This window comes from Hippoglossus stenolepis, chromosome 12 (assembly GCF_022539355.2).
Source record: "Hippoglossus stenolepis isolate QCI-W04-F060 chromosome 12, HSTE1.2, whole genome shotgun sequence".
NCBI classification, from domain to species: Eukaryota; Metazoa; Chordata; class Actinopteri; order Pleuronectiformes; family Pleuronectidae; genus Hippoglossus; species Hippoglossus stenolepis.
In genome coordinates, this window is record NC_061494.1 from 11,387,033 (window position 1) to 11,446,762 (window position 59,730).

The following is a 59,730-nucleotide window of genomic DNA, read 5'->3' on the forward strand; positions in this document are numbered from 1 at the left end:
CTGGTCAGCCCCATAGACTGTATATATAAGGTCAGCCCGCGATTCTGCTTTCTCCGCTTGTTGTTGTACCCGTTGAATGTCGGGGTTCGGGGTAAATGATGGTCTTCATACGCCCCCACCCCTCTCTTTCTCTCTCTGTCTGTCTGCTTGTGTGCTTGTAGTGGATGGGCAGAGGGGGACATTTAATTATGTGATTGGGAAAATTAAAACTCCAGGACAACAGAAGGGAATACAAAGTATGGGATGCATATTTGATAATTTATATCATATAAAATATCTAATTTATATTGTTTAAAATCATGGGGAGAGGGGAGGGGGAGCTGGCTCATTAGCATTTAAAGGAACAGGCACTCAAAACAGGTCACTCTGTGGAGGGCTGTTTTATACAGGGTAAAAAGGGTGCTGTTTTAAATGATCCTTGTGGTATTTTGACCAAAGTATGTTACAGACATTTCATTAAGACCCCAAGGAACCATATCAACTTGTGGTAAAATGGGCATGCTATGTCCCCTTTAATGGGGAAGTGGCCTCAGACTTTTGGACACTGTATCCTCCTACATTCTCTTCATTTGGAACTGACAGTGTTGTGTGCTCTCTGGGTGAGAACAAACTGTGGGTTTCAGAAACCAGACGTGTATGAAAAAGAGTGAAATATGTTATCTTGAACTTCGGGGTGGTGTTCGGCTTGTACTTTCCTGTCAATCTTCGATTAATGATGCTTTCAAAAGCCTCAAGGAGCATAGGAGGTTCAAATCAAATCTATTCACAGTGTGGTCTGTGGATTATCCAACCATGACAATGTTTACACATTTCATTACAAATTAAAATACTTTGGTGTTTGAGTGGTTTTTGGACTAAGTGAGCCTGGCCATCACTTTGACCTGCAATATTTTTTCAGGATTCTGTCATAACTCTCTTAACTGTGCAATATTCACTGTGCTATATTTTGATATTCCTTATACTTAAGTATTGCATGTTACTCATTACTTACTGATGCCTATTTTGACTCTTGCTGCTGTAATACTGCAAATGTCCCCACTGTTGTACTAATAAAGGATTACCTTATCTTATCTTATATGGTGTAACACAGTTTGATATTTGATTGATTTGATTGAAAAAATAATTACTTAATTAAACAACTAAACAAGGCAATGTGTCCAGTATTTACATGTAAGGATGTGAGCTTTATGTTTCTCTGAATAAACTCAAGCAGCGATCAGGAATTAATTCATTTAAAACTTGTAGAGCAGATTTTCCAAACTTTTCTCGCATGGGAGATTTACACCTCGAGATATTTGTTGCTTTTTCTGGGGAATTGGCGTATGAAATATCCCTTTCATGGCTTTTCAGCTTTAATAGACAGTTCAGTGAAAAGTCAGATAACAAGGGAGACAGGGGGGGTGTGGCAGGCAACAGATGGTCATGCTGATTCTGACCCAAAGACATCACATTTACATGTTTGGCACCCTCCAGACACAACAAGAATAGAATTCCAAGACATAGTGGCAGAAATTGCTCTTTTAGAGATGTTTTAACGCTGGTGATTTTTGGCCAGCGCGTTTAAGCATCTATGGTTTGTTTTGCTTTTCATGATGTAATTTGATCTAACAGAAGTGACAGAGACAAATGTGCGGATTTACATCAGTTCTGGATTGTATCAGCAGAATTAAACAGCTGTTCTGTCTCTTTTATGTCTATGTGGGGTCGGTCCAGATGAATCTACAATGTTGTGACCCTTAAATATAGCTGCCACAATGAATTGTGGGACTGCATTTTCTCTTGTCCGTTGTGTTTCCTATGCTAAAGGAGATAAGTTAGGAAGCATTAATTGAAGCTCCTTTCCTTTTCATTTAGGGAACGTGAACAGTTCTATTATGACGGCTGCTGAAATACTTCCGGGTCATTTAATTCAGTAAGGAAGGCTCCGCAGTAAAATGGAATATTCGTACACACCTGGTTTTAGGGAAAAGTGTCGGTTGAATCCACAACTTCACCACAAACATCTTTGATTTCAAGGCAGGGAATAACTCAGGGTTAGATATAGGACTCTGGAATCGTACTACCATCGGATAGATAGATTTGTGGGCATTCAGTCCTCTTGGATAGGGTACCAAGTGATCTATAGTGCACCATTTCTCATTTAACATGGTATTTGTTTTGCAGGCATTGATGGCTAATGTGGGCCACCTCTGTAACTTAAACTGTAGATAGGTAAGATGAGTTGCTCTGGAAACAAATCTGTCAATTTCCCAGGGAACTTTCAGTTCCTGGGAGTAAGGAGAGAGAAACAGATAAAGCAGGAGAGATAGAACAATTATTACAGAGCCTGCTAATTTTTTATTCTAAACAATAAAAATAGGCAACCAAGTAAAAAACAATCTGTTAACAAACGTGCTATATCTATTAGTGTACAATTTATTATAGATTGGACCGGAAGCAGAAGAGAGTGAGGAGGAGAAATTAAGAGTGAAGTGAGGAGAGTGAAGAATTAAGTGGCACGATAAAGAGAAGGACAAACTGATTTGAGGAGAAAAAAAGTTAGGTCACATTAGTTAAGTCAATCTTTTAACTATAAAGCATATGAAGAATGACACAGGGAGAGTGAAGACGAGCAGGCGGAGGAGGAGGCTATAATGGGTCCATCCCAGAAAAGGAAATGCCATTTTAATAACAAAACATTAAGAGAATTTCCAATTATACTCCCAGGTCAGGACGGTGCAATGGTTCACTGCACGCTTTGAAATTCCTCTTTTTTCAATTGGCAACTGGGGAAGAACGGCGGTGGTAGAAAACCAGCACACGAAGAAGCTTAAAGCCTCTCTGATTACCTGCATGTGTCAGCAAATTCTGCAAAAGGTAGATTCTTCTCAAGTAGAATATGGTTTAACTGTGCAAGAAGGTGTCTTTGCACACGTTGTCTGTGTTTGCATGGTGTTTGCATGACACCAATATTCAGACTAGTGACCTTATTCAGAAATACTTTATTTTTATTATATTATTAGAGTTGCTAATAGAATATTCCATTTATATTTATAACATCTACTACTCCATGATGGCTGAGGTTATTCTGTGCGTTTAAAAACAATAAACCTGAAATGGTTTAGTGATGATGCTACCGTGTACCATTTCGTTTTTTTTATTTCTATTTTTGCAAAAGCTACTACTCATTATTATTTTTTACTTCTTCTTCTTTCTTGTTTACACCCAGGGCATGTGTCGTCAAGCAACAGGTAACTGATGTATGTCGATGTCGCAAGATGCTGTGAAAACTCCAATGGGAGGATATATACATGTTTAAGACATATACATTTGGGATAACCATTATTTGGGTTAAGGTAATCAGAACATGCTGTTGAAATGGCAGTGTCTTATTCAGGCTTAATCAGGGTAAAGAATAGTCGTGCACAATGATACTGAATTTGAATTTGTGATGAGTCTAATCATTGACACGTTAAGCTGCTGCCAGTAATTGTCAGGTATTGTGAGATACATGATAGCATCACATCTGTGGAAACAAAACTGCTCTATTTTGATGAACTGAAAGCAGAATCAGCAGAAGAAACTGCTGTTGAAGTCTTGGTGGTTTTCCAAAAAAATGTAACCTGGTAAAGATATTTGTGGCGTTTCCTGCAAATACGCAACATTGGAGAGCAGAATATGCTGCGAAGGTTCAACGTCTCTACCAGCGCCAAACATGCTCTGCAGCAGGAGGTGATTGGTTCTCTTGCCCCACTTCATTCAGAACACGGACAGAACGGCTTTGGAAATGGTTGCCCTTGATGTTGTGTATCTGATATTTAGATATTTTTATATTTACAGATTTGACAGAGTGAAGAGCTTCTGTGAGTTGGTTGGCCAGGAGGAGTACCGTAACATTTTAGCGCTCAGCATTGTTTGCCACGATGCTGCCTGCTCCCTGCTCCTGTGAAAATGTATGGGACTAAAATCCCTTTCTCTTTCACAAGAAAACAATAACTTTGAAGGGACAGTATATTGATCTGATTGGAACTGTTCTTTATGACAGTATTAATGATGTGGACAAAACATCAAAAATAAAACGACTTCTCATTGATACCGTAGCTGCAGAGCTTCAACTCCCTGGGTTTCAGTGTGCCCTGTATAATCTGCTTATGATTCATGGTTTTCCCATTTTTGTATTCAAAAGGAGAACAATGCAATCAGGTCACTATGTCACAACACTGATACGTCCTGAAGACAACATGCTGAGCAGAAGCTGAATGCAAACCATCAAGTTTCCATGTGATACTAGAGCGAGCAACATCATATGGTTCAGCATCTCTGATAATCATCATTTGGTGCGTACGCTACAAACATGCAATGATGAACATGGATGATTGTATTAGGTCCCCTCTCTCTCACACACAATGAGAGAACTGTATGTTCTTCAAAGTAAACAACGCAGAAACAATTTACAGTTGAGTCACTTTGTTCTAGTCCCCCTAATCCAGTACACGTGCAATCTCATAATGAACATAATGAACACCACATCTTTGTGGTGTTTGTCCACATGCTTCTGTGTATGTGTTTCTACACGCATGCAGCATGGTGTTTGCACTGGATAAGTACAAACACAACCTCAATTGTTTTCCTTTGAATACAAACAGAGTGATCTCATTACAGTCGTCAAATCACTATTGTTGAAGGGGTTAAGAGGCCAAAACACCTGTTCCTTTTTAAAGGTTTGTTTGCTCAGTCGACATATGGCAAAGAACTATCGACTAAGACCGCATACTGTGTGTTACTAATCTGTATGCAGACATTACCACTGGTGTGTACTTTTCATATGCCCGTACAAAACACAAAAGGCATTAAGAAGTCTCATTCATCATCTCTGAGGGCTCACCTGGGCAATAGAGTATCCAGTATCCAGACCGAAACAAAGGGAATTCAACAGATGTGTACAACACCATGTCAGTTTGGCCTCCAGTTATAGTTCTGGAAGGTATTCTTGAAATACTGGCATGCCTATTGAAATTGAATGAAAGGAAATCAGTTGGTTGCAACTCCACTGGGATAGCTGTAAGGTTCTCTTTGATATCAACTCAAACATTCAGTGTTGAACGTACAAGTGCAGGGGGGGTCTGGAGTATTTTGAAATAAAAAGTTCAATTAAAAATCATTGAAAGTCAGTTTGAGGTAATTTAAGTACGAAGTCAAAGTTTTTTTTAATAATAAAATGATTCATTAGCAAATGTATCAACACATTGCTGAGCTGCCTCCTACAGATATTTGCAGTTTTGAAAGATTGTATGTATTGAATAGACCCGCCTCTGCTCTGCAAGTGAATAATAGATTGTGAACGAATTACTGCAGTAAACTTAAAGTGTTTGAGACACTACAGGCAAAACTAATTTAATCATCAATCAATTTTTAAAAAGTACATGTAACACCAGAATACTTTTCAGACCTGCGGAATGAAAACATCCACAATATACATTTTGAAGTTACTGGATTCCAACACAAATCTTGCCTATTGAGTTGTACTATACATTTATTTGAAAGCTCTGTCCTTTAAGGAGTTTTTTTGTAATCCTCTGAGCCTGAAATCTCTACTTCAGTCTCCACTTAATTAAACCAAACTTTTCTGGTTTCATATGCTGAAGGTTTTCCCTGAGTACTTTGTTCATATATGATTCACAGACTGATTTATAGAACATTGTATGCCTAAAATCATGGCAAAACATTTTCTGATTACATATTGAAATAATATTGAATAATAATTTCAGATAATTTGCTGTACAGAAAATAATTGCCTTAATGTTAGCAGCCTATTCAATGGAGAAGCTTTTTAAAAAAAAATCGATTCGATTTATATTTGTTCACGCTGTTCACCTGTAGTGATTTTCCTTTAAATCATGGTTATAAATGAAGGTTACTATTTGGTTCCAGCGAGTTGAATTCAAAAAGTGTCCAAATCAATAATGAGCGAGCAATTAATTGGCTTATTCCAGTTAGTAATGGATTTACCCCAAGACGTATTATGTTCATTTTCGAAACTAAAAAGAACTTTTGATTCACAATGTTACCATGTCCAGGCCTAGCAATGGTAACTACTCAAGTAATAGTTTAAAGTGGAGATCTAATTTTGTCTCAATAACTCCAGACATGGAAAAGCATGACTGCACACGCTGAGACCAGTGTACAGACAATAGACTCTCCAAATGGGGCAGACTTCTGTGACACAGTGCACTTAAGACTGTGAAAATGGAGGTAGAATGAAAGGTCAGCAGATTTTTTATGTCGCGATACCATGGGGTCCGTATGCTAAATAAATTTGATAAGAACTGAAGGAAAAGGTGAGTGTGCCTGGCATATGGCTGGAATCTCACCATGCACATAGAGATTGGAAAAGTTTATAAAGTCCTGTGGCTGCATGAGTTTAGATCCCCTGCTGAATGAAACAGAAGCTCACGTCTCTTGAGGACCAATTTTTAGAGGGATCTAAGCTGATGCATTTATTGATGGCCCCTCTCGTCACTGAGTAGAAGAGAAAGAAGAAGAAACATCCCAGCGGTTGTCTCAAGTCGCTGCAGACTGACTACTGATTTCTGTTATATTGTGAAACTCTCAATGGAAGTTACTCTATGTTAGTGATGATATGATATATAAGAGAAAGCATAGAAATAAATATTGCTTTAACATATTCCTGAGGCCCTTTGAAAAAGAGCAAACACTGGCTACATGAACAGAACTTTTGAACAGAACTTATGAACTGAACATATGAGCAGAACACATGAACAGAACATGTAAACAGAACTTATGAACAGAACTTATGAACTGAACTTATGAACTGAACATATGAACAGAACACATGAACAGAACACGTGAACAGAACTTATGAACTGAACATATGAACAGAACACTAGACAGAACACGTGAACAGAACATATGAACAGAACTTATGAACTGAACATATGAACAGAACACGTGAACAGAACATGTGAACTGAACATGTGAACTGAACATGTGAACAGAACATATGAACAGAACATATGACCAGAACATATAAACTAAACACATTAACTGAACACATGAACAGAATATATATAAACAGAACATATACACTGAACATATGAACAGAACATTAACCTGAACATGTGAACTGAACATATTAACCTGAACATATGAACAGAACATTAACCTGAACATGTGAACAGAACATTAACCTGAACATATGAACAGAACATATGAACAGAACATATGAACAGAACATATGAACAGAACATTAACCTGAACATATAAACAGAACATATGAACAGAACATATGAACAGAACATTAACCTGAACATATGAACTGAACACATGAACTGAACATGTGGGGCTCCTCTGTGGTGACGACACGGCTGCTGCTCGCCATCCACCGCGATGACGTCGGCAGGAACACGTGGGTTTGTTATTGCAGGAAGTGAAGATGGCGGCCCAGTCGCTGCTCTCCGAGTCTGCGCTCGGATGGTCTATTTTCACCTTTATACTCCTGGTAAGCGAGTGTAAACCCGTGTAACCCAGCGTAGTAGCTTCGGGGTTTGGTTTGAGTCGTGTTTAGCGGGAGAAGAGGAGGATTTAGTCGATGTGGGACCCGGCTGCGGTGTATTAACGTCCATACTGGCTGTGGTGCTAGCTAACATTAGCCGTGACACATCTAACAGCCTGTAGTTGTGAAGGAAAGGCTGAGTGGCGCATTTAATACCTCGACGAAGGAAATGGGGGGCGTGCATTCTTTGTATCTATTGTACATGAAATGAGCATATCTGCTGTGGAGTCACGTAGCTAGCTGCGTGTACGATGTTTTTAAATGCGATTTTCTCTATTTATAGTCTTCCAAATGAGCAATGAAGTGCGTTTGAGTGAAAATACTGTAAATACACCTTGTCAGTCTTCGTGTCATGTCCAGACTGTAACTTCAGCGGTGTTTAAATGGACGCCTTGAGGTCGCTCAGTTAAACAACCTGCTGCCCAATTTACCTGCACATGATCTGAACTGGCAACTGCTTAGTGACATCTGAAGCCGCCCAGAGGAGACTCGTGCCAATAAGCTGCTCTGCCCCCCCCCCCCACCAGCAGCAGCAGCAGCTCCTCCTTTCTATCTGAACAAACCTCTCAGCTGATCTTATTTGGATGCACAGCTTGTGTCCTTACCTGGCAAAACAAGCAGCCAGAGGCTTAAGGCCTTGGGGCTTTTAATTGATCCTGTCTGTGAATGGCAGCCCTTGATCTGAAGGGACTGGTTTTAGCAGTGTCCTCTCTCCTCGCAGCTTGTGTGCCTGGAATATGACCTTGTCATTGTGCGGCCCCTCATTTGCCTCTCCGTCTTTAATGAGTTTCCTGTCCATTACAATGACAATGCCTCTCACCCTTTCCTTTTTTTTAAATCTCGTTATTTTTGAAATGTTAAACAGCAACAGAATACACGAGTAGATTCATGAATTTATTCAAATGTTTTTTCTTCTCGTATAGTTGTCTGTCTAACAGGCACATTAGTTCTGCTTCGTATCAGAAGTCAACTTTGTATTATTTCCTGTCTTTGTTCACGCTGTGCTGACCGAGGATAAACAGAGGAAGTGTGATATAATCAGATCAGCTGTTACATAGCACATGCAGGCTATGATCTGTGTATAAATAAGCCCTTGTTGTGTTAACTCTTTAGTTTGAGTCCTGCCTTTTGGCAATAAGTAATACACACTAGGGCTGGGCAATAAAACAACATCAATAATTATCACAATATGAATTTATTAAATGGTAATACAACAGAAGTCAAATTTATATTGGTTTATTGCTTATGTCACGTGTAAGCACAGTGAAGAGGTATAAATCATTGATTTACCTCGGATTTGTAAAATCTTTTGCTGTTTATGAAGTTTTTATCCTTTTCTGCTCATTCAGAAGAGTTTTCAATCACAACCGTCACTCAGGAGCAGTTTTTAAACTTAAACAATAATGTGAAATTTACTGTGATAATTATCAATATTGACTGATTTGAACAGTTTTGGCCATATTGCCTAGCCCTATAACACATACACCTGCTTAGTGTTTATGTGAGCACATAATATTATTATGCATACATGATAATATTGCATACATGATAATATTGAAGTTCAATCAAATTTTGCCCTGCAAAACTGATCAATGCTCCACAAATGTGGAATTTGTTGCTGGGTTTTGTATCAGTTATCACTTATATATCCACTGAATATACTACTCTATATCTTTGTAAGATTACATGTATGCAAAGTACCCAAACTATTGTCTTTGCTTCTATCACAGTTCTTTCTTTCTATTCTTCACTTTTGTTGTTTTGTCATTATGTATCATCCTCCATTTTTTTTACTTGATTACTCTTCTTCCTGTTTAGATGATCCTGGCTTTCTGTTGGGTCTACATCCGCAAATTCCAAAGTCGTCAGGAAAGTGAAGTTGTTTCAACCATCACAGCAATATGTGCACTGGCCATTGCCTTGATAACGTCTGCACTTCTACCCGTGGATATATTCCTTGTTTCGTTCATGAAGTATCCCAATGGTACCTACAAGGTTAGTATGGGTTGTGTTAACAGTCAGTTTGAGAAATAGTAATGACTTTTCCCCAGGGAGCCTTTAACTTTACTTGGTAATTTTCTCAGCCACTGTGGACAATGTCTTTGTCTAAACTAAAAGCACAATGCATTTGTTGGCTCGGTCTTATTTGCCAAGTCATTGCATTTGTATCTATCTATTTGAAGATTTAGCAAGGTGTGTAATGATGTCTTCATTGGAACAGCAGGTAATTTGTGGATTTCTCTGGGTTGTGAAATGCCTCGATAGCTTAAGGGAATTTGTTTTTTTTTATCAGTTAATAATGGCCACCTGACATAGTTTGCACAAGTAAAGTCATCAAGAACACAATCCCTCACTTAATCAGTAATCTTAAACAGAAAGTTGAAAGAAGAATGTTATCTTCTCTTGGGAAAAGGTCATTTGAGCTTTTCTCAGCGCCCTTAGAATCATAACACTGCAGCAACTGAAAGAAATAATGCAACACCTTTCTTAAGATTTTTATTTTTTATTTTTTTATTTTCATTCTTGCATTCACAGTTTTTTGTCTAATTAGAGAAGTCAAACTATAATGTAGAAAATGCTTATGACACACACCTCTGCTACACAAAACAAAAATAGATTTAGACAAAGGTCTGACAGCTTTGAGTTACTCCCCCCATAGCCGGAAGGTTTGTGTCATCGTCTGTTTATGCCTGAATTCAGTTTGTGAACCTAGATAAACAAAATTGTCAGAGACGTCACGCTTGCGAGTTTGGCACGACCTACTCCTCCAGGCTACTGGGTTCATTCATTCCTCCTTGTATTGTTTTTGTTTCATGCCTGTCGTGACTGGTTATAATTTTATGGTAAACTGATAAATGGTGGAATTAATACAGTATTCAGAAATACTGATTTGTTTTTTTTAATAAGCTTTAATGTAATTTATGTCTGTTCTCACTGATTATCATATTTGCTTCATTCCCTTAACTGTTTAACTTAATATACATTTTCACCATGGACTTGTCCTTTTCTAACATCTAGGATTGGGCAGCAAACAATGAGACAAGAGGGCAAATTGAAGACACTGTGCTATATGGATACTACAGTAAGTGCATTCTCTTAATACTTGTCTATGTTGGTGCACATGAAAAAAAAAAAATCTTGGTGACAAAACCCCCAAATTAGTATATAAATTTGGATGAATTAATAGGTTTATCTATCGACCCTTTTATTTGAAAATTTTTATGGTTTTTACCTGTTTTGTGAGCAATCATTGTAAGTGTTGCTGCGTCATTCACCTAGTATATAAACTCAATCTCCTCTTTCAATTTATTGTGGTGCCAGTGCAACACCTGTGGTCTGACTCACCAACTCTGAAATCCTTGTGGGTTTGCAGTCAGACTTTTGGATTCTCACGGTCTCACAGTTTCGTTATCGCACACCTAAACCGTTCTGGAGCAGTTTCATTTAGGTTTTCCTTTAAGATTCGAGACAGTTCACTGATTTTAGACCATGTCTTTTTCTCAACCATATAAATTAAAGAAAAACATGGCTCTAAGATGAATGAGACTGTTTGTACAAGGAACTTTTCATTAAATGGTTATTACTTTTGAAATAAAAGACAGGGTTATGTTAATATATAAAAGAACAGCGTATTTCCATGATAACACAGTACTGTATTTGTATCGTTTCAATGCACATTTATATTCATTGGTTGCATTTGTATTCATTGTTATATTAAACTTGCTGTATTGATATATTAATTTAGCATGTGATTGGCTGTTTGTACAAACTCTTCCTCCTTCATAACAGTTAGGACAGGACAGTCAAATCCAGTCCTTACAGAGCAAGTAATAATCATATTTACAAGACTGGTTAGTCAGGATACTGCTGTGCCTGAACCTTCACCAGAGTAGCATTCACTAATTTCACTAGCTGTAATTGTCACAGTTAGCTTGCATTCAATGAAATTGTAATATTTCACAGGAACTGACATTTTGTTTTTGGCGTGTGGCTTAATGTGACATCATTTTGGCATCATTAGTGCATTTGTCGAGCATTCATTCAGACATCTTGGATTTATCCTGCCTGATTCTCTTGCTAGGAGGGAGGGCAGGCCCGGTCCCCATGGATGGCTCCATAAATCCAGCATTTGCGCCTGGTTGCAATTCATTGGGACAGTATCCAGGCTATTTGGCTGATAAATTCCTAACTCAAAGCTATTAGGGCCTGTGAAATTTCTTCATGATTGTCATATTAAAGGATAACACAAGTTTGTTGTCTTTGACGATGGCAAATTCAGACGTGCCAGAGACACTAGATCACACGTTTTCTAACAGATGCTGGCTTAAAGTGCCTGTCAGCAACACTGTTATGTACCGTCTGTTCCGAAATGCCAAATGCAAGGAAGGCAAGCTGTCTCTTTGCCCAGACAGCCCAATCAAAGACACCCTTTCCACTGCTATAATGACATCAGAGAAGTGCCTTTCACTGAACATGAGCACTGCACATGAATCCAGCAGTCAGGGAGTATGTTGTGCGTGGACACACAAATATGATTTCATACACGTGATTGATTTCCATGTTAGTATCCACAGTTTGGATTAGACATCTTCTTAAATGGAAACCTTGCTTTATGGAGACTTAAAAAAATGAATAATTCAGTAGGCTTAGTCTTGAATGCTGGGCCGTGTCCTGTCAGTAATTTAATTCGTTTAATGACCAAACTGCCAGGAAACCATGTTCCTGGTGCAACAGTTACTCTCAGGAAATTTGTTCCACATCAAAAGAAGAGCTCTTATAGTCATATAGGTTTAGTAATTGATTTAGTAAGTATATCTCCGTCTGCTGAGAAAGCTTGGAAGTAAATCTTTAGTCACACAGTCATTAGTTGTTTGCAGTGGGTGTTCAAGTTGCTGTGCCTCATGCAGCATTTCATATCTTATCTTTATCTTATGATAGAATTTTCACTACCAAATAAATGCTTTCAGATTGTGTGTTAACTCGGCTTTATTATCTGAATTTGTTCATGCAACTCAGATATTTAAATTGTCTTACATATTTTCTTAGCCATACCATGAGTCTGCATTCTTGCAGCATTATCTCACATGTCTAAGGTAGAGAGAGGTTAAGAAGAAGCATGAACGAGTTTGCTTCTTGCCCAAAGCATGTGCACGTGATCATAGCTCTGGGAGTGTGTGATACCGAATGATCCACATACAAATGTGTTGTGCTGGTAACCTTTGGCCAATGATAAGGAGGGTCGATGATTGTAAAATCTCTTAAAATACAAAAAATCTGAACCTCGCAGTTTTGATTGATATCCGGCTAATTTTGCTAATGCATTCCGCCCTCAGAGGTGCCAAATATTGACCCATAATTTATTTTTGACATGTTACTTAGTTCATTGCATTTGTTATGATCAAAATTGAAGCTGTTTTCTGTTGTAGAATGAATGTTATATTCAGATTTTGTCGTATTTTGTGAGATTGTGGCAAAGGGTATTTTAAGTTGAATATTTTAATGGTACAATATTCATTAGACAGTGTTCTTCAACTGATTTCTATGTGACTATATTATCCACAGTGCATAGGTGGCCGTCTTCGTTGATGGCAGTTGTAGCCTAAATATGATAAACATATGATCAATCACAGTCCATTTTACCACTGTGTTGTTGATGTTTATATGTGGACCTAGTCTTTTTTTTTTCAAGGACCATCACTTTCCTATTTGCCAGTAGGTGGAGACCAAGCTCCATGTGTGTTCAATGCACAGCTGCCTCACAAATCTAACCTTTAATGCTGAATGCTGTTTTAAGGCCACATTTGACAGCACTGTCCATTTGTCTCTTCACAAATGGAATAATTACAGGGCTGGCAGAGATTTCCTATTTCCTCCAGTGCAACATGTTTTTCTCCGAGCTCAATTGATTTGCAGTCAGTGGTGAACACAGTTAATAGGCATGTGCATGTCCAGTGATTTTAAAGAACTCGGCATTATTCACTTGCTTTTCGAAATCATTCAATGGCCTCACACGGCCGTCATTTGGTGAGTTCCTGTCATATGCCGGTTTCCCGAAATATGCGAATGTCTCTCGGTGTTCATTCAAACCTGCGGTTGGCATCGTGAACATGCCTACAGCAGCTTTGAATCCACTTTTCTGCTATAAAATTTGTATTCGGAGGTTTTTACGAGCACAGTGTTGTCACAGTGGGGAAATTAAGGTGCAGTAATTATAATATAGGATTCATTGTTATATTATTGGAGTTGTGGATCCACGCAATTATGCAGAATCCGTGGGAGTGGATGACGTAGTGATATTTATAGGTGGCTATGCACCATTTAGTTCATTTAATTGCAGGTGTTAAAGGAGTCTGTCGGTGGTGTGAAATCTCACTGTTGCTCAGTCTTTTTTTCCCCATGATGGGAAGAGTATACATTAACAGTAACATCCTTAGTAGGTCAAGTAAATGCATTTCAACAATGTCCCAGCTCAGACAGATAAAAGCAGGCGTTTCTGAGTGTGTTGTGTTTTTGCATAGGATGAATTCTGAGTCTGAGAAAGATATGGAAATGATCACAACAGAATCTGAATGTACTGGAACTAATGCAAAACAGTGAATTTGAAAATACTCTGTCAAACTCTGTAAAGTGTTACAAGTTGTCTGTAGAGGGAATACATCCTGCAGATGTTCACCAACTCGACAATGTCACATTGAATACAAATGTACCTTCAACTTGTCAAAGAGGGATAAATATCGAACAGAAACACCCACTTCCTTTTAGAGCCCAAACAGCGTCTTGGGATCTTTGATGAACCTCATGTCTGAAAGCCTAGCCATTCAATCTCCAGCCTCTGTCCATTTATACATTTCCTTGGACTGCTCAGTACTTCAAAGCAGTGATGCATAAAAGCCTTAAGCAACAGGACAAAATACCCCTGGGCCCTTAAAATAAATAATTGGCTTTCTCCTTAACGTTTTTGATGCCATTTGCAGAAGAGAAGCATGAGAGGATGCAACCCTCTTGTAAGTACATTGAAAGTGCTCTCATTTTGTCTATGATTCTTATCCACCTGCATGAGCCGACAGAAGTTTATTGGAAAGTGATAGTGCAGTGCTTCTTTTAAGAGCATTCAGGAAATGAGGGCATATTACAGTTCTATTTTGGACGGCTACTTTGTTTCAGACAGGCCTTTAATGATAAGAACATAGTGAAGCATGCTGAGAAATAAAATGCTCTTCACTTCAACCTATGTCTGCCGTGAAATATATAAAACAAGTAATGAGACATTTAGACCAAGGATAACACTTACTTACACTCAGTTAGATAAACCTCTGTTATAACAATTTAAGTGAAGCCTCTATTCCTGAGGCTAATACAGAGACGCCTACATTAAAACGATGTGGCTCATTGACAGTAACAACATATTGGATCAGAATGACAAAATTATGCTGAAATGGAGATTTTACATTTGAAAAATAACCTTATTAACTACTATCCAATGAATTACATTAAATCAAAATTACCCTCAACATATCTGTGGTTTCCATGACGTTATTTAATAGTTATTGGTTGACTAATACTATTACTTGCATAATGAGCTACTATTGGCTGATAGTGGGGCTCAGGCTCTTTGGGCACATTCTGTGATGTGACTGGTGATGTTGAAGTTTTGTCTCTCCGCAAGCTTAAGGTTTAAAATAAATGGGGCCGGTCAGGGTTAGGGTCTCAAGAACTGTTCACCCAAAACGCATAACAGTTGATACTGCACTTCCCTGGGTCCTCAGAAATAAACCTGCCAAGCTTGAAGTCCATCAGTTGACAGACAGAAACACATATTTACATTCTGAAACTGCTGCTCCCCCTATGTCAATCACTAAACAGAGCCTGTGCGGCAGCTTTGGAGACTCTCTTCTAAAGTAGCTAAGGGTTTTGCCAAAGTGTTTGTTGCTATGGCTTTTTTTTTAAAACAGCCAATGAGGAATGTCTCAAAACTCATGCAGCTGACCAATGGTACGGCGTCAGCAGGTCACGCAGCCAACCAATAATAAGTGACTTACTCACTTGGTCTATATAGCAATTTAAAAATGTAACTTTTTTCACTTTCATCTCATCAAACCTCTGTTTGTCTTATGACTTCAGTAAGTCATGCAGCTGACAAATAATAACAATAAGTGACCTAATTAATATAGCAATTTTAAAGTGGTTGGTACTGGCATGTCACTCTATGGAATTTAGCTATGGGGTTTCCAAAATGTTGCTATATTTATCACTTGGTGTTTTTTCCAAGTAAAAAGGTCGGTCTGGTAACAGAAACAGGTCATTTTGAAACACTAACGGCCAATTGGGAAACTTACAATCAAGCCAATTTGGGACACTCATCAAGCTGACCAGTGGTATGTCCTCAGTAAGTCATACTGCCAACCAATAACAACTGACTTGAAGGATCACTCTCAGCAGTTAGCCTTGGAACTTCAGCTTCTCTCTCCATGTGTCTTTGTCTTGCATGTCGGCAAACATCTGTTTACTCTCACACCGAGCCGAAACAGAGCAACAGAGGCATCAAACTAGAGTCCTTCATGCTGTCAAATTCAAGTCTGATATTCGCTAGTGTTTTATCCCAGGTTTGCTCCCCTCCAAGAATGGTTTCCTCCCTTGATGTTTACAGGAAATGAGAGTGCAGGCGCAAAGTGTCATACCTTTCAGCAAGTGTCTGCACAGACAGATATTTCCATCAGTCTCTGGAGTCCTTTGTCAAAGGCAGTGTTTCTCTGACAAATCTCCCCTGGCGTTTAATTTTCACATAATATGTAGTATGTTCTGCGTGTCTACAAGGGACAAGTGTCCAGGTGCCAATGCCCCTGTGGAGGGCCTCAATGAGACGATGACAAGGGTCAAATGTTTCTCATTAAGCCGTATATAGTGCTGGGAGGGAAACTACTAGCACTTCTCTGAATGGTATTTGATAAAAGAAGAAGTTAGCATCGCTTGTTTCGATGACCTCGCAATTTTTGCCAGGTGCCAGGTCATAACACTGTGGGTTTTCAAAGTCACCAATCCTCTGAAATACATTTCTTTTACTTCCAGTAATTTGCTTCTCCCATCAGTAAAATTGAGTATATACTATAAACAGTATGAACACAAGAGATATGTTTAGGGTTAAGGCAGAACATTTAATTATTCACTCCTCTCCTCTCTGCCAGGGGGATAAATGTGCTAAACTTTTGTCCCTGGTCAGGCATTCTTTCCAGTGGAAGATCTGTTTAGAGAGTAATGGATGATACATGGTAATGCAGTATGACCTATTCTCTCAGTATGTTTATATTCATGGTCTTATGATTAATTTCACCCATTGCTTTAACCCACAACTATATGCCAGCGGCTGCATACTGTGCGTGGCTTCTATTTATTGGCTCCTGGCATCATCCTCAACTTCGTTTGTCTGGCTGTAAATGAGTGTAAATGGATACCTTAGTGCAGCAATGAGCCTGTGTTTATTGGAAGTAATGCGCTGTCACAATCACAGCTGGCAAAAAAAGCAAGCCACTACAACAGTGACATTCATTTGTCTGCAGCCGAGAGAGCTTTTTGTGAAATATAGTCCATTTCACTGGGGGGGCATGTTTGTATACTTGCTTGAGGCTGTGCATTCTTGACTGATAGGGAGGAGTTGTTTTCCACATGTGCACTGAAGCACTGAAGTGTGGCACTAATGTTGTGGATTAAATGGTTATTAGTAGCCATGGCTCAATTTTATTTTTTTATTTACGTTGTTCTCCACTCAAACAATCATATTTACAGTTTATCGTGCTATTAAGTCACTGCTTAGGGCTCACATGTAGTTTCTTATGTGTATCTCTTTTCTATGAATAGTTTAAACTACAATCAAAAGTACGACTGAATTGTGAAACTACTTTTTAACACTATTCAACACTTGAAAGAGGTATTGAGATCTACCAACCATGTTGCTGAGCACATACTCCTGACACGCTTTTCTTTGGGATATTTTGGGGTTGTCTGGGCTGTCTTCACCAACATCCATTTGCTGCAGAAAGAAAAGCCCCTAGCTTGAAATAGCACCGCTCCATTTATGTGTTTTTGCCTCACCGCCACTCTATGAATTCCTAATGTATTTAGTGTTGGTCTATTCTCTTAAAAAAGCTGCGCTCAGAGAAGATCCAAACAAACAGCTTAGATGAGAGGAGAGCAAGTTCCTTCACTGAGGATCGGTGTATTGGATCCACTTCACATATAAGGTCACCAGTTTTTGTGAATTAAATCATTTTGTGATGCAAATGTTTTTTTCCTTTTTGTTTGGGGAAACATTAGAATGGAACCGATGACTACTGTGGGAAATTTGCTCAAAGCAATGTCACATACACCAATAGCAGGAGAATAGTGTGTTAAAATACCAGTGCCCCTCTAATTAAATCAATTGTTTTGTGCCCTGCATGACAGTCTGAACAGAACACACGTGGTGGTATTACTGACTGGCTTTTACAGATAGCTCTCATAATAGAGAACACATGCGTATAGACTTCTATTAATTATTTGCCTTTTAATTCTTTTTCCAGTTTTTGCTTTTACCAGAAAGAAAAACTAATTGATGTGATTTCTGAGAAAACGGATGATTTTGATGAATATAAGCATTTATACAATTTGGGGAACATTTCTAATTAAATGATGACTGTATTTGTGGGACTAGTTTGCTTAAGAAACTACTTCAGTAACTTACCAAAAAACATAGACCTCTCCCACATGTCATTGTTTAAAACTTGTCATTTATAACCACCTGCTTGGTCCAAATGTCTACTACACATTTCCTACCTCTAAAAGAATTCCCCCGAAGCTTTTACAGGTTTTCATTTCTTTAATACATGATCTGAAGTTACTTCCTCCCACAAACCTGCGAGCAGGCTTTTTTAACAAGAAGTATTGCCTGGAAATGATTAGAAACACTGCTCCTTGAAATCGTGACCCCGAGGCCAGATTTGAGTTATTTGGATCACTACGCTCAGGAAACCGGTACAGGAGAAGAATTAGAGGAGAGAAAAAGGGCAAAGAACTCAGAACAAAGTGTTTTTCAATAGATAGACCCTGATGGAAACACTAACATCTGCTGATATCCTGATGCATCATGGGACCTTAAAAGAGCTGGTGTTGTTTTTTTGTTCATGTCTTTTTTTAATTTAACCATCCAATTCTTTCCTTTTTTCAACTAATGGGAATTGCAACAACAGCCAATTTTCTAGCTGCAGTGTATGGGAACCTTTATGTTTTGTTTCCTTATAAAGTAGCAAGATATGGTTGCCTCAAAGTATTTTCTTAATACAGGTATTAATTTCTTTATTAATTTGCATAGTCAATTCCTGGTGCACAGTTATATGCCCAAAGGGTCAAACTCACAGGAGCATTCCCAATTATCCACCTTGTGGTGCCTATTGAACACAGCCCTAAAAAACAAACAACCATTGCTATGCAGTATGTTGATAGGTGATAAAAAATTAGAAATATTCTGGAACATAATTGTTATACATTGTAGTTTGAACGGAGGGAAATGATTCATTTTGGTGTATTTTTATTTACAAAGCCAGAGTGTAAGTCACTTAGTTTTTCACTGTAGTATCAATGTTTCTTGATAATTTATCCTTTTGTCTTTTACAATGTGCCACTGCTGCGCATCTCTAGAGTCTAGAGATGTGACTCTGTTTTCTTGAAATGCCATTCCAAAATCCAACAACTCCGTGGCATATTTGATTTTCACAAGTTCCATTGTCTTAAATAAGTGAATGGTGTGCCTGAAAAAGGGAACTGCATTAGTTTGTGCCTGTGGAAAGCATAAATAAAGCATATTCTTCACAGAAGTCAGCTTTGATGTCTTCTCCACATTGCCTTTAGCCTGTCAAAGGAAATTCAACATCATTTCAAGTGAATGAACAGAGAACATCCTACAGTAATATCAAACTTGCATGAGAGGAATGTTTGATGACTCTGATTAACTGTACAGGAAATAAAAACCCAAGGCAAATCTCAATCTAAAACATTATATTTGAATAGACTAATAAAGATAAAACATAAAAGTTTCTGAATATATATTAGACAAACTTTAATGATGTATTGCAGGTGGCGACACAGCATGCTATTTGGCATCAAATGATATTTGACTCATGCTTGTATTTCAATGTTTTTTTCTGTCCTTGCAGCACTTTACTCCATCATCCTGTTCTGTGTCTTCCTGTGGATCCCCTTTGTTTACTTCTACTATGAAGAAAGAGATGACGAAAATGTGAACAAATGCTCGGTGAGAACGCAGCTTTTTTTTTTCACAAATAACTCTGTTGACTGCATAAGTGTGGTGCTGAGGAATTCACATTTCATTCAGGTGATTCATTGTGGCTGACCAATGTGCTAATGCGAAAAAATGTCCTGAAGTAATTTCAGTTGAATTTCCCAGGAAACGTAAGAAAATATGAATCCATTTGCTTGCACACACAGTTTTACACAACAAACAATGAAAGCAGATATCCAAGTCTCCAACCACCCATTTCCATCCCGGGTTCACCAGCCTGATGCATGATTATATTGTAATTGTAATTTTTGAATGTTTTGTTCCCTGGTTCTAAAGACATTACATCTCATTCACCTACATTTTTGCTGATAAAATAATAAATTACATACAATTGAATCTTTGTTGAATTATGTTAAATACACATCAATATTATTAAATGCCTTTCGGCCATTCAAATAAACCTGTTCATCTCGTAAATTATAATCACTAACTAAAAAATTGTGGGGTTCATAAAAATAAAAAAGGCATGGCAATTAGAAAATAGAAAAATCACTAATCTGAAGGCTCTTCCATTGCGTTTGTGTTAATACAACATCTAATGCAAGGAAAAACTTCAAACATAAATTAATATATTATTTTATGGCTGTAAAAATAGTCACACTGTCAAACCACTGCATTCATAATTTAACATATAGGGCCCCACATTGTCCCTTGAAAAGTTGAAAAAAAAATTAAATTCCCTATCTTTAGAAGTCTTTTTATTGATGGATGTACCAAACAGCAGCTATCTCCTGCTGCCTTTTCTCCCTTCTATGTGTCAGTTTTGAGCTGACAGAGGCACTTTCTCTCACAGACAGGGAGGTCTTTTGTATTATTACTTTAAAAGCACCTTGAATAGCACTGGGAGTGACGTGTTATCTCTGCCAGGTCAAACTGCATCCACACTAACTCTCTATAGCTCTCACCCACCAGGGCCCTTTGCTAAATAGAGTATGACCCCCCCAGCCCTCACTCACGGTGAATAATAATGTCTCACTTCATGGCCGTGATTGACCAGTTTAATTTTTTTTTCTCTGTTATTACAGCAAGTGAAAAACGCTCTGAAGTACACAGTTGGATTCGCCATTGTCTGTGTGGTTCTTCTTTTAATTGGGTAAGCTGGAGACATGTAAGGCACCTTCTGCTTCACTACACGATATGAGGGGGGGGTGTGGACATATCATTGTGTTCGGTTAATAAGCAGCGGACCACTTCAAACAGCTGCACTGCCATTTGTCTGCCCATGTGAAGCCATTCATGGAAAAATAACTATATATCCCTCACTATATATAGGTATAGTATCTTTTTTATTTTTCAATTTAATAAAAAAAAAAAAAAGGGGATAAACTGGATTCCTTGCATTAGCTCTATGTATAACACACACTAATTGGTTTTTTTTTGTGACTTTCTATATTGTGTCTGCAAATTTATTCTGTTGCACATTTTCATCCAAGTCACATTTATCCACAGGTTTTATATTGGTTTTGTTCAGGAGCACCTGCTCAATGTAATAGATTTCCTTTTGTAACAGTGAAAGCAACATGCCTGGAGTTCAACCGATACAACTATACATTTAATGTGCTCTCTCAACCATTAAACTGGAGGACGCCTCACCTGGTTGGGGGATAACTGTACATGACTTTCTTATAGCTTAAAGTTTGGAAGTTAGGACTTTTTATACACGGAAGCAATTTAGTTGCTTTTTCTTCATGGACTGGGACCCTTGCTGTTTTTGTTCTGGCACTTGTTACTTTGGTGCTTTGATTTTTAACAACGCTAGAGCTTTTATCCAGGGCTGCCTTTCTGTTACCAAGAAACGTAATGGCTCTGTTTGGTGACCGTTCACTCAGAAGTTCTGGACTTGACGTCGCAAGGCTTTTGCTTGTTGCCTTTTAAACGGACAAGGTGTGTGTGTGTTAAATGTCCCTTGATCGGTCACTGCTACAGGGTTTTCTTTTCCAAATGCAACTGCAAATAACTTTTCTTAACAAGTAATTTAAAACGTTTTCAGACATGTACTACAGATAGAAGAGTGGCATCTAGGCTGAGAGTGCAGGAGTCATGTTTTTGTTTACTGCACATCGACAACAGCTCTTGAATCTTTCCAATTTGACATCTTCTTCATTGTCTTCGGCGTGTATGACTTCTAGGGGGCTGGTAGGAAAAACTATCTAGATAATTCCAGGAGAGTGCAGTGCATGTCTGAAAGGAGCTGTAGTCTCATATCCTGCCCTTAAGAATTATCGTTTATCTTATTCTGCAGAGTATTAATTAATACTTTTTAAAAGTCTGGATGGCAGCACCACTGTCAAGGTTCCTTTAAAGAAAATTACCTAATTAACTGAGGTTTTTATTTGAGTCCCAGGTAAAGCAAGTTGAGCTCTGCCCGAGAACCAGAGTATGTGGCTTCTTGTGTTATTTTGCTCAGAGGATGACTTAGAGAATTTCAAAATATCTGATTTTTTATTTCCTATATTTTATTTAGTCCGAGCTGTGATGTGGGACATTCAGCTTGTTTTTGAAGCTCGGCTGCAGAGTTCTATACCAACTGTAGCCAGGCCACTGAGAACGGACAAACAAAGCTCGAGCATTATTCAGGATGTTTCGACAAACGTGTGGATAGCTAAATATTTCATCATCATTTAAGTTAAGCTGGACAAAGCCGTATCCTCACAGCCGAGAAGGGTTGGGTTAAGGTCACTTTGAAGAGGTGCTTTTTTTTTCTTAAAATGAAAAATTACACATAACATGACCGAAGGGGAAGTACATGCACTTGAGAAAGATTAACTGCAACTGTGGACCCAAGGGGATATCAACATGATGCCGGGGCAGATGAGGCCCATTGAACCCTGAATTTTGTATTTTGCATTTGGGGCAAAGAGAAGTCTCTGAAATGCTGAGCTAATGTCCTTCACTTCCCCCGGTGATTTTTCTTTTACATTTATTCTGGAAAACCATTTTTTAATCTTCCTAAAAGAATCACAGCATAAGCAGCATATTTCATTAGACTTGTAGAGCTAGATACTAAGAGGGTTACTGGCCTATTTCACTGTTGTCTGTCAAGAGGGATTAATGATCAATGGAAAAGGATTTCATGATCAGTGGATTTCAAATCTGCACTGAAATCGAGCATCAATACTGCTGACCCATATTTTCGTGCATAATGATATAGTGGCGGTCTGAGAGAGGCTGTTTCTGTAGAGCTGACAAAATGTGTTTTTCATTTTTCACCACAATATTGAGGAGCTCTTAAGGTACAACCTTTATATCTATGTCTAATAAACCTTGGACATTTTGTTGGTCCGGTTATTTGTTCCTTTCCAAAGTAAACTGAAAAGGATAAGAGGGGGTATAGAGTTTAACAGACTGTCCATTGTGTTAAGAATAGCAATTAATCCAGTTTTCAAGGGTGCGTCCTAGGTGGATAAGCAAAAGGTCAATGAAATGGTTTGCAAGATACTTTTTAAATGATTGGTAGGCTCTTCACAGTGAATACATATAAGTCCTGCTTTTTTGTAATATTGTAATTTCTCAGTGTACTCATTTCAAAGATAATTTCAAAGATTTCAAAAATGAATCATCAAATTTAATCTTTAGGTCTCATTCAGCAGATGAACACATTCATAGTATTCTTTGTATATTGGAAACCAAATTTTGTTAACAAACTGTGTTTCATCTTCTTTGTGGAAGTTGGAGGTTAATTTGCTTTCACCTCCTGTCCAGTTCATCCCAAACCAGCTCGATGGGGTTTAAGTCTGAGGACTGTGCTGGTCTTCCATGGGTCATTGCTGTAGGAGGAACCCCTGACCAACCAGTCTGTCTTCCTCTGTGACTTACCCTCCTCGCACCACTCTGATAGCAATATACTGAATACCGCCTGCAGTAGAGTGTTGTCCTCATAATTCATCAGAGGGTAACACAGTCTGTTCCAGTACTGCTTTTGCACAGACAGAGCGTTTGTCAGTCGACAAAAGTTAGAGCACCTGTAGGAATTGTTTGTAACTTCCAAAGGTTTAAATTCTCATGTTGCTGCAGGACAACTGCAAGTTCCTAGACTTGGTTTTAGAGTGAAGATATAACTAGAATAAATCTGCCATACAGTTGTGAAGATTCAAAGAAGAGGAAAAGCAGAGGTCAACTTACACAGCATGTTGTTTCTCCAGTGGATAGCATACTGTGAAAACCTTCTTAAGCCATACAGGGCATAAACAACTGAAGTACAGTTCTATATGCTCCACAGCAAATTTATTTTTTCCAACAGTATTCTGTCTCTAATTCTCTGACTCTCACTCAGTAACAGCAATGCCACTTCTTCTTAGGTGATGAAATGATTAAATAGCTTGATTTCACTTACCTTAATTTTCTCTATGTTCAGACTCTGTGTGTGGCACATATAGAAAAATGCACCACATACTGAAGCCATCAATGCCAGAACAAAGAATAAACCAAAGCATATAATGGAGCAGCACTTAACTTCTTCCGAATGGTCGTTTTGTCTCTTTCAGAGCCTTTGTTCCACTAGAAGCCCCACCTGGCCAGAATTCCACTCAGTGGGAGAAAGTACAGTACCTTTTTGAAGAGCTTGGGAGTAGTCGTAAGTATAGTTTCTAAAGAAAATACTTCTTACTTTCTTTCTATAATTTTCTTTCTATTGTCTTATATTGATGATGTAAGGTCTAAAGGTTTGTTTAAGTCGAGTAGGGAGTACATTTTAAATGTGGTTCAACTGCATACAAAACAAATAGGTTTCCTTGATTTTAGAAACTGCATTTAGGCATTTTCTTTCTGCATTCATTTTTCTAATAGGTCCTTGCTAAATATTTCAAAAACAGTAACTTTATAGCCTAAATGTCAGTGTAGCATGCATTTTTAAATCATATTTCTTGTTAAACAGACCATTGCCTCTGTTATGCTGATGCAAATGCAAGATCGTTGCCAAATATGTTCTCCTAGGAGTCCTCTGACCCTTTGTCACTTGGGGATCAAAGAGGAAGATGAACCATCTGGCTCTCTTCACAATAGTGGACCCCTACATGCTTTCCCTAGGCTTCCTTCTTGGCAGAGGAGGAAATTGCTCACTGCTAAGGAGGAAATGTTAGGATCATCCCTTTTCTAATCCCCATCTCCTCTCTCTCCAGATGGGAGGTTAATTGCATAAAGGAAAGGCACTTTTGCCACATAACCCTGCTAACTGCTTTGCAGTGACTCTTCATTAAGGCCACTACATCTTTAATGGGTCCATCATTACATTTGTCACAACTAATGCAGTGCCTGTTCAAAATGTGGCTGTCGGCATGGGCTGATTGCTTGGCATCGTGTTAATCCAGTTTGTAGTTTTCTTGAGAACATCATCAAAACTCCCATCACACAAATTACCCTTTGTAGAAACATACCAAATGGATGGAGGTACCAAACCCCCCTGGGGCCGGTGGGGGGAAATAATAGAGTTACATGAAAATGAGTAGACCTAGAGTTTAGAAATCTCTGTGCATGGTTTATAAGCTGTGCTGTCTGATTCATAGTTTGTGGCCTCTGATTTGTAAATTTTGCCCTTGGATATAGGCACTCAAACAACTTGGTTAACAAATGAAAAGCACAGCAAATGCAACATTATATAATGAAAAGGGTGAAACATACAATGCACCACAAAGAATAGCATAAAATCCACCCTGACATCTTGTGCTCAAATTACTGGGTTTGCAGGTGAAAATAAATAAATACAGTTTCATATTCCTTCATTTATAGATTGATGTTCCAGTGCTGCCCGAAGGTTTCCCAGATGGGGAGCTATTCATGTTGATATTCAGACCATAACAGTATTATATTTTTTGATCAAGCCTCAAGGGGGGTTGAGTTGGTGTGAGTCCAACCTTAACTGGGAAGGGTGCAACATTTCTAACACTTAAATTTTCCTACCAATCTTCATTATGTTTTAATATAATTTGACAATAAAGTTCCTTTAGGAAGTGTTTTCTGTACAATGTCAAGGGTTTGTTTTATATAACCCATATGTGTAAAAAAATAGAGGATCTTATTTTTTAAATGTATTTGAGGCTTCAGTTGACAGACTCATGGTGAGGGAGTTGGAGGAATGCTGTTGATCTAATCTCGATTGAACTTTTGACATTTTCCGCTGTCTCTCAATTTTGCAATCGTGCTTTATCTGTATTGACGTGGTTTCCCTCAACTGTGGGATTATACGTCCAAAATATCTCCTTAAACACAAACTGTTATCTAACCCCATTTCCCAATTTATTTTACTTTGTCAGGTTTACCCACAAAAAGAGGGAAAAAAAACGCCATGATGGCATCTGATAAGCTTCCCAACTTTGCTATAAGGCTCTATATGTCGTTATATGGAAGAAAGAGGTTGTACACTTAATTAGATCCCATTCCTTGAACATATAGCTTCTTCCTCCTTGCTTTTGATGATCCTGTCATTACACAGAAGCAGGGTGCTCGGGCTAAAGGAGCTCCTTAATAAACTCCTCTCTGTACAAGTCTCATGCATGCACACAAGCCGGAAGGGTTATATGCGGGTTGAGATAAGAGCTACCTCATTCCATTGCTGGTGGAATCAAAGCTGTACAGATGTGGCAGCAGCGCCGATAATAGACAATATTCTCCTCTGTTTAATCCGCGGAAAATGTGCTCAAGAAACCAAGAAGAGTGGCAGCAAACATCTCTCCGTCGCTTTGTGTAGAGTTCATTTACAGAATGTTCTCCATGCAGAACATGGAGCTATTGTCTATTTTACCAAGCTCACCACTAAACAAAGGCAGCATAATTGCAATGAAACACTCAGGAACAGTAAACACGTATTCAAATGTTAATTTTCCACCCAGATGTAAGACTTCAAAGTTTTTTCTTTTTGCCTGCGATACAATAGGGAGCAGGTATATAATTTATCTCCATTTTCTACTTCTTTGTCCTGCTGCATATGAAATACCTCCTGAAGAAAGTGATAAATGTTATAAACGGCACAAATCACCCATGTCCTGAATACTGATGGGTTATTGCCAATCAAATGCCGGTGTCAAGGAGAAAGGCACGCTGAGAGCCACCTATGCCTGTCCTGACAGGTGGGCCGGCCGCTATGGAGTGGATGCTGTGAGGATGTGGGATATCTATAAAGGGACAACTGTGTCGCTTTTTTACGTGGAGCCCAATGACAGGTGGGATCTTGACAGGGGAGAGAGGCAATCAGTCTCTTTATCAATCCCTGTCTTTTAACTCCAGCTCTGACAGCTGGTGTGACACCTACTGTTGCCCTTGCATGATGGGTGGTCCCCTCTCTGCCTCAATCAGAGGTGACACGCACCAACTCAACCTACATACACCGAAACATCCAGCTGTTTAAACACTGATTGTGATCGGTATGACAGTGAATACGGAACATGGTGACCAGATGCGTCTCCAGAGGAAGGCTTTACCACGGTGTGTTCATTAAAAGCAAATATTAAATCCAAGAGTACCAGCAGACCAACATGGTGCCGTGTCCTTGTGAGGAACGTTCTTCCCAATTACATTCAAGGGAATTAATTTCCTGAGCTGTTCCTTTAAGCACATTAGCGCGGAGACACATATTTGCCGGTGAAGAGGTGCTGTGTTTGTGATATCGGGTGTGTTGTTGGTTGAGATGCAAAACATTTAACTTAATACATTGTGTCAGCTGGACCGGAGACGTTGAAAGGATCAGTGCTCCCAAATAACTTAAAACAATGCCACTTACCTTCATGATGTTTAGCCGTGTGTTTTCGTGAGTGTCTTTGTGATATCTGCCTCCATATTAAAGAGCATTGCAAGGTTGGGGGACTTGAAAGGTAGATTTAAGAAAGAGGAATCGATTTGAAAGCAGCCGATATCAACATGCTCTGACTTTGAGGGGTTTGAACAATGGTTCCCTGCACAAAAATGCTTGATCCTACAATTTCCATATTGCTCCAAAAGTATGTTAGCACACCCTTCTTACTGGGTGAATTCCCTCGTCTTTTAAAAATCTGTCACTTGTTTGTTATGCAGGGTTTCTATTAAAGATTTGTTGTCTCAAATGGGATTAAGATGATATCCTTGGTCTTGACGATTCTCCTGATCAGCAGAAGACATTTTACTGACCTTATTTGTACAATCAATGGAGTGCTCCCTTAAAACTCACTCATAATACTTCTTTTCAAAAACAATGCCTCAGTCACTGGTATAATTCAAAGCCTCCATTAGATTTTTTTTTTTTTACTAGTTTATAGCATAAATGGGTAAAATGATGTTTGCGCATCAAACATCATTTGGTAGAACCCATTATACCCCATCCCAAATGTTAGCTGGCTCAGGAACGGTAATTTACATTAGCTTTTGAGTTTATATTGTATATCCCTGCCTGTGCGCTAGCTTCAATTTGGTAAGAGTAACATTGGCTCTGTAAATTACACTAATTTCTGTCTCAATGGACACACAGCAGTCCTGTTGCTCTTGAAATAAATGCACAGCACAGTCATAGTTTCCCACAGAATCGGCCTCTATTGTAGCAGCTGATAGTGGGGGTCGGGCGAGGGTTTCTTATGTGCTAAATTAATTTGTGACAATTAATAACTGATTGACGTATACAGCTCCATAATCTCCCTTCATGTGGATTTAAACAAATGAGAAAATATATTTTTTCACTAATCTCACTTATTGCCTGTGCCCTAGCTGCCTCTGGCACAGCAGCATGCTGGGTGATATCCTCCTCCTCCTCCTCCTCATCTCCTACATCTCTCTCTTCATTAGCTACAGCTATTCCTTCCAGACCCTGACTTGCTGCTTCAGCTGCCATAGCAGCTCCAGTTCAAGCCTGAAAATATTCAAAACAAATTGATTGGATAAATAATCACATAGGTCTGACTGTTCAGATTTCCCGTGTGTGTTTTCTTAAATTTCTATTTGCTCTGTTTTGCTTATACCTCTAGTCAAGGCCATCTTTGCTCCTCCTTAGAACGACAGCTTTTAAGTCTAGAAATGTGTAATATTCATTTGTATTGAGGGAACAAACATTCAGAGTTCAACAAGTAATATTAGCGATATCCACTTGCATGTGCAGTTGATACTGATACCTGCCATCCTCCGTGTAGGGGAAAGTCAACCACAAACCTTGCTGTTCATGATGTTTTTTTTGTTTGATTCAGTGTGTTTGATTCTGCAGCAGCCAGCCATATTCTAATTTGTCCTGCAACAGTTTCACAACAAATGATTTTTAACAAGAACTAAACAAGATATTTTAGACTTGGTATTTTGTTCCAATGCTGCATTGTACAGCTGTGGACAGCACAGTTTACAGTGCTATTTGCCATGCCTTGGCTCTTATCGTCCATAAAGTTTTTACCATCCACAGACAGTCAGATTCCATAGTTTCAGCTGCAGTTTCAGCTGCAGTTTCAGCTGCAGTTTCAGCTGCAGTTTGGCGCGTATCCACAAGTGGCATGCGATGCAGTTCTCTCTCTCTCACACAAGAACTTAAAAACAATGTTCATGCACATGAACCCTCACTGCTGCCATTGATTGAATGAATTCTGTGGGAAAAGCTGCACACAAAGTGAAAATAAGTCCTTGATGAACCAATTTATGCAGATCCACAAATTTAATGGGATTTAAAGATTTGAACCCTGTCTGTTAGAATTTAAAGTAAACTACCTTAACAGTTCTTATGATGTCTCATTGCATCATTAACAGGGCTCAAGTAATGACATTTTGGAGCTTCTATAACTTGTAACTTTACTGAGTCCATGTAGCTGCTCCAATGTTGTTTGAAATCTGGCAACATTTTATCTGTCAAAGAGTATAAAAAGCGAAAAAGGCGACTGAAGTACCACCAAAGTGCACTCAAGAAAGTCTTGAAAGCTCTTGCTAGTTTTTACCAGTGTCAAAGAGTCTATTGATGTTTCTTTCATGGGCCAAGGTTAAATCTCTAATGGCTTTCCTTTCTCTCCACCTCCAGATGGTCTACCAGCTCTGTCTTTCTCCATCAGCACCTTGACCTTGATTGGCATGTTGGCAGTCATCACTTACACGGTGAGTAGGGACCTGAGACAAGTGGATGATGTTGTTTCATATGTTCAGCACACTAATTTGTCCTGTGAGATGATTTCCAGACCTTGCCAACCCTGTACTTATTGAAACCTCGGATATAGAACATGATTTCGGGTGTGGAAAAAGAACTCACAATGCATGTTTTAGTAAAACTCTTTCAGGTGCAGTGCAGTTTCTTTAAAATACACATTGTTTTCTGCCTTTTTTGGTTGACCTGTACCTTTTGATGGAGCACCCTTTCAGCATTAGTCATGCCTTGTGATTTTAGACCCCTGGCATTCAATTGCTCAAATTGCTTCGACTGCTGTCTTTCACCTAAGCACCAGATACTTTATGCATGATATATGTGCACCCCTCTCCGGCTTATCAACCACTTATCAGCTGTCTATTTATATATATATAGATCTACCGCAGGGTCCATTAATATATGCCTATATTTTGACTCCCTCAGCATTCTGCAGTTTTTCCCCATTTTTTCTTAGATCAGGAAAATTCACCGTGCTGTAACACTTGTTAATACTGTCCATTTTTCATAGTTGTTATCTTGGTAACTAGACTGTGAATATTCCCTGGAGGTGGTGCTGGTGTCAGGGTGAGAGTAACACAGAGTAGTGGCCTCTGGGGAATAAAAAAAAAAAAAAAAAACGCCCCATCAACCCAGGGATTGAGAGTAAAAGTGACAGCCAACCCCAATCTATCCAGTTTCTTTTGGGCTCAAAGAATCCTATTTGAGAAATTGCACAACAATTGAATGTGGAGCTCTAATGAATAATACACAACCCAGTCAGGTAAGTTGTAGAGCTAATCTCCCTTTAGGACATATAATCCATCTCAGCTGAGACTCCATCCACTGTTCTCTCACTTTGCACCTCACAGGTCTCTACAGAGTGGATAATTACCTCATACATTTTGCAAATGGAAGTGTGCTCACATTTGCGCTGACCCCATGTTGCTATGTACTGTAAATGCCCCACCGTGAAACTCCCACCGTGTCTTTGTTTTTGACGTTTCTTGTTTGGATAAAGTCAACAAATCAGGCCTCTGGGCGACAACAGCAGCTGCCCCTCCCTCTTTGACTCTCACAGACACAAATAAAGATGCTCTCTTTTTTTTATCTCACTTTTTTATCCCCTCATTTATTTGATTTACTCTCTTCTATCTGCAAGCAGCAAAACTCGTCTTGGTGGGAATCTACCCATATTGGCAAATAGCTCTGTGATTACTCCTGAGCCTGATTCACTTAATGAAATCTGAGTGAAGCGTACATAGGCAGTGGAAATGTTGTCCATGACTTCTGTGCTAATTTATCACCACTGATGAATATTTCATCTACTGTTAGTACATAGATCTCTATGATGTAAACAGTATATACAACTGCAGACCAGTGCACTTTAAGTTTATATAAAGTAAAGAAAGTTAGAGCTTTTACTGCTGTTTTTGGTCTTTTTTTGACATATTCACCAGTTAAAACAAATGTGTATTATAAAGAGGCATTCCCTTTAAACAGTGGTGTCTTCTATTTTGACTTGTCTTAGTGTCTCTGCTAAACTAAACCAATCCTTATAACAGTTTATATGTTAGACGTTTATATTAAGCTGCAGATGTTATTTATACAGGTTCTCTTGTACAGTTACAGTCCTATAGTATATCAAACAGAACACAACCTAAGATGGGAGTGTACTTAAAGGCCGTGTTCAGATCTAGTATTAACATCCAGGCTGGGTAAAAACATCATTTGGTCCTCAGGAACATAAATGACGTACTTGATTATTTGAATATAGAGTGGGTAAGAGAGCTCCGATCCAAGGAAGCACTTTAATCCCTGGTGTAAACAGGGTCTAAGTCAAGGAAAAATGGAATTAATTGCATTACAAACATATATTACTTAGATACTCTAGGTTTACTATCATCACCCAGTCATCTAATTAAATATTTTCTTTCTTAACTAAGTAATGCATAAGTGATGCAGGTTACTTTGAAATCAAATTTTGTGTGTACATCATCTGATCATCTGATTGTGTTTGGGGGGTGTTGGGGCTATACCTTTTTTTCTGTAGAGTCGAAATACAACATTGTACCTTTAAGAACACTTAAGCCAGTTAATTTTGAGTAGCTGACCATTTTTGCATTTGAATTTGAGATGAAAGTCACTTTATATTTATGCAAATCCATAATTATGGTGAATATCCTCCACATTACTTGGAATGTTTGCACATGCATATTCCCTCTATATATTATCTCCCATTGTGTTTGATTGTACCCAGCAGTGATGACATGAGAGCGATCAGGCTGATCTCAAAGCTCATACATCATGCGGAGTACTTTGGTTTCATTTAAAAGCTTGGCCAGCTTATTGACTTATGACTCTCATGGCTCTGTCTCCTGTGGACCAACCTTTCTCTTGCTCTTAAATTGTCAGCCATAAGGTGCTGACGCCGAGCTAAAGTTGAGAAGATTAATATCAGTTGATCTAATCACAGGCCCTGAGATTGACCTGGAAGATGGGGTCTTTAAATGAATCAGGAAGCCACTAATATTTTATTGCAATCCTTTGATGCTTGTCAGATTTCTACATTTGACATTAACATTTTATTATAATAATATTCTAGAAAATATTTTTGTTTCACCCATATACTTTTGACCAATGTTTAAAGTTTAGAACTCTATTTTATGACACAAGTTATTTAAGATTCACTGTCCTAGAACTGTTTAGTCTGTAGTTATTCTAATACTTAAATACTAAAGATCAATCTACATACAATTTACATTATTAGGGCAGTAACTCTTTCTATGGCGATTACAGGCTTCAAAATAATACCCCAAAAGTGTCTGTATCTGTATTCTTCACATGTGGTCAAATGTAAGTTTAAGTTCATAAGAACAGGTTCATAAGTGTGCAAAAGATGGACCTTGTACATTCTTTCTTGAAGCATTTCCGTTTACATTAGTATGAGAAATGAAAAGATTATTCTACCACTTTCCTGGCATTGTCCTTTAACCTCACAGACGGCTTAATACAATTACTGCAATTATAGAAGAATAAAACTTGTGACAATTTCTTTCAAAACCTTAAAGATTGCTCTGAAGGAGGCAGCCTGGGAAGCAGGTTAGTCAACCATGGCAGTTTTTTTTTTTTCAACACTGGACTGCCAGTTGAATTTCTTTTTTGTAGATAATTGGATCAAATTGCTGTCCATTCAAAGGAACCCTTAAAGGTTTCATTCACACTCAACCTCCTGCGAAAATATATGTCATAAAGCAGTAGTTAGACCTCCACCGCATCCAGATAAAAATCATTTTATTCATGCAAAGTAATATGGTGCCAGGATCAACATAGGGCATGAAGGAGCAGAAAGTGCTTTTCATTGGCCACTGACACATTATTTAACAGTTTCCACACATTAAGCCTCTCCACATACAGACTATTTAAAGCCAACTTTTTTTATTCGCTCAATTTACACCATACGCTACTGTCTTGAAACTTCTTAAAAGCCCATGACAGTTTTCAAGATAGAACAGCTCTTTGATAAATCCAAACACAGATGACGCTGAAGTTTGTTGCTGTGGGAAGGAGAAGAAAACTAGGTTGGATGCTGAGTCACACAACTTCAAATTTTCTATTGAAGCTCTTGATGCGCAATACTATACAAATAATATTGCTGCAATATAGGAGGCCTTTATCATAAAGTAGTCATACTTATCATGAATCAGTGCTCTCCTAAATCTTCCAGTTGGCAATGCACTGGGGGATTGTTTTATGTAATAGTGATCAATACACTGCAAATGTGCTGTAACATGAAAACTATGGATTTAATAACCTCTAGCTGATTTAATTTATCTATAAAAGCAGGATTTCATCAGCATACATGGGTATTTATTCTGTCTTGCCCTTTGTTGACAGAGGGGGACACCTGACCTTTCTTTGGTGAGACTGAACTGGGTTTCACTGCAGCTGTGTAAAACGTAAAGCCTTCTCTGTGGAATAAGTTGCATAGAGAGACAAAGAGATTCAATGTCCCTCAGTTTAAATTTGAAAAGATTTCCACTAAACTATTGAAAACCTGCTCAGACTGGAACAAGCAACAGAGTTTTATTTGAACTCCATGCAGACAGAATGAGGTCCAGCAATTTGTGACCGACATTGTATTAGTTATGACCTAAAACAAAGGCTTTTCATAACAGAGATTTTTACTCATCAAAGCAAGAAATGCACAGGCAGAGTTAATAACATTAATGATGGCTGCATGCCATGTGATATTATTGTGGATGTTCAGTCTTGAACTGGGACTCATACAGGAACTGAGACACCATCAAGGTTATTATTTTTCATCTGCTTTTCCTATTTCAAAAGTCACAAGGTCTATTGGTTTACAGAAATGACACCACTCAGTAGAATATATTTCAGGTGAAAGCTTTTCAGTATACGTCAAGCAGACATCTGCTCGTCTGCCCTGTTTCGCTGTGGATGACATGTTAGAAACCATCATAGTATCAGGAGGAAAAGCAGATACAGTAGAGACAGGCAACAGTTGAATCAGGGAACAGGTGGTCGGCCTTGAAAAGATTTATAAAAGTTAGCAGTCAGGCTTTTTAACAAAGGTTACAAATTGATTTCAGACAGTAACAGAGCAGTCTGGAGAGGCTGTGTTATTATTTTCCTGCTTACAGTGTATAACATTTACTATTTCTCATGCATACACAGCTTTTCCACAGCCCCTCAACAGGAGCCCAGAGTCAGCTGACTGAGCCCTGCACTATGTCTGTGCCATAGTGTCCCTTTTGTGGTTTTCCCACACGGAATATTTAAATGTATTTAAAGATACTTAAATATTTTAATACGAGTGTGGCACCTCAGAGTGGCCCCTTAATCACCACTTTGTCAATCCTGACCTCCATTATAATAATAGAGTTAAGGTAGCAACCCTTCTACTCCTGGTGGAAAAGGGGGATAAAATACCTCACTAATCTAATAGGTTTTCAATTTTAAACACCCCTCACCTTTTTTTGGGGTCGGACTCTTAAATATAATCTGGACGTTTTTGACTAAATTAAACGATTAACTATACTAATGTTGTGGTACAAAGAACTTATTGTCTATCCATCATAATTGTCCAAAATAATTCTAATGAAAGGATCTTAGAATAAAAAATATAAAAAGACACATTAAAACACAAAAAAGGAGACAGTGATCTTTTAGTTTGACAAAAGTAAAGTATCATTCATCTTCAGTCTGTCTAAAAATCCTGGATAAAAGAGAAAACAACAAGGAACCAACCAATTGACAGAAACTCATTCTGACATGTTTATTAAAACACCTGATATCTGATGGAATAAAGAGCAGCTGTTTGCGTCAGAGAGTAAACATCACTTGGATGCCAAATCAACTGCCAATCAACTCCGGAATCAATGGAGCATCCATCTCTGTTGATGGTCTGTGGGCTGTTTTCCCACAGGATGTGTTGCTTGACTTAAAAGTGATAGACTTTTACAATCTTGGTTGGAGGTTTTTCGTGTTTCCACTTGGGACCACAAAGCCGTGTGCTTGTGGTCGAACAAAAGGAGGACTTCAACAAGCAAGCAGTCACAGCTGGCCCTTTTTTAAATCCATAGAGATTTCAAGCTCTCTTAAATTTTGGACTTGCTTTTTTTTTGTTTTATTTACCACCTCACACTCAAACATGTTCTCGAGATGTTTGAGTGAGGTTCCAATCTCTGTGAGACAAGAACCAAATTAATTCACAATAGACTGGAGCGTGCTCATGGAACAATGTGTCTAATTTACCAGAGATTCAACGACGTCAACCGTGGAGGAGAGGGATAGTTTACAATGCCATTGCTATTTTGAGATGGCTGAGATTCCATCGTGCACTTGTCACCGCTGATTAAATAAACTGAACATAATCAAGAAGAAGTATGGCTAAGGCTCATTAATATCACATTCATCATGTTTTTCCGCCTAGTTATTCTTCTGCCTCTTGAAATGTGACTTGACCGTGTAAAAGAAATAACCAGAACGAGACAAGTGGTGGCATATGCTGCTTGGGGAACCGCTCAAATGTGCAAATCTACCAACATACATAAATGTGCTGGAGGGTGCAGAGCTTAGGCTACGTTCTATTACATTTTTAGTTCTGAGTGTGAAATGCATATTTAGGAAATTACTAGTGAAATACCCGAGCAGAATTTTCAATTAATTGAACATTTTATTCCCCTGCCTGAAAAGTTGCATTAAAACTGGCTGGGCCAGCAGTTGGCAACCATCTCATCAAATGTCAGATCGTGGATTGTCAATCATCATCCTATTTAATACTTTAGAGTTCATTGAAAAAAATGGAAGTTCTAAAAGTGAAGAAAACTCTTATACAGAATTTAGAGAAAGAAATATTTCATGGCCCTTTCGACCTCTAATCACACAGAAAGACAAAGGTTTGTGGACCTTGTCTTGTTTAATTTTATTGTTATTTCACTTAGTGTAGTTAACTACACTATCTTAGTCACACTTGGTCCCTGACCCGGGATCAGGTACAGATACAGTACATTGTAACTGGAGCATGCGCAGTCAGCCTGGTCACAAATCTTAGGTTACATGCAGGCGTTCAAGGACTGTAGCTGATCCCAGTAGACTGGCAGATGCAGAGACCATGAATCTGCCTTTGTCCTCTTTTAAATCTCTCTTAAAGACACATTTGTATAAAGGTGATTTCCCAGGACTGAGAATTCACCTTCATCTTTTTATTTACTTTGAATCCACCTCTGATCTTGCCGACTGTTTTTAGTCATTTTGTAATTTTTGTAATTTTTCTCATCGTTACCATTTATATTCTTAGATTTGTGCTCTAATTTTATCTAATGCTGTATTTCCTTTAATTGTTTTCAATTGTTTGCCCTCATTTCTTCAGTTTTAACCAGTAAATCTGTGGGGGAGACATCATCTTCCTCCTCCCTTTTAGCTCCACCATCACGAGTAGGAAGAGCAACAAAGACGAGGCTTGTGTAGGAGACCTGTGTCCACCTCGTTCTCCCTATCCCACTAACAAGTCACATGACTCTGAATGATTTTGACCAGGAACACCTCCTTCAACCAACACACACACTACACACTCCCTTTCACTCTGCTCCAAGCTATTTCTGGTTATTACCTTCCACAGTGGGTTTTAAAATAACTTTAATGAGCATGCATTATGATGTGTGAGCTAAAAATATACATTCCGGCTGAGGGGCACCTGTGTGTTTTTATTTTATTTTATTTTTCTCCCATGTAGTTGCACATTTGAGAGGTAGATGTGTTTCTCTTGGGATCTGGGGCAGGTTTTCCTTTTATGAGTGTGTTTGATATTCGGGACATGCTCCGGCCTTAAGAGCTCCATGATTCATTGCAGGAGGCGACATTCGCCCGTAGCAGAGATCCACAGCAGAGACTAATAATAGTCTGGCCGGACTTAGTATCCCATGTGACATTCTTAATACTGCCTAACACTCAGAAACTAGTAAAAGTTGTTTTAGAAAAATATAGGCGCTGACGTTTCCCCCTCTTGAAAAATTGAAGAAAGGGGGCAGCATCTTTTGACTGGGCTGAAAGTGTCTTTGCACAGAGGGGCCCTTTGTTTTATTATGAACCCATAAAATGGCACTCATCCAATCCGGTAAATGCGAGACGGCACAGGGACGGCGAGAAAGCATTGGCCTGTTGCTGTTATTATCGTTTCTATTGATTGGTCGGTTTCCTCGTATTAGAGATGTCCCCTTGTTTTTAATTATAGCTCAAACATTCCTTCAGGAGATTGAATCCCACTGATAGTTGAAAGTGCCTTTAATTATTTTTTTTTGGCACTTACTCTCTCTCTTCTGTCACAGCATGTCAGTGTATAATTGTATGTGGAAAAGAAAAGTTGTCGTGCTTTTCATTGAAATTCACGTCACTCGACACTGAGGACACTCTGATGCCCCCTCCTCTAACCCAGATTTTTTTCTCCCTAAATTTCTCCTTGTAAAAATCTCACCAGATCCTGGATGGAGGATGGTGCGACACATGGGGGCACTGTTAAGCTGTAAATTGCATCAGGATGATATAGGGCAGTGATAGCCACACAAAATGGTTGCAGCAAACTCACCAATAAACCTCAGCACAATTATAGATTCCACCATTTTAATCTTTTTTTTTTCCTCTCTCAGAAATGACACAGCCGGGAACCATATGATTTGCTGTATGTGTGTTTGCTTACCCTCATTTGACTGTTGATGGGTTTCACATTGGGATGTTGTTGTCATCAGACTGGTGGGTACGTGTGGGTGGAAGCACGTGTCGCGTGCCGTCCCACTCCCGACAACGACGTGTGATTTTAATGGTAGTCTTCCGTTGTCTTTCAGGCGTACGGTATGTCTGTGCTGCCTTTGAATCTGATAAAAGGCACCCGGAGTGTGGTGTATGAACGCCTGGAGAACACAGAGGACATTGACGATGTTGAGCATCAGATAGAGAAGCTGAAATCCAAGGTTGGTCTCAACTGATCACACAAAGTGCTGGCACAACATGACACAAACACAGTGCAAATTATCCACACGCCATGGAAGAAATCAGAGACGTGAACAGCTATAGATAATTAGATTACCAACAATTATATCTATAAAAATGTTGCCCTTTCTTATTATGTGCTTCAGTACACACTGCAGTGAGTGTATAATCACACGTTCAGTGAAAAGGTACGCATGCATTGCCTCCAGCTGATCAGTCCCTCCTCCTCCTTATCGCTCTGCCTAGCCGCTCTGTCGTTGCATGCAATTATGAATGGTTAGCATTGTCCTTATCAGCTAACTTCTTAAATGCAGGCAGCACAAACAAGGAAAACAGAAGCGAAGGCATCTATCAGTTGCTATTTGTTGCCGGCGAAAACGTGAGGTTGAACACGAACAACCCATTCATTCATCATTTCTCTCTTCTGTCCCTTGCACATAGATATTTATTTACACAGCCGTACCTGGTTTTCAGAGATAACCTACACAGTTATTGTTAAGGAAAACTAAAGTGCAATTTAGAGTGTGCTTTAATAGTTGAATGGCTAAAGTTTACGTTTTCTTAATACTTGCAAATAAGTGTATTGTTATGAGATTGAAGGTATATACATAGCACATTTCAGATTATAGCATGTCATATTGTAAATGATTTGGGTTTGTGTTGTCAGTGTGCAGATGGACGTCCCCTTTCCTCAAGGGACAGACAGAACCTGCAGGAGCTGGAGGGCAAGCTGCAGGTTCTCCAGCGCAGGGGGAGACACCTGGAAATTGCAGAGAGGAACTGCTGCACTAAAGTGGGCAGTGCTCTCAGACCTTTCAAGGTGAGGATGCATTATGAAATTGGCTTCCATACATAGAGGTAAATCATATGTTTCGATGTGGACGGCACCGCATACAAACGCAATGTCTTTAAACGTGTGGATAGTGTACGTGATCTCACAAACACTATTATTTCTGACCTTGTTTTGATTAACGCTATTGTTTTATTGTATTTTTCAGCTGAGGCAGATTGTCCTACATTTCCTTTTCTGTTTTCGCTCTTAATTATTGTGTAATTTGAAAAATTCTTATTTGGCCAAGTATCATGGCTTTGTTCGTCATCTTCCAAACAGTTTCTTTGTGCTCATGTTCTTATCTGGACTGCTCTAAATTTACTTTCAGTTGTTCTTCACACAACCGCATATTTACAGGACTCCCACGGGTTGTCTCTTCACCTAATTTAGTCTGAAGTCTCTGGGGCGGACTCGCATTTCTCAGGAAGGATCTCATGGTTCCCCAGAGATAAGCCAAAGCAACCACAAACTTATCTTTGATTCTACTTTTTTCAGGTTGGGCAACTGATACCTGGACGTTATTATATACGTTGTTTACATATTCAAATTTGCCCAAAGGGTTTGGGAAAGGAGGGGATATAACATCACTTGTTTAAGACCGATTAACAATTCAACCTCTGGGCCACCTGGTACCAACACCTGCAAATATCTTGAGATGATGCACCTCTGAGCATTTAGGAAAGATTTTCAAAATGATTCATAATGAGTACCTGGAATGCATCTTTTACAACCAGCAGGAGTACAAAGCCGTACAAATATATATGTTTGCCAGTAGTTTGCATTGCTTAAACTATCAATATTGTAGGAAAGATGCATCCTGGGAATTCATTGGATGCGTACATATTTCACACACGTTCCATGAAAAAATTATCACATCCAAAATCCCTTAAGGCTGCCCATGACTGCAGCTTCCTGTATCCTTATCCCAAACCACTCAGTCACTCAGTTTGGCATCATCAGCATTGTCAGTAATGAGGATTATGACTATCATTATGGCTGACATTATTGTCAAAACTAAAACAATCATATTTAGTAGCCTTTTTTTGTTAAGACAATAACCAGAGTATCTCTGAAATTGAAACTCTACTTAAAAAGGCACTCGATCAGCCTTTGGCAACATACTCTATTTGCTGTATCTTATTTTTGCATCTTACCTCCTTGCACCTTGCCGACTGCTATTATTTTTCTCCTCATACATTTCCTGCTTTAGCCGTTGAATGGATATGAGAGGAGAGATGGGACTGACCAACCCGCTGCTGTAATGATTCACTGTAATAATCTCCACACTCTCCTATTCATATTTTCAATCTAATCGTTGTGCACATCTGAGTTCTTTGTGGTTTGTTCGTTGGGTGTAGCATTGCGCTTACGTGGACATAAAAGCACGCCTGAGTCTCATCTCATCAGTCATGTGGAAAAGACGATTATCTCTCAGTTGAGATAAGCTCAAAGCCATATTTTTTTTTTGTTTCCATCGTCATTAACCTGAATGAAGTGTCATTTAACAGCTTTAATCTTGGCTATCCCTAAATGCACTGGCAATACAATTAAAACATGTGGTAAAATCTCAACTCCAAATGCAGCCTCATACAGCACATTAACAGAAATACGTGGTTTGTTGCTTTTAATTACAACTTTACAGGCACCACTTATATTTTACTGAATACTATGAAATACATTTGTAAAAAATGTACAATCCACCTGCATGAATCTCGAGAGCATTTTGCATTTTTCAATACCTGCAGAATAATTTACTTGTTCCAAGGGACCAGAGCTGAGAGCAAGTCTAACATGACAAGAACAGCACTCTGCACCCTGCTATTCATATTTAACTTCAGCTTATATCTTTTACATTGAATGTACGTTGTGCTGATGTGAATCGAATGCGACTGATATGTCCTTACTTTCCTCTCCTACACAGCATGCCATAGGCGATCCACAGTAAAATAGGTCTCACGGTTTCTAATCATGTTTTCCATGTTGACAGGACAAGTCCCAACGTCACTCTCTTAGTTCACGTTTCACCACTGCTATTCGTTTTCCAGCGTTTTACTGCACCGCAGGGATGCACAAACATTTTAAACCAATGTCAGTAACAGTTTGTCTTTAACCGAGGGGGTTAGCACTAATGGCAGTCCCCAGACTCGAATTTAAACCGTAATGAGTTGGGAGATTTATATACCGCATACCCGGTGCACTGTTGTCGAGTGATAAGCCAGATGATTGTGACTTCTCCGGAGCGGTCACACCACAGTGTCTCAAAACATATTCTGTCCTTTTTTTTTATATCAAGCCTGCCAGTGGGTGAAAATGACTCACCGAACAAGAGAGGAAGGAGCATGTACAACTACAAAAAGTGCTTGGCCCTCACAAAATGGTTCATGTATTTTGATTGCATCATTAAAAAAAAAAGCTGTTTGTTAAGCTGAGCCGTCTGGATAAGTAATGTTGTTCTCATATGAAAATAGATCCCACCTTTTCATTAGTTAAAAAATTGTTTGTTCATGTTTTGATAGCCGTGTTAAGTGTGTCCCTGCAACAAACATGATGAAGAGATAAGGCCAGTTTAATCAGAGAATTTAGATGGTTGTTCATCTTAAGATGATACGAAAAATGAATGTTGATCATCAGTTTTTGATTGTAATTTACCACAATCATTGAGAAATTACTTCAAGGGAAGTTTATATCAAATCTAATTGGTTTACAAAGCACCAATTTTCTCAGTGCTTTATTGATAAGGATGTGTCAGAAGTCAAAGCTTGCAGGAGTGAGAAAATAAATGGGCTTTTTTGTTCATTTTTCATATTCAGGTTTTTTTTTTATCACTCTTCAATCCTGAGACGTGCTCAGATGTATGATTAGCTTGGTAATTAATTGTCAGGGTCCGAACATGCGTTTCATCACTCTTTGAAGGCATTAAACAAAAAATCACAGCAATGTAATTCATTTTAATTGCATTTAGATTTACATGTTCACCTGCTTTTTTACTCTGCTATAGCTGATAGCAGTTATTTTAGGTTTAAATGCCCCCTTGAAAACGAGCAAATGATGGGCTTTTTTTGCCGTCTTGGCTGCCATCAACCTTTTCCCTCCCTGGTTGCAGCCTCCCCACTCTGTCTGGGCTGTACCATTGCTTACCCCCTGTCACCTTCGGCAAAAGAGCCAAACTGCGGCTGGCCAGGCCATATGGTCTCCCCTTGAAAAAAAGAGACATGGCAGAAAGGTTATATTGGATGACCAAGTGGATGCATTTGAAAATATACCCTGTAATTTTGCTGGGTTTCATTCCCTATAGGTGCATTTCCTGGTTGTGGTATACTGTTTTTTATTATAATGTATTTGTTTTGTTGTTATTTTGCAGATAATGTTGGGCATTTTCTTTATCCTGGTCGCACTGCTGTTCACCATTGCCCTATTCATTTCAAAGTAAGTCATGCCACATCCTATAACACTTAAAAATCTACATCTCTTAAGGCAGACAGTGTAATTTTAAGATTATCTACAAGTAATGATTTTTCTATCTCAATTTGTTTCAGTTTGGATAAAGCTCTCCACTCTGCTGGCATGAGCTCAGGGTTCATCATCTTTGGCACCAACCTAACCAATCCTCTGAATGAACTTCTACTCGCCCTACAACCCGTGAGTATACCCTCATCTCTCATGTCCAAAAGATGATTATCCTCAATTAAGATATGCTTAGAGCCCTATTTTTCTCTTTTCCATGATCATTAACCTAAATGAAGCCTCATTTAAAAACATTATTCTTGGCCATTCTTAAACGGAGCAGTGCATGTGCTTCAGTTCAGTGCAGGTGAACTGTGAAATAGCTAAATCTAAACTACAAAAACAGCTACTCGTATTGTCTTAAATGTCACTTAATGGTTTCTCACTTTTAAATACAGCCCTATAGGCGCCGCTTCTATTTAACAAAATGCCAAGTGTTGACACATTTGCCAAAGGGGAAATTATACCTTCACGAATCCATGCTCAAAGTTTCATTTCTCAAGAAGTGCAGAATAATTTAATGTTCCGAGGGCGTAGAGCTGAGAGCGAGTCCAACACGATAAACTCAGTAAGCACAGATCTGAGTCGGAGCTCAGTACAGGTGAAATCTACAAATGATGACTTCAAACAACTACTATTTGATCGATATTACAAAATTCTTCTAGAGGTTATACATTCTTACAATCAATGAACCTCCATCATACATTCTCTGTGAACCACATTTGGCAATACATTAAATATAAGGTGTAAAGGTGTAGTGCGATACATGAAAAATGACTAAGTATGGTACGAAATAAACAGTTCAACAATTCTTCTATATGTTATATACAATATCTGCATGATGCACCACCATTCACAGATGATAAAATATTATAAATTACAAATAAATGGAAAAAATACAATTATAGAATTCTGCTTCTCAAAACAAGACCCAAAGAAAACATTGGTGGAGCTTGGAAACTATTAGAATTGAGTTATTGAGGCAAATTAGACAATAATATATTAACTTTTTAAACTTTTAAGTGTTGATACCATCGAAATTTCATCAAATTCTGTGTATTTGCCATAAGATTTCACATCTTGTTCAGATCGTTAAGCCCTATGAGGCAAATTGTGATTAGTGAATGTGGACCATACTAATAAAATGCAATTTATTGATGAATTGTTCTGGAAATAAAATAAAATAATGCAGCCACCTTTCAAGCCTTTGTGTATCAGTTTCTATCTTTTAATATTAATATCTCCAAAAATGAATCAGCAATAAGTCATAAGAAGGGCCGCAAACATTTCCAAGCATTCCATTTATTTGTGCAACCTCATGGATTTGGGAAACTGACATAAGCAGTGGTGTCAAATGACCTAAGCCTTATTTTAATTGTCTGTTCAGACTGACGTCACGACCATTACTCCTTTCCTCCAGGTCATTGCGGCAGGTCTGGACACAGAACAGAACATCCTCTTTAAAACTTGGTATTCTGCAGCAGCGTTTTAGAGGAAGAAATGACTGACAGCTCAGACCATTAAAGAATTGCTTCATAGATAGTGGCATTGATTAAATGTCTAAGGCCAGTGTTTAAAAGTATGACCTTGGTATTTAAGGAATTAAGTGCACCATACCAGGAATAGGATGCTATATAGGTGGAAGGTTGAATAAGAATGTTTCACTTATAGAACATAATCACTAAATATTTATATGTTGCACGCGCTGTGCTTTTTATGTCTGGAGAAGCATCTGTAAATAGTGTGTTTTTTTACAGATTAACAGGAAAAAGGTTAGGAAATACAGTTTTTAGTGTTAAACAGTCTTGACAGTGTCAGAGTTCAGTGCACAGCGTCCGGCTCAGACGTGCTCCAGGTTAATTGGCCTTGACCGAGTGGTGTTGATGACTCTTCCTCATTAGCAGCTCAAAGCTTCCTTGAGAGGCAGCCAGCCTGAGTGTCTGGCTCTGAGAGCAGCAGTGACTGTATAGCATGTGCTTTTATACATGCGAGACATGTAGCTGACCTCTGTCCCTGTTTTCACAGGTTTTCCCGCTGGATTACATCCTGATCACCGTCATCACCATGTACTTTGTTCTCACATCCATGGCTGGCATTCGCAACATGGGCATCTGGTTCTTCTGGATAAGGGTAAGCAAATACCACACTCGCATGAAACTACAAACACACCATTAACATTGACATTATTAACCTGAACATTTTCTTATTTTCCAGCTCTACAAAATAAGACCAAAGAAAACCCGTCCTCAGGCTCTCCTCTTCCTCTGCATGATTCTCCTCTTGATCGTCCTTCACACCAGCTACATGATCTACAGCTTAGCCCCGCAATACGTCATGTACGGCAGCCAGAAATATCTTGTGCAGGTGAGGAAAACAGTTTTTGTTTGTATTTGTGTGGCTATAGCTCTGACGATGGGGCTCTAACAATGGCAGTGGTCAGTCATAGTAGTTTCAATCCACTTTGGTCCAGCAGGGTGTAGGCAGCACCGGCGGTCTCTAAGGGCCGGTAGCGGCTGCTTTTAGACCCTTGTTTCCTCATGGATTCTGTCTATCCGTATTAGACTGTGTGTCTATTACTGTGTGGTTCTGCGGTTTTGACAGTCCACCCCCTGTGTGATCTGATGTTTCTCTGCTCCCTCTCTGTGTGTGGGTGTGTGCATGTGGTTTAGATGCACCCTTGTGTCTATGCTTCGTCTCAAAAATCCTATAAACAACATAATTAAAATGAAGCACAATGTTGCTGCTCAAACATCCTGTTTTTAAATGAAAGAAAAAGGGCCTTTTTTGAAACCATTGCATGACAACGGGGTAAGAACATTGTTCTTACAGGGTAGTAACTTTATTCCTATCAGCTGCTGCTTTTTCACCCACAGTATCCGAATATATTTGCCCTTTTATGCCAACCAAGCATATCCAGTGTACCCTGGATAGTAGAGAATATTAAATACCTTAAACTTAAGCCCTTTTTATCGACTTTAGTAATCTTTAAAGTTCCTCTAGGTGAAGCAGCTCTTTAAATGACTTTCAATTATATCATACTTACATGTGGCTATGTTGAAAATCCTTTATATTAATCTGTATAATCTTAATTATGTTGTTTTATTCTATTTATCTATGGCAAAACATATTCTGTCCTGGAGATGTTTCCATTACTTTGTAAAAGTTATGGTAATTTTATAATTTATGAGTAAAAGGTTGTTAGTGTTGGGAATTGTTGTGGTATTATAGATTTTCAGAGATGTGTATGTTACTTCTTCTCAAGGCTAAATCTGTTTGTTACTTTGCTTAACAGATAAGTGCCTCTTGTGTTTCAGATGCCCTCAGCAGGTCCTACATCTGGGAACTCTACTATTGGCACCACAAGGATCTGTGATGCCGATGCGCCTGAGGGTAAGTCTGACATCTCCGCTCGCTCACCGCTGTAGCGCCGGTCTAATAGCAAGATGTTGGAAGAACCTACAACACATCATCAAAGATTCATCCCTCACAAGTCGAGTCTATCCTGGAAGAAAGGAAAGGACAGAGTACAACGCGGCCATTTCGTGTAGAACATATACTTCAGCAATCTTCACCATTCGTTATTTATTAGAGAGAATAACACCAAGGACAAACATTTGCTAATGCGGAACATGCCTTCCTGCTGTCTCCATGCCAACGCTTATTACAGTGAATCAGCCATGAAAACAAGTGTGTGAATGTACATCATACAAGTGAAGTATATCATACTAATTTATACTAAAATTGCACAGTTCCCTAAATATACCCTCTCCATCAAGATCCATGCATTATTCCCTGGGATATTGTTGAAATAGGCAGCTGTGGCTCAGGAGGAAGAGCAATTTTATCCACGAACCGGACGTCGGCGGTTGGATTTGGTCTATTGTGCATGTTTGTATTTAATAACGGAGGTTGGTTAGTAGAGTGGATAATCATTCATTTATTCAAATGAACCGAGGTGGGACATATCCTCTCCCAGAAGATGCACTTAATGAGCGTTGTTTGGTTTCAATGTCAAGTATGTAATATAAAAATTGGGTGAAGTTCACGTGAAAACACTTAAAGTTTGAGTGGTAATTATTGTAGTCAATTAAGTATGTTATATTTCCTGCTTTTATATATTCCCTGGTAATATATTTACTGTGCCGGTGTTAAATGATGATAATATTTATCGGTATTAATGTGTAGGAGTGCAAAAAGTTTACATGACAGTTAATAGGTAATTTTAAACTATTATTTTTATTTTTTGTTTTGATCTGTTTAACCGCAGTTTCTTTTGTTTAATTCATTGTGGGGGTTTTTTGTTTGTCCTGCATCCCTTTTACTAAATAAAAAAAAGATAGCGTCTTTAATCTTAGATTAATGGTTCAAATAAAATAAAATACAAACCAAACTTCCTAGCTAAGCATGTAGTGCTTTTATGTGGGAGGCTAAATGCAACGTGGGTCGAAACCCTCTGAAAACTGCAAACCAACATCTTTTATTTGGTGAAAATAAAAACCCTTGTAGTAAATATGTCTTTAGTTTTATGAATATCCATAGCAATATTGATACATTATATTATTACAGCATTTTTAGATGGTATATTGAGAGCAGTTTTAAGAGTTTCCCTTTACTTGTTGGCAGGCTAAACAGTTTGTTTTACACATTGCAGTCTAAATGCTTTGCCCAGATTAATTAGCTGATAGCTGTTTAAAGAACCTATAATGTTGACGTTGACTGTAGACTTTATCAATGACGCTGCTGCTTGGTATTTTATGTGTTATATTGCGGTGATTGTTAAGGAAGAGGTAGCACAGTGTTGGCAGGAGATGTGTACAGCATATCGCAGCATTTTTCACAATTTATTCATGATTATAACTGAGTCAATATGTAATTATCCATCCATCCATCCATCCATCCATTGGGGGCCTGGTTGTTGTCATTGGGACTGAAAATGGCCTTATAGGGTTAGAGTTTTGTTAATTTATCAGTGTTTAGATGTAGAGAAACGGATCTGAACTAAAATGGGAATCTTTGTTGTTAAGTACCGAAACTAGATTCGGTCTCGCCAGTGAAATGACACCTTTGGGATAACTTGAGAGTAATTTCCCTCACTACAAGCTGAAGGACGAAAGAAGTGATTAACATGTATTTGTTTGGGCTTTGTGCCGTGGATATGGTCTGTGATTGCTGACTATATCGGGGTTACACAACAAGGAGGTGCTAATAGACTAATGCCTCTGACATTTGAAAGAATATCACCTGTTTGGCCCCTCTTCCCGTGAATCGGTGGCATCTTGCACTGAAGTCAATCAGTAGCTAAGATGAAAAAGGTACAATTAGGCAGAATACATTAACAGTTGTCAATCAAATCAGTTCCTCTGACAACACGTAAAGTAAGTGGTATTTTGTGTTCACAATATCGTGATAGAGATGAGCATCCAGAGCTGGTTCTCCCATGAGGAAAGGCAACTCACCAAAATACTTGATCTCCTAAAAATGTGTATTCCACCATACTGTAAAGATGCAGCTGAAAAATATAGATACATTATATTATGAAAACCTCTCTCTAACCATTTTGTCTACTGTATAATGAGGAGCAATTTGATATCAAAACACAACTATCCAGGTACCTGTGCAATCACAGGTTCAACAAAGATTTTGAAAAATAAATCTGATATTATATTTCCGTTGCCGAAAAAAGGCTCCATTCAATTTCTTTCAACTCCTGCTCTGTATTGACAATACTGCGCATGCTGTCAATATACAATAATTACACAAACTCACAATCCCCATAATACTCTTGTTTACATGACTATTCAGACAGAATTGGCTTTTCTTTGTTTGGTTGTTTGTTTTTATCAAACAAATAACGTGTTTTCTGTCCCATGACAATTAATCCAAACAGATCCGCCCAGGATTCTGCACCACTTTGTCATTTTGTGTATTGTAGCCTTGAGATTGTCATGAATTTTTTTATCTGACAAGAGAAGTTATAGATAGCTGTCGAAGTTAAGCTATAATAACTAAGGCCCCCTTAGTTGGAACAAAAATTCCACATTTTGCCCATGTAGCATTAAATATTCAATATGTAAATGTGCTTAACTTAAATGTCTAAAAACCACTGAACACCTAGGTTATATATTTTGTTACTTGTGTACTTAAATTATCCGAAATGTTTCGAAACAATGTTCAAACCAAGAGAAACCCTCAATTTTGTTCAATGTAAACAAACGTTTGATCTTTTACGTCATATCAGCTCTACCCGTAGCTTAGTCCATCTCTGCTTCCAGGCACACGACTAATGATGAAGGAAAAACACACTGCTAGCCAGTTAGCTCGTCACCTGTTTTGTCCTTCCCCCTTTTTTGTACCAGTCACTCCTAATGGATCAGGATTATCCAATGAAAGTTTAACACTTTACCTCATCCATGAACGTAATATGCGCCCGAGTCATCTCAATTAGATTTTCATTGGCAATGGTGGTGAAGACAACAACTCCCATGATCCCACACTGCTTCAAAAAAGTAATTTGAATGAGGTGTTTTTTATTATTGTGATTGAGAAACCCTCAATTGAGACTGTGCATATTTAAATGAAATTGCTGATATACTGAAGCCTTGACTCCGCCACCTCCATCACTTCAGTATATCAAACTCTGAATCACTTGAGTTTTCTGTCATGTACAATACATGAACTATAGTAACATAATATATTCTGTACTATAAGCATGCATATGGTTAATGAACACATTCACATACCATTCACATTATCTAATTCTGACCCTTAACCTTATTTTACCAAAAAAGAAAATTGTAAACGGACGTAAATTTGTCAAACTATATTTTAGTTTTCAAATGTTGTTTCACATTTACTTAAGTACCACATTGTACTCTTTTCTTTGTAAACATAGAAAATAGTGCTCTTCATGCAGTGGCCCTTGGGGAAAAAAAACAAAAACATCACCATAGCAAGACATTCACCAGCATGGATATAAATTGACACTTCACTTAGAGTCTCTAAATCCCATGCTCCTCTCTGTGGATGTGGAAAACAAGAACGGCAATATACTGTGGTAGAAAACATATCAACCCTAGAACAGGCTCTGGGAGGACATCACTTAAAAATAACCTTTAGTGTGACACCGGATCAAAAGGCAGCCAAGGCAAAATAGGAAAGGAGGCAGGCTGGTGACTGATTGGCCGGTTGGTCACAGTGGTGTAATGTGAGCAGGTGCTCAGTACCAAGCTCTCATCTACTCCGAGGTCATTACCACGCCATTACTCATTTACTCAGCATAATGGAAAAGGAATCGACAGAAATTAGTTGCAGGGGCCCCACACAACCTGAACCCTACTTCAGTGTGTGATTTAACGCAGGTTAAAAAGAAGAAAAATAAGAATCTGAGTTCTGAAAGTGCCACTCTTTGGACGTCTGTACTGTGAAGATGCTGCTTTCCTCTTTCCCTCTGCAGCTGAAAGGGCAAAAATCGTACTCCATTTAATTTTATACCCGTAGTTTCTCAAGCCATTGGCACAAACTTGAATCCTCCCGGTACTAAATCTCTCCAGGTTGGGTTTTAGTATATTGAATAACTTAATAACTCAATAAGTAATTTTATTAATGAATTTAATTTAATCTTTAATGGGTTTGTGAAGCTTGTGTGAAACCTGAGTAATCATCAGCATGAGACAGGGCTGCCATTAAAATCATGCTTACCACCAGGATGCGCACGTTGCTACTTCTGGTGGGGGAGTTGATTTGAAAATGGACAAAATATATATATATATTTTTATTTTTAGTTAATGTAGCTGCATGCACATCCCTCTTTGATAATATGATCTCGATAATGTGATACTCTTTTACTAAATGACAGTTCACTCCTTGTGTCAGATCTAAATGTAAATATGCACTCAGTGCTATTTACATATGTCACCCTATGATTCAGTAGTTCATTTAATTTTATTTCATAATAATTATCTCATCAAAGATTTATCTGTCTTCTTGATTACTCCCTCACCTAAGGCATTAACTAATTAAACCCCTCTGCGGTTTATTGCCGTAATGTTAACGCCTCCATCGTTACATTAGTAACCTTCAGTATTGCTTTCATTAGTTCCCTTTACTGTCTAACCAATGATTTTAATGATATTTGTACACTAGTGGCAAACTGTGAGGTTTAGAGCTCAGCCTTCAACGCTGTCCCCAGTTATGAAGTCGTAAGCGATGAGCGAGCCACCTAACCTTTTCTCTACCTAGACATCAAAAACGACGAAGTAAGCCCTTCATTTCAGAAACAAACTTGAGAGAAATTAGGCTGAAATTTGAATATGAAGAGAATAATTATTAAATATATGAGATTGAAAACAAAACCAAATGATTCTCAAATCAAGTCTGTGTCAGACTGCCAATTGTGTAAAGGCCTATTACAATATTAATTTGTTTCAAAAACAACATAATTTGTTACAGAACGGTGGCTTGAAAACATATTAAAACAAAAAAATGTTGCCAACAAAATGCCAAATGCCTGCTGTCAATTTGCCAGTAAACATCCTCTGGTTAGGTTTTTATGTTGAGGATTTGTATCACCAGTAAGGTTGGTGCTGTCAGAGACAAAAGGATGAAATATGAAGGTATGAGACCCCTCAAGCCTTCACCATGCTGTAAAGATGTCTTGCTGGGAGTTTAAGATGATGAGCGGATGTCCAGCTCCTTCATTGAAAGACAAAAGAAATGACTGATTATTTCTAGTTTGAATCCCAGTGATGAAACTTCTGGTGAAGCGGAGTGTTCTCACACTGTGGACCGCTGTCTGTTTCCTAGCAACTTGCAGCATTGTTTTAAAGACCTTCGGGGGGGGGAGATGGCCGTAATTTAATGTGTTGCCTCTGAGATGTCAGGTGCCTGAGCAATTTTCAACAAGAGACTCCGCCACCCCCATCACAAATTAATAGTCATTTTCTTTGCATCAAGGGGATCATCGTCAATTTGCATTACAATGGAATATGTCAGTCAAAAGGGATGTTGTTTTTTTAAACGTCCATCTTGTGATCCACACACACCAGCTACCTATTCTTGTATTTTGCTTAATTGTGCGATGTTCAGAGTCTGTGCAGTGAACTATATCTGACTTTTACTTTGTTATGCTTTACATATCTCAAATCCACAATACACTTTACATATTCCATATTTACTTCACCCAGCACATACATCATACATGATATTCATTCTCTAGGCATGATTGATTATTGTTTTATGCACCAGTAAGTCATATAAAACATACACTGATTACACATCTGTACATTACTCTGTCTTATGCAGAATACACATGCATTAATCTACATAAGTATCCTACTTTCTTCTTTGTCAATATCTTCTTGGATGCATGTGCAGGACGATCATTGACTGAAGCGTTCTAATAAAGGGCTTCAACTGAGTGCTGTCATCACTTCTGTGTGATTGACTCGTCCTGAATTCAGTCTTTCATTGTGTCAAAATATCTCCACACAGAAGTTGGTTAGGACCAAAATTGAGCTATAAAGAGAGTTAATAATGAATGCAGCCTTTACGGTCTAGTCCAGGTCTCTTAGTACTTTCTGATTTGAACTGTACTTTTTTATTTGTCAGGACCCTGAAACTAAACTCCAACCAATGCAAGTGGTGTTTACAAGTTGTGTGATGTCTTGTGTTAGTACTTCTAATGGACCTTAGATCTCAAACCTGATATGGTTGTGTAAAGTAATTTAATCATAGCCACTTATGATAGAAAACAAGACGATTGTCTTTGCTGCTTCCTGCTGGTGGTCAAATGAGGTTGCTTCTTCATATCTGGTCTTTTGTGTCTGCATCTGGATGTTTTCAGCTCTGCTCAAATGGATTTTCTTTGAAAGTAAAAAACTTGCCCAGTGAAAACGATGCTTTTAGTGAACTTTTATCGACAACACCAATAAGAGAACCCAGAGATTTGAAAGCAGTTCTGCTGGAGGAACATCAGCATCCTCAAAGGACATTGAATAAAGTGCTCCTTTGCTTTCCGATGGAAAAGAAAGTAAAAGCACATAGTGTAGGTACTCGAGTGCCTGCTGATAGAGAGGCTTTCACAAAGTCTGTGTGTGTGTGTGCGCACAGTGTTTTATGCATGTATTTGTGTTTGAATACAGAGACAAAACTTATACATAATGCATCACGCTACACGGGCAGCATTCACTCGGGTATCACAAGTCAAGGTGAAATTACCTGCACTCCCACACTGCCCCATGCTCTTATCAGAGAACAGTAATGATTTCAAGGTGAAGCAGGTCAGCGGCGTACATGATAATATATTTAGGCAGACCACTGTTGTGAACCATCTGTAGGTCCCACTTGGAGCCCTGCAGTTCAGGTGAGCAGCTGCAGAGCTACAGATGGCGGAGGTAGTGAAGGAAAGGACTGGGGTCATGGGGATGCTGCATAGACTTGCTTCTTCTTCAATTATCTGTTGATCCAGGTGAAGCGAAGGCTGATTGTCGGTACACTCCCGGGGGGGTCCTCTCAATCTAATCTTTATTAGAGGTGAAGCGGTACATATCTGGATATTCCTCCTCCTTCTTCTCTTTTTTTTTTATTTTTAGTTCGCAGTCAAGAGAGGAAAGCTTTTGAAAATACTGAGTGTGATGAATATATTCCGAACCACAATGAATTATTGCTGTGGACCTTGATGTCATGTAGCTTGCTATGAGTCTGATTGCACTGTTCACAGGGTTAGAGTCTGTGTGTGGAGTGCTGTAAGAAGCAGTGTGATAGGAGCAGCTCAGCAGGGTTAGTGTTAATGCTCCAGATGGCTCTCTAACATAGCCAGACAGTGCATCGCGTCCTCACTTCGACTCGGTGGACTTTCTCCCTTTCCTTATTCCTGTTGTGTTGACACAATATAAGTCGGACTGGGATTGTGTTGAAATATATTTTCCCTTTATTGCTTCAGTGTGCATGGTTGTGCTTATTGACACACAGAATGAGAGCGGAAGCACTTTGTTCTTTACATTTCTTTCCTGTGTTTTTACACGGAAAGAATTGACGCACTGAGAAGAGACCTGAACACATGGCGCATTTCAATTAGCCCGTGTCACATTTGACGTCATCTGCATTTCCTTTGCCTGTTGATAATCACTCATGCACATAAAGAGGAATGACTCAGCTTAAGAAAACATATATTATTGCTGCCAAAGAGGCTAGGCAGCGCAATCAGCCGTATCCGTTCTGTCAAAAAATACAGAGTTAAGACTCAAAGGTGATGTCACCGACGTACAGCACAGAGCAGCGCCGCAGACAAAGAAAACAGCAAAGCAATAAATGTGTCCCTTTCCTCAAGTTTTTACTTTTGATGTTTATATTAATGGCCATGGTGCGTGGTTGGTATTGATTGAGCTGTCCTTGGTCTGAGCAAATAAATGTCATTTGAGGAAAAGCCACAGGATGTGCTTCGTGAAAATGGCAACAATAGAGGTCACCGTCAGGTTCAAGTCAGTTACATTCAGAACTTATTGCTTTTTACCCTTTTCACATTTCTTTTTTTAATAATTTATGTACACTCTGACATGCGCACGTGTATAGTAACTGGCTCTTTGTACCTCATCAGAGAATGTGGGTTACATGCATAACCTTTCCTTCAAGGAGACATTTTTTGTGTATGTAAAAGATCTGCAAAGTTAAAAACCCGAACGAAAAAACTGCTCTTGGATCTCCTGAAACGCATCGACAGTCGTCAGGCCAATACCTCCAGGGAATCATGTCATGTGACACCCTGACACCCAACATTTGCATGATGCATGCCTAGCAGCTAGTCTGACACACCCCCTAACAAAGCCAGGTAAAGATAGGACGGACATTTCCTACACACACTGGAAGCAGTTGACCAATCACAACAGAGTGGGCCAGCCGGCCAATCAGAGCAGACTAGGCCTTTGCTAAGTATTTCACACAGAGGCTGACAAGAGGAGCTGGAGCAATGGATTGTGGTTTGTGAGTGAATTGTTTCCCGAACAGTAGATGATAACCCAAATGTAAATGATGAACCTGAATATGACCATTATATGTCTCGTTTAACCTCCGGTTCACCTTCATCTCAATGTTTCTTCATACGTGTCCTTGCTTGTGACTTTAGCCTTTTCCACAAGTATTACTGGATATGTTCGATGCAAGCCTCCATTAAATTTGACATCGTTCCAGTTTTATCCATTGGTTGAGCCACATCCACATTGACAGTGACATGGCTTTCCTCTTTTCAGAAGTCTGGTTGTCCTTTTTAGTTAGAGTGACAAAACTGCCCGAGGCAATTCTCCATGTAGTAATAGCCTATTTTTTTAAGTGTGTACACACCCCTTTGTAACAGATGTATAACAAGTTCCACACTGGTGCCACTACAACCACAGTCACTATAGAGGTGTGACATTTTATTCGACCAGTGCTATTTCACTGGATGAAAGTTCACACCACAGAAAAGTTACTGTTACATGTCGTATTTCTCCTTCGACCATTATTCCTCTGGGTATCTGTCTTCTTCTCTTCCTCCACTCCTCTTTCACCTCTTCCCGATCCCTCTTCTCTCTCTCCATCATCCGTCACCCTGTCTTTTTTTCTTACTTTATACGATGATTGCTTTCCTTCTTCAAGCGTTTCTGTACCAGTTCATCAAAAACAGTGGAAAACATTTTGGTGCGGGATGATTTAGGATGATGTGATGTAGTAACTTTTTTGTTAACACATTTACACACATATTGCCGTGTTTCTTGAATCAGTCATTGGATTTTTTGGATCATAGCAATTTCTCACAAATCTGCAGTAGATCCAATAACTGTATATACCGAGGACACTTCCTGTGTTTGAGAAAGGCAAAGTTTTTATACTTAACTTTTTATTTTCATGGGTTTTAGAGTTAAAACCAATTTTTTTGCATGTTCAGTGTTTTTCTTTTTGAGTTTAAATCCTTAAAAAATACTGATATTTCTGTTTTTGAAGAATTCATATTATGAATAAAAAATGATTGAAAGCTGAACTTGACAACCCACAGTAAAAACTCTAAAGTGTTGTCCACTTCCTTGGTAGCATAGAAAGTAAAACATGAATGTTGTCCCCAATGTCAAGAATATACCAAGGTTAATAATTTACAATTCTGCTGAGATGAAATCCATAACTATTTCATTGCTCTCTAAGACCACTTTGATGGTCTTTGTGTTTTTCAAGATATATTTTTCTGTTTTATTGGTGTAATGCAGAAAGCTTGTACCTGAGAAATACTAGAGTGGAAACAGATATTTGTTCCACTTGGTCTCAGAATGGTAAAATATTTTCTCAAAGGCAGGACAAATAAAGATGCCAACTTTAACTTTGAAACAGATACCTAGTGGAAAAGTACCAGGCTGGATTTAAAATATGTGAAACAATCAACCACCTTGTGTTAAATATATTAGTATTAATGAATTCTTTACTTTTGAACAATATATTTGACGTGTTGTTTATTATAGTTGTTTTGTTAAAACAGTAGGGTTCAAGAAAGCAATCTTGTTTTTTCTCTGTCCTTTTCAGATCAGTGCACAGTGACAAGATCCTATCTTTTCCTCCACAAGTTCTGGTTCTTCAGCACCATCTACTACTTTGGTAACTGGGCCTTTATCGGGGTAAGTACAGGAACATGAATAAAATATCCTAATGTTGACTTTAAGAGGAGGGACAGCTGCTCAAACAGGTTGGATTATTCTCATTTTATGGCAAAAGTGATTCACAACAGTGCGTTTAGTTCTAGTATTTTGTACCTTAGGAACAATTAAACATTTCATTTAGTCCAAATCCAAGTTATTTACTTAAAGGACGCTAGTCATTTAATTTATTTCCAGTAGCAGGTTTCTAGAAAAGGCTTCTCTGACACTGCACACAGCTTCATCTCTTCAGTGAGAATATGAAATCACCTCTTCACTTGTTGTTCCCGGTGCATTTTATCAAATGATCCGTCTGCTTTGCTTATTATTTGTAGGCATTCCTCATCGGTATGGTGGTGTCCTGCTGCAGAGGGAAGAAGTCCGTGATTGAAGGAGAGGTGGAGGCCGACGACTCAGACATAAGTGACGATGAATATGTGCACTGAAAACAAGAGTATTCACTTGATCTGATTTAAAGATATGATCACCTCAACTTAAAGGGACGCGAAGGTACATCAACAAATACAAACAAATGAGCGTAACTAAGTATTTTGGTCTTAAGGAGTTGTTGCAGTGGTGTTTTTGTGTATTCCAGCCTCGTTTTGAGTCGACGCGTCACTCCCCCTTAATGAGAGCGCGCAGACTGATTGTTGCGTCTTTCTCAGTCGATATTATTGATGACTCTGGGATTCAGGGAGGGTCCTCCAACTCAATCCTACCTTGAGAATTCACTTCTGAACAGCTTGAAGCTGACACAAATTGGTCATTTTTCTACTGGTAGAGACACATTATTACGGCAGCGGAGACACAGTCATGGGCTGCTTCCAAACGTCTGAGCTTTATTTGGAGACAGAGCTTAGCCTTCGAATGAAACCAGTTTTTCTTCTTTCTCTAAGCACTTTCTGGACACTTTGAATGATTACTTTATGAAAATATCTCTGCTTAGCTCCAGTTTACCTTTAAGATAAAACACTGAAAACAATTGTGTCTACATGGACTGCTGTGCTCGCTTCTTTTCTCAAAACCTAATTGGTATAACAAATAACGATAAGCGTTGACAGCAGTAACATTGACAGACTTTATTTTGCTTGTTCTTATCTGAGGATGAATATATTTCTGGTGGATTTGCTGCTTTTTTCCGCCGGCCTTTAGTTTGTTTGCAGTTTCAAACCTTATTTATTCAGATGTTACTGTACTTGCATAACTGCACTCTGTATGACGTGTAAAGGACCAATTGTTGCTGTTGTGTTTTCAAGGTTTCAGTTTTTTGGGGGTTTTAAATCAAATTGGTTCGACAGCTTTTTGCTGTCTGTGTTAAAAGACGAGTAAAATAAGAAAAAAAAGATATGGCTGTAATTTTCTTTTAATTAAGGATATTTCTTGTTTTTTTTGGCTCAGCGCTCTAGAGTTTATCAGCAGCTTGTGACATAGAACTGTTAATGGCTTTTATCTAGTACACGTATATATAACTTTATCCCGGTATATTTAACAGTCTGTGTCAAAATCAATATGTTAAATATCAATTTACAAACTCACAGAAAATATCAATGTGAATGATTTTTGTTTTATTTTGGTAGGAAAACATTAGTGCCTCATGAATGTACAGTACCATGATGGGCACACTCTTCAGTGCACGTTACCCTAAATTAAAGCTGAGTCTCAGTGAGTTTTTCTTCTTTTCTTTTTTTCTGATTTGCGATATTAGTCTTGAGTTTCCTTTTTGAAGAAGCGCTTTGATTGAGCCATCAGCTGGAAATGTGATGAGGTGACGCTCCCAGAAGCTGCATCACGAGCTGTCACCTCCTGCGACTGGCTGAAACATTTGCTGTTTGTGAAACTTGTGTCAATACTGAATGAAAACCTGTATTTAAAGAAATAAAACAATTTTAAGCCCGTTACAAGAATAAATAAAACAACGTGTTTTCTGTTTACACTCCCTCATGTCGGTGTAAATCCTCCATTGAGAATTATCCATTTCTCACAACATGATGTCTCCCTTACACAAACTCTTAAAGGGGACATAGCATGCCCATTTTACCACAAGTTGATATGGTTCCTTGGGGTCTTAATGAAATGTCTGTAACATACTTTGGTCAAAATACCACAAGGATCATTTAAAACAGCACCCTTTTTACCCTGTCTAAAACAGCCCTCCACGGAGTGACCTGTTTTGAGTGCCTGTTCCTTTAAATGCTAATGAGCCAGCTCCCCCTCCCCCTCTCCCCCATGATTTTAAACGATATAAATTACATATTTTATGATATAAATTATCAAATATGCATCCCATACTTTGTATTCCCCTTCTGTTGTCCTGGAGTTTTAATTTTCCCAATCACATAATTAAATGTCCCCCTCTGCCCATCCACTACAAGCACACAAGCAGACAGACAGAGAGAGAAAGAGAGGGGTGGGGGGGGGCTATGAAGACCATCATTTACCCCCGAACCCCGACATTCAACGGGTACAACAACAAGCGGAGAAAGCAGAATCGCGGGCTGACCTTATATATACAGTTTATGGGCCTGACCAGTGCGGAGAAATGCACGTCCCGTGTGAACAGCCAGGCGGCTGCGTGCTGGAGAACGGCGCTGCGCTGCTCGCAGCGGCGCCCGCGTCCGGTGTAACCCGGCGTAACTACTGTAACCCGGCGTACAGTAGTGCTGAACACTGCGGAAGTCTTCCACACTGCTGGCTGTGTGGCGCTGACACAAATTCCAGCTCACGCACGGGAGAGCGAGCGGTCGCGCCCGAGCAACTGCTGCAGCCTCCCAGTCCCAACGATCCAGACAAATGCCACATGTGAGTGAATCGCGGGCTGACCAGCGGAGAAATGCTCGTCCCGTGTGAACAGCCAGGCTGCGCGCTTGAGAACGGCGCTGCGCTGCCTCGCAGCCTCGCTGCCTCCGGTGTAAACCCGGCGTAATGAGTGGGGGGACGGGGACGGGGGGATGAGGTGGGGGTGGGCCAAGACCATGTAGGGAGACTTCCAGTACCTTGTTACGACACAAAACCCAGGAAGCTCAATCGAGTTGCTCAAGCATGACGTTTCTGACTTAGAGGAACTATAACAAAACGCGCAAGTGTTTTTTTCCCAGAGTTTTTGGGGTTGGTAGACATGCCAGATACCCACATTAACCTGTAGAAGCACTAACAAAGTGGAATTTGCATGCTATGTCCCCTTTAAGTATGAATGGTTTAACATGCAAACATTAGTGTCACAGTTGTTTGGAATAGAGAAACCTATCAAACCATAACAGTAGAGGTGTTTCTGTTAAATACATATGACATTTGTTTTAAAGGGGACATAGCATGCCC

The 59,730-nt window shown here is 38.9% G+C and overlaps 1 protein-coding gene across 1 annotated transcript; it reads left to right on the top strand.

Moving 5' to 3' along the window:
* Nucleotides 1-7,390: 7,390 nt before the first annotated feature.
* Nucleotides 7,391-58,313, top strand: lmbrd1 (LMBR1 domain containing 1). Its single transcript, XM_035171968.2, has 16 exons — nt 7,391-7,498; nt 9,371-9,547; nt 10,571-10,634; nt 19,735-19,832; nt 20,906-20,973; nt 24,365-24,453; nt 29,827-29,900; nt 38,286-38,411; nt 39,098-39,250; nt 42,624-42,688; nt 42,799-42,901; nt 44,792-44,896; nt 44,981-45,130; nt 46,081-46,156; nt 56,306-56,397; nt 56,751-58,313. Exons 1-16 carry the CDS (start codon nt 7,433-7,435, stop codon nt 56,859-56,861), a joined length of 1,617 nt encoding a protein of 538 aa, XP_035027859.1. The 5' UTR covers nt 7,391-7,432; the 3' UTR covers nt 56,862-58,313.
* Nucleotides 58,314-59,730: the final 1,417 nt, after the last annotated feature.

Bases quoted from the DNA above. Each gene is read 5' to 3' on its own strand.
- lmbrd1 (XM_035171968.2), top strand. From the start codon at position 7,433: ATGGCGGCCCAGTCGCTGCTCTCCGAGTCTGCGCTCGGATGGTCTATT. The intron at 9,548-10,570 runs GTTAGTATGGGT...TCTAACATCTAG, and splicing joins ATCCCAATGGTACCTACAAG to GATTGGGCAGCAAACAATGA. The intron at 44,897-44,980 runs GTAAGCAAATAC...CTTATTTTCCAG, and splicing joins TCTGGTTCTTCTGGATAAGG to CTCTACAAAATAAGACCAAA.